Below are 70,443 nucleotides of genomic sequence, written 5' to 3'. Positions count from 1 at the left end.
CCTGCCGACCACCAGGGGGCTTACGGAGCGCCAGTCCTTTCCAGCCTCATGCGTCTTCGGCACAGACAGTGAGCCAGCTCCCGGGAACATCTGGCCAGACCTTTGCCAAGGAAGCCCGACCAGACCACTCTGTGCCGAGTTCCCTTGGAAAAGGGGATGCGGCGAGAAAGAGGGAGCAGAGACATGGTCCACAGCTATTTTTGTGACACGGAGGGTCCCAGCTTGGTGCCTGAATCACCCGTGGCAAACAGCATCCACGGCCTGGCCAGTGTGGTTCAGTGGTTGAGCGTCGACCCTTGAACCTAGAGGTCGCAGGTTCAATTCCCGGTCAGGGCACAAGCCCAGGTTGCAGGCTCCATCCCCGGTGGGGGTCATGCAGAAGAGAAGGCAGCCAATCGATGTTTCTCTGTCATCAATATTCCTCTCTCTCTCTCCCTCTCCCTTCCTCTCTCTCTAAAAACCATGTGGGGACCCAGGTGCCTGTGGCATTCATTCCCAGGGAGGAGTGGCCGCCTCTCCACTCCGCACCCTCTCCTTGTGCCACGTGCCAGCGTGCAAATGAGCGGCATGTGTGCGCACAGACCCCGAGAGCTCTAATGTGTGCGCATCACCAGCAAGCGTTGGCACGTTAACCGTCAAAGTTTAGAAACAAACAGAACTCGCTTGTCTCACACCTCCAGCTGATTGCCACAGGAAACCTGGCACGGCCCTGGGCTGCCAGAACGGCTCCTCTGCCCACTGCCTCCCTCCTCCCCCGTCTGTTACCCGATTCTCCTATCGTGTTAGATTCAGGAAGCAAAGGCCCCAGAGGAGGAAAGCTACCAATTTACACTCCGTACAGTCACACACACTCACAATCACACACACACACTCACGCACACACACTCACACACACTCACACACTCACACACACTCACACACACATTCACACACACACTCACACACACATACACTCACATACACACACTCACACACACTCACACACCCTCACACATACAATCACACACACTCACACACACGCACACACACACTCACTCACACATACATACACACACATACATACACACTCACATGCACATGCACACACACACATGCACACACACACTCACACACACACGCACGTGCACACACAGATGCACACGCGCACACACACTCACACACACACACACACACACACACACGGCGACGCTCAGCATTTGGTTAGTACTTTTCTCCAGTCCAGTGCGTTGTTTACATTAACGTCTTTAATCCCCTGATATTAAAGTCAGCCCCTTCACAATCGACAGAGCTTCACGTCCCACATTAACCAACAAAAATATGCTTAGGGTTTTACCTCTTAGGACGGGATGGGGGGGGGGGCAGGACCCCTCACAGACCTGCAAGATCTCGCTCCTCTTTCTCCTTCTGAACTGAGCCTTCCCCTCCTTTCTAAGGGGACATTTGGCTTTCTTTTCAAACGTATATCTGACCTCCTTTACTGTGCGCTTCCCCTTTTTTAAAAAAAATGTGTGCGTGAGTGTGTTCCCAAGGGCTTCCTTCTCTGGATTCCAAAGCGTTTTCTGGGAGGGTGGGTGGGGCGGAGGTAGAGGGTGTGGTATTTGTGTGTAGTCACTTTTATTGACGTGTAAGCACCTGGATGATGGGTTACGCGTCAGGTACCAGGTGTGATGTGTCCTTCGTGTCGGCGCTCACGCTCACAGAGAACAGGGAGAGGTAACAGGGCGTGTTGGGAGCCGAGGCGGGAGAGCTGGGGCCTTATCCCGCCTGCAGACGGAGTGCAGGTGAAAAGCCATCGTCAAGCCTGGCCTCTTCCCCTCAGTGTCTCCTGACGTTTCGTGGGAAACGCGCTGTCATTAACCCTTGCTTACCACTGGGGTTGGGAGGGATTAAACAGCCCCCACTGTCCCGGAGCGAGCACCTGGGAGCCATGGGGACACCCGAGGCGGACCCTTGGCTCGCATTTTCTAGGAAAAGGTGATTTTTTAAGGGTTTTGCTGTCCTTGTTTGGTTTGGTTGTGTGTGTGGGTGAGTATGACTCATGTCCCTGTTCCGGGCTCAGTCTCCGAGGAAAAGGCGCTTGCCTCGCCGCTTGGCTGTGGCTGTGACCGCTGTGCTGGCCTGGCTGGGATCTCTCTAGGTGCCGTGGGATGGCAGCTGAGCCCCCACATCTCCGACAGCACCCCCCACCCCCACCCCGGGCCTGGCACCTGGGCAGAGGGAGCTGGCAGCCTGGGACTCCCGTCTCTCTCCACGCGGACTCTCCGTGGGACCCGCTTGGCTTTCTTTACATGGTGGTCAGACCCCAAGAGCCAGCGCTAGAAGAGACCCAAACGGGAAGCCGCCATCGCTCCTGAAATCTAAGCCTGGAACTGTCCCTTCTCATCTGGCATCATCTGGGGCTGACGCAGCCAGAGGCAGGCCCTCTCAAGGGTCAGGAAGACACAGTCCACTTCTCCAAGGCAAGAAGGACAAGGGTCTGTGGGCATCTCGCACCCACACAAGGGGACGAGCAGTGACAAAAGCACAGCAAGCGAGAGCATTCTTCCTCGACGTCCATGCCCGTCATCCTTAAAGGAAATGCAGGAGGTGACAGCTCAATTCCAGGTCAGGGCACCTGCTGGGGTGCAGGCTTGATCCCCAGTAGGGGGCGTGCAAGAGGCAGCCGATCCATGATTCTCCCTCACCATTCATGTTTCTCTCTCTCTCTCTCCCCCTCGCCCTTCCTCTTTGAAATCAATAAAAACATTTTTCAAAAAGATTTTAAAAAGGAAAGAAAATATATCTTAGGAAAATGACAGCAACCAGAATGCCATGATGTCTTTCTGTGCACACGGCATCGCACGGGAGTGGAAACCGTAGTGGGGACGGGAGTGGGGACAGGAGTGGGGACAGGAGTGGGGACGGGAGTGGGGACAGGAGTGGGGACAGGAGTGGGGACGGGAGTGGGGACAGGAGTGGGGACGGCTACCCTGGGGCAAGTCCCACCCCCGAATAACAAGGGTTTCAGAGTCCAGCCCCGCGTGCACATGGCCGGCGTTCAAAGGCCTGGTCCGGGCCACAGCCACTTAATGCTCGAGCTGCAGAAATTCATTTCAACCTCCTGCTTCCCTGACTCAGAAGCCGCCGCACACGCGGGGAGGGTCACCCGCAGCCGCATCCATTATCATTTCAGGGCCCCGCGCCCCGGGGCCGGCTGACAGGCCGCCAGGGAGATAAACCGCTTTTACTGTAAGTCACCCTCTGAAAAAAGGGATTTACGAAGCAAATTAAGAGGGTGAAGCAACTCGCAGGGGGTGACGCGGAGCCCGCTCCAGACACCAAACTTCCCAAGCCACTTTGGGAGCGTGATTACCATACAATTACAGGAATGCTCCATCTATCCGCCTGTCAGGGAGGAGCGGCCCTGTAAGTGGGTTTTGCAGATAATGGTGGCTTCCCCCCAGAGGCACCCAGCCATCTTCGCCAGACCAGACAGAAGTCCTGCCCAAATGCATTGCGCCTCCCTCCGCCTCCGCCTCCAGGCACTGGCCTGGCGTCTCCTCTCATTATCACTGAGGTCCCTAAAATGTCACCTGTTCACCATACAGCTGCCTCCACTCATTCCAAACACACCCATTGACCCGCTGCTTTCTCCCGGGTCCTGTTTTTATCGTCCTCTTACCATTTTTTTTCTATTCAAACTTCAGGTGCCAAGAGTTGAGATGGCTTACTCCTAGGGGAGTGACACACTGTGTCGCCAGTGGGTTTTGTTTTAATTTTTTATTTATTTTGTTTTTTAATATATATATTTTTATGGATTTCAGAGAGGAAGGGAGAGGGAGAGAGAGAGAGAGAAACATCAATGATGAGAATCATGGATTGGCTGCATGCCTCCTGCACGCCCCACACTGGGGATCAATCCTGCAACCCGGCACGTGCCCTGACTGGGGATCGAACTGGTGACCTCTTGGTTCCTGGGTCGATGCTCAACCACTGAGCCACACCTGGCCGGCTGTTTTAATTGTTTAAATCCCTGATCCCCTTACCCATCCCTTACCTCCCCTTAGGCATCCCTATCCATGCATATATTTAATATCTATTCTTTCAACATATGTGTCCCAGGAAAATGCTCGGTGCTGTTTTGTGTGTCCTCCTCCTCCTCCTCCTCCTCCTCCTCCTCCTCCTCCTCCTCTTCCTCCTCCTCCTCCTCCTCCTCCTCCTCCTCCTCCTCCTCCTCCTCTTCCTCCTCCTCTTCTTCCTCCTTCTCCTCCTCTTCCTCCTCCTCCTCCTCCTCTTCCTCCTCCTCCTCCTCCTCCTCCTCCTCCTCCTCCTCCTCCTCCTCCTCCTCCTCTTCCTTCTTCTTCAACTAAGCTCAGTGCCTTTAAGATGGATGATCCTGCTTCTAAATGCTGCCTTGTTTTCCACGTCTCCACGTTATATCTCTGGATCGCTCTTAAGATAGACAACCGGCCCCAGCTGGTTTGGCTCAGTGGATAGAGCGTTGGCCTGCGGGCCTGCAGGTCCCAGGTTTGATTCCGGCCAAGGGCACGTGCCCAGGTTGCGGGCTTGATCCCCAGTAGGGGGCTCCCATGCTTGAATTTTATACACAGCCACGCTATCACCCACTGGCAGGGAATAACACAGAGATGTATTGAGAACTGAAGCTTGGTTTTAGGAGGGTCTTGTGATACGGGGACGCATGAGGATTGGGTAAGAGCCACGAGATGACAGGCCAGGATGGATGGAAACAGCAGGAAGGATTTATGTTTTTAGTTTTTGCTGCAAAAAGCTCTCTTGCTTCCATTTGGTCCACTGCACGGGAGAGGACTCCGGAGGCTAAAAGGCCGCCTAGAGGCTGCAGGGAGGGGTCAGGCAGAAGCCAGACCCCGGGGGACGCAGAGGGGCCCCTCGAAGGCCTCTGGGCGCCACGGGCTCCTGGTGGTGCTGGAGGGTGAGCCTTTCGCAGAGACGCTCGCGGGCCCCACCTGGGCCGCAGCCTGCGGAGGTGAGCGGAGGGAGTCAGGTGTCGCCCATCTTCCTGACGAGGTTCACCTCCTCACCCGGAAGGGGTTCTCCCAGAATCACCGAGCTGAGGGTCTGTGCGGGCAGGACCAGGGCCTGTGGGTCCTCCAGGGCCTGGGGCAGGCTCTTCTCCAGGACCACGCGGCTTCCCTGGCGCCCTGATGTCACCCACTCATCGGGGCGGCTTCTGCGCGTCCTGGGAGAGGGCGCGGCTGCCAGGCCGGTGTTGCCTCTTCAAGAGCCGCTGGGGACCCTCGAGCTTCTCCTCGGCCAGCTCGGGGCAGAGGCGGCCCCGTCTCCAGAGCCACCGCGTCGCTGGACCCGAAGCCCCAGAGAGAGGTGGGTGCGGAGGCACAGAGCAGGGCGGACAGAGAGGTGGGTGCGGAGGCGCAGAGCAGGGCGGGCAGAGAGGTGGGTGCGGAGGCGCAGAGCAGGGCGGGCGGGCAGCGGCGGGGCCTCCACCTGGTGGGATGATGCTGCGAAGCTGGGAGCTTGTGGTTGCTCGGCAATGAGTTTTGCTCAAAAACGGTGTTGGCTGGTCTCGGAGGCCGAGGGTGGCTGAGCTGGTTCTGACGTTGGCGACTGGAAAGAGGTCGGAGGGTGGTCGGGGGCTGGAAGAAGGGGGTCCCTGGGTCCGTTTCATCCAAACACCGTTGAAGCAAGAGGCCGATCCGGGGACCCCGAGGGCACTGCCAGCTGTGAAGGACTTTGAGGGGGCAGGTTCCAAGGGATCTTAGCGCCCCACGTGTCTGTTGGTGCTTTCACGGAGGAGTTGGTGGGTCCCTGTGATGAACACTCAGGCCGTTTGCTTGGGCCGGACCGTTCTGGAAAGGTAGGCCAGGCCCGTGGAGAGCGTGTCACAGCCAAGGCCTGTGACTGTGGGCAATGACGTGTGGCTGGGGTCTCAGCGTGCAGGCTGGGCTTGGGGGAGACCATCTGGGCTCTTAAAGACAATGAACACGGAGTGATCGGCTCGGCCGGTGTGGCTCTGTTGGTTGAGTGTCGTCCTATGCTCCAGGAGGTCACTGGTTCGATTCCCCGTCAGGGCACATGCCCATGTTTTAGGCTTGGTCCCCAGTAGGGGGCGTGCAGGAGGCAGCCGATGTTTCTCCCTCTCCCTTCTTCTCTCTGATATCAATAAAAAAAATTTTTTAAAGGAATAATGAGCCAGTATTAATGAACACCACCTTTGTATATTATCTATAACCACAGTTCCTTGGCCCACGTTTGGGGATAAAATGAGTGTTAGAGTGAAGTACGTGTAAACCAGAGAATGCTAGTTACACTCTGGTGATGATTAGGCCTCAAGACTTGAGGGCTGGAACCTTGAAGATCTTTGTCTTCCCCTGATGATTCTGAAGCAGTGAGAGCGAGAGCGTGAGAGAGAGAGAGAGGGCGCGAGAGTGAGATCCAGCCTGAGGGCCATCTGGGCGTGACCATCACCCCCAGGTGTGGGCGGCCTGGCTGCAGAGCCAGGTGTGCAGGCCATTTGGTTTCCAGCGTCCCAGGTATTTGAGGATTTGAGGCAAATATATATATAAAACATATATATCCACACACATATATCTACACACACACACATATACACATACACATACACATGCATACACATATACATACACACATACACATATACACATACATACACACATACACACATACATACACATATACATACACACACATACACATATACATATATATCCTATATAATAAAAGACTAACATGCAAATTGTCCCCTTGACCAGGAGTTCGACCAGGGGACAATCACCCGTGGCCCCTCCCCCCAGCCAGCTGGGCCCAATTGGCCCCGATCAGGGTGTGCTGGCTGGACCCCACCCGAGCACGAATTCGTGCACTGGGCCTCCAGTATATAGATATTAACGCACTATAAGGTTTTGGATAATATGCATTGGAAGGCCACATCCCGCATTTACTATCTGCCCTTAGCATGTCCTAGAATGTGTCCCTCTGGGGTCACCTGGCCCAGCCCAGACGGCAGGGGCCACCAGACCCCCCACAGAAACACCTGACTGTGGCCTGTGCTGGGAGACCCTGCCTCCTGCTCAGGCTGGCTTTGGGGGACCCCCCTGCTGGAGAGGGGTGCTGAGTGGTGTTCTTGTCCCACCTGTCAGGCTTGCTTTCTGATGAAAGCCACACTGGACGGGGTGCTTATTCTCAGAAGCAGCTGTGAGCAAGCACCTGTGTGTGTGAGCCCACCCTCCCCTGCCATCCTCCCCCCTAGCCCCCCCGCCCCCCCCCACCCCCCCGCCCAGGCAGGGTCCTGGGAGCGGCCACCAAGCCGCCACCTGCCGGGTAACTTCTCCCTTGCCTGGGGGTGGGGAGTGGACAGACCAACTCTAAAAATCAGCAAGGCCAGCTGGGGGTTCCAGAGAGAGCCACATGGCGAGGGGGTTGGTGGGGTGTCAGGAGGGTCGATTCACAACCATCAGCCCCAGGCCTACAAGAAGTTGCCTTTTCTCTATGAGCATCTGTCCCAGGCACTTGGCGGAAGTCTCTACCAGATTCCAGTGTGAGGGGTTAACGGGGCATGTTGTTTAAGTTAAATCCACTCACAAAGACCTCGGCTGGGGGTGGGGTGGTGGTGGTGGGGGTGGGGTGGGGGGGATGTAAGCTTTCTGATACCATCAGCAATTGCCTAGAAAAGCAAAAAATAAAACAGAGCCCCCAAACCTCAAAGAAAACAGCAACAAAACCCACCTTTTAATTTATTTATTTATTTTTTTTAAGACTTCATTTAAAGATGAAGTGGGGTTCATTTCCAAGGGTGGGCCTGGGGAAGGAGGGTGCCCAGACCGGCCTCCCCCGGCGGCCCCAGCGGGGCTGGGCCCGGTGCCTCCCGCCTCCCCCGGCCGCACCCCTCCGGGCCCCTCCCGGCCCCTCCCAGCGGCCAGACCCAGAACAAGACAGGAGCCTGGTGACCGCTCATGTGTGGCCCGTCCGGATGAAGGGGCTTTTCATTAACGAAGTCACGGCCGGTGTCATCTTCCCTGGACTCGGGATCCTTCGCGATTCGCACAATGTGTTATTATTGTATTTTTAATTGAAATGTAAATTCTGGGAACACGCTGACCCAATTTACTCCCAGGGAAAAAAGGGCAAAATTCTCATTTTCAAGGCTCTAGAAATGCAAGTTAGTGTTATTAATGATTAAGCTCTTTTTCCTGCGCCCCCCCCCCCCCCGCCCCCCGGCTGCTGGGCGGGGGCCGGAACGGACCTTCTTACCCAGGCACAACGGTAATGTTACCCCGTCCTCAGAGCACGCATTTGATCGGCTGGGGAGATCGCTGGGTGGGAAGCTGGCCTCGTCCCCCCTGCCGGTCCTGGGGTTCACACCTGGGCCCCAGGAAGTGGCCGGAGTGTCTCCATGTGGTTTCGGGTTTTAAATGACCGTGATGATGATGGACGTGTGATTAAGCGATTGATTTGCCGAGGAGATTATGGCCCCGTCTATTTTTTTAAAAAAACAACAACAACTTCTCTTTGTAAAAACAGAACCGAGTGGAGACAGGACGAGTCAGGCGTGGGTTCAGACGTTGCCCACAAAGTCGTACGCGCACGCCCCACTGGCAGATGTTTCTAGAACTTATACTGGAATCCGACACTTATGGCACCCGCTCCCCTTTGCTCAGGAGGCAGAGAGAAGTCACTAGTCTACCCACAGGCATTTACTGAGACCTCACCAGGTGCGGGGCGCCAGGAGGTGGGTGAGAAAGGCAACGCGCATACTTCCTGCCTTCCCACCTAGTGTTGGGGGCAGCTCCGTGTCACCTTGTCAGAGGAATCCCCGTGCCCCCCGGCCGAGACACCCCCACTCTCACCGGTGTCTGTCCTTGGCCCTTTAAATATTTTCTTCATAGAGTTGATCATCGCTGATGATCAGGACCAACTGGACCCTAGCCCATGTGGCTCAGTGGATAGAGCATTGACCTGTGGACCAAAGGGTCCCGGGTTCGATTCCGGTCAAGGGCATGTACCTTGGTCGCAGGAGATGCGTTTCGCTCACATCGATGTTTCTCTCTCTCTCTCTCTCTCTCCCTCTCTCTTCCACTCTCCCTAAAAGTCAATGGAAAAATATCGTTGAGTGAGGATTAACCCCCCAAAATTTTAAAAGATTAAGTGGAACTTTAAGCAAACACAGTCGGCTGGGAGGGCCCACGGGCAGAGCTAGGCCGTGGAGACGTTCTCATACTCAGCGAAATCTCGAGAACCCTACGAGTAGAACTCTAGTTTATGATAAAGCGCTATGGTTCTAACTTCCTTCTTTTCTTCTGTGAATACCCCTCCGTCTTGGCAATGTGTCACCACCTTTCTCTCCCCCCCACCCCCCGCCTCCCGCCTCCCCCTCCCCCAGATAAATCCTGTTTGGTGACGAAACACCTAATCGATACTATTTTTCAGCCGCCACTGGGAATTATCTTGGTTACTTGTCCGTTATTTATCGCACATCTCTGCTGACCAGCCTGCTCCCACTAGACTAAGTTCCATAAGGCTCTGCCCTTGACCGATGGATGAATATCGACGAGTAAGCGGACGACTCTAGTATACGAGCACAGAACACACGTCGGACCTAGAGACCTACTATGTCTCGGACCGATGTCATGAATTCCGCACTCCTACTGGGTGCCACAGAAATGGACAAACACAGCCTTGGCCGGAAGGGGCTCAGGGTTGGTACGAAAGACCAATAACAAGTCCAATCCCCTGAGATCATGTTGTAGGGCCATGCTCTCCACAGGGGGCGATTTTGCACCCCCCCCCATCCCCAGGGGACATTGGGCAATGCCTGAAGATCGTTTTGGTGGCCCAACAAGGGGGAGGTGGCCATCTGTGCGTGGTGGCCAGGGACACAGAGCACCTACAAGGCACTAAGACAAGGAATGAAGAATGATCTCAAAATGACAAGGAGGCCAAGGCTGAGGAACTCGGTTATAGACAAAGAGTCGCATGTAGAATTCATTTGGCGGCAAAGGCGGGGTGAGAGGGCGCTCTCAGCGAGGGGTCAGGGCAGGCCTTGCAGGCTAGTACCGAGGCGCTTGACCCCTGGAGTCGCCTCTCAAGCCCGAATGAGGCGGGCTTGCCCTAGGAGCTTGCTGACGCTCTCATGTGTCAGCTTGACTATGCAAACTCCTCTGATGGGAATCCCCTCATCAATGCCATCATTTTATAGAAGGAAAGGTTGAGGCTCTGATAAGAAAAGGGGCTCTACGATGACCTAGTAAGCCTTTCGTTCATGAAGGAGATTAATTTCTCTGGTTAGAAAGGGACAGATGGCTCTAGCCAGTTTTGCTCAGTGGATAGAGCGTCCGCCTGCGGAGTGAGGGGTCCCGGGTTCGATTCCCGGTCAGGGCACAGGCCTGGGTTGCGGGGCTCGATTCCTTGTGGGAGGCATGCAGGAGGCAGCCGATCCATGATTCTCTCTCATCATTGATGTTTCTCTCTCTCTCTCTCCCTCCCCCTTCCTCTCTGAAATCAATCTATAATAATAAAAGCATAATATGCTAATTAGACTGGATGTCCTTCAGGGAGACCTTCCGGACAAAGCTGGGGCTGGGAGGAAAGCCCGGGTCCCGGGTGCCAGAGGGAAGCCAGTGCCCGCAGCCGGGGGAAGGAAGGCCTATTCTTGCACGAATTTCGTGCATCGGGCCTCTAGTAAAAATATATTTAAAAAACAAAAAAACAACCTAATCCAGTCAGGGCCACACACAAGCCCCTTTCCATGGTCTGCGAGACCTTCACCCTCCGGCTTCTGTTGGCATCCCCTCTGCTCGCCTCTGTGGATGACTGTCTCCTGTTCGCTCGCCCTCGCCCCTCAACCCCAGTATTTCATCTGCCCAGTTCTTCTCCCTCGTTTCAGACTCCTCTCGGGTGTCACCTCTTCCGTGAAGCTTTCCTTGATTAACTTACCAGGGCCGGTCGGAGATGGGCAGTGCTCCCTCCTGAGCACTTGTGTTACCAGGACTTCGGCCATGCGGTGTCCTGGTCATCGATATTCCCATCTCCCTCTCCAGACCGCCTGCTTCTAGTGTTTATGGCAGGACTGGGCCCCCGGGTCCACAGGAAGGGACACGATGAGCACACGCTGCACACATGAATGATTTAGTGACGAGCTCATAGGCCTGAGTCTGTCATGCGGTCTCCAGAGCTCTTCCCAAGGACTTAGCTCTGTGAGTAGAAGGTTCCTTTATCACCTATGTCAATACTCTCCCTTTCAGCTTCTGGAGCTCAGCGAGTGCCTCCTACTCGCCTCTTTTGCTAGGAAAACGGGAATCTGTGCGTAACTATAACTGTCCAGAGAGACACGAACTCTTCATAAATAGAATATCCGCTAGGCCCCCTGACACCCCCCACTCTCCCCGGTTTCAATTCTGCACCCCTCTAGGTCAGGCCTGTTTCGCTTCTCCTAAGCCATCGTCCGTAGAAGCCGTATCATGCCCTCGTGCCGCACACAATTATATATGGGGGAAAGACGTTTCTATTTTGGTCTCAAGAAAATTATGTGATTTTGCTTAAGTTCAGTTTTAAAATGTGGAATATGACCGAACTTAATGTTAGGACTTAGGAAAAAATGTTCACGGTAATTATAGATGAGGATACATATGTGCAATTTCTTTCAAATTTAGTAATAAAAAAAAAAATTCTGGATCCTAACCTAACTATTTATAACTTGGCCAGGAGGGCTCTGAGAATCCCAGTTATTTCACCAGAATAGGTTATTCTTCATGTTGATCTTATGGAAGCAATAATGCATGACGGAGCGTGAATTATGGCATATTAATTCTCACCTGGTGTGCGCATCGGCCGCGAGCTGTCAGTGCAACTAGGCATGAGTTAATATCTAATAATTCCCACTGTCTTCCTGAGATTATGGCATTTTATTAGTAAAGGTTATGCCTCTAAAAATGTTTTTGTATGCTAATTGGGAGATAGGAGCTCAGCGTGGGAAAGGCACCCCGGCCTCCTCCAGCAGCCATTTCTGAAACTTCCCTTCTATGTCCCCAACATTTCATTCTTGTTGACACGCCCACACATCCTCTTCTGGAAGTTTTCTCAGGAGCGTGACCCAGAGGCTCACCTTAGCGATTGGGAACAGAAAACTGCGCGCTCCCTTGGCCCAGGAATTCCGTTCATGAAGTTTAAGTGCGCCTTGCCCGCATGAGCACGGCCCGACGAGGGCTGAGCAAGGATGCGAGGACTCCTCCAGGGCCAGGGGGAGGCTCTGTGGGCAGCGGGGACCAGACACGGTCTGAGGGAGCAGTTTTGAAGCTTTGAGTCTTCTACTAGCGGCCATGCTTGGGCCAAGCAGCTCCTCTTTCTGGCCAAGGTTCCTTCCGAGACAGTGGACATTCTGCCACCTTGTGTGTTACAATACAGAAGCACCCACTTCCTGAAGCCCCTCTCTCACCACCGGTTCCTCATATTGAAGCCAAGGTGAGCACCACCCGGCCCCTCTCCTCTCTCCGGGCCAGAGACCAGTCTGATATTCTGGGGCTATTTGTTACACAGCAAAACATCACCTGACTGATACACCCAGCCTCACTCCCACACTCGGTCAGATCTCTATATACCGCCATGAACTCTCCCGTCAGATCACTAACTATGCCTTCTAATCACGTAGTGATCTGTGATTCTTTGTTGAATGTCTGTTTCCGCTTCTAGACCAAAAGTTCCATGAGGGCACAGAACATGTCTGCTTTGCTCATCATTGTATCCCCAGCTCCTAGGTGCCTGGTTCACGTGAGAGGCTCGATACTTGTAGAATGATTGAAGGAAAGAATGGGTGATTCCAATGGATGAATGGTAAGGTAAAGACAAGCACTCACGTATTACAAAGTCAATGCCCGCTGGGCCGGCGTGGCTCCGTGGTTGAGCGTCGACCAATGAACTAGAAGGTCACGGTTCAATTCCCTGTCAGGGCACATGCCTGGGTTGCAGGCTTGCTCTCCAGTCGGGCGCGTGCAGGAGACAGCCGATCCATGATTTTCTCTCATCATGGATGTTTCTCTCTCTCTCTCCCTCTCCCTTCCTCTCTGAAGTCAATAAATATGTATTTAAAACACCAACGAAGTCCATGCACACCAGCTCTTGGCGTGGCTACGCCGGCCCACGTGTGGACGTGTGTACCCCAGGGGACACTGGGCAGCATGTGTGTCATCAACATGGCTCGCTCCGGGCACAGTTCTTGCAGCCATGGCTCAGTTTCGAAAGGCTCTGGTGGGGGGGCGAGGGGAGGGGGGCCTCCACACGGGAGCGTCCAGGCTCGGAGGCTGAGGAGCCACCCTCCCCCGAACACTGCTCTTCCTTGGAGGCGTGGCCTGGGGGACAGGTGGCCGACAAGACGAGGTCTCCCCAAAACTCCCTGCTATTCTAGCGACACCCACCTTCGCTTTAGACGCCCAGGAGACGTCCGGTTCGCCCCCTGGAAGCTGCTGGGCCCGTGCCTACTCCTACCCGAGGACTCAGATCTCTCTGTGAGCCTGGGAGCAGACAAAACCGAGCCCCCATCTCCCCCACGCTGGCCCCTTGCAGCAGGCTGGCGTCTAGACTATGAGACGGCTGAGGGTTGCTACTGAGGCTGCCAAGATTTCCCTAACCCTCGTCCCTCCCCGACCCATAGGGAGGCTCTGCCCGAGTTCCCGTCTTTGGGCCAAGCTCCCACCTCTGCCCAGGCCACCACCTCCCGGGCAGGAGCCCAGAGGCATCCCTGGCCAGAGAAACCAGAGGCCAGCAATGACTGCACGCCAAAGGGTCACTGCCCCCTGACCTCGTCTGCCCTCTGCCACGCAGATGCCATCTCCTGAGGAAGACAACCGCCCCTTCCCCGGGCAGCGGCCTCCCCAGGGGTGCCTGCTCAGAGGGGTCCACGTGTGACCCCCTGCTGGGACCCCCTGCTGGGACCCCTGAGATGGAGGAGACGGGAGTGGGGGGCCGCTGCAGAGATAGGATGACCGGGGCGAGAGGAGCGGCTAACAGTGGGGAAGGGGACCCGAGGCCCCCAGCAGCCGACACTGGTGATGCTCAGCAGAACGCATGCCCCCAGGCCATGCCAGCCCCCCACAGCGGGATCTCGGGGCAGGAACCCGGGCCCCCGCAGGTCTCGCCAACTGGAAACTGGGACTCTGGTCTCCTGTGTTCTCCTCCCGCCTCCCCCCCCCCCCCCGAACTTGATGCTGATGAGCCGCCCAGTCCAAGAATCTCCGCCGCCCAACGTGACTCCCCCGGCTGGCTCTCTCCCCCAAAGGAGGCAGGTTCGGAAGTGGACAATGACAGCGCGTTGGCCTGTTCCCCTGGCCGGACAGGAAAGTGCAAATTTAAAACACCCTGTCCTTCTGCATCGTGTTTTCCCGGTGGTTTTCGGCGTGATTGGGAAGCCATTGGCCGCCAGGAGGTCGCTCTCCCAAACCTTGTTGCTAAAAGGAGAAACAAAGTCCTGACAGAAGCATCTTCAAACTTTGCCAGGGACTCCTGGGAGGCCGGAGGTGTGTGTGTGTGTGGGGGGGGGGGCGCGCATGCCTGCCCCATGCTCAGACAGTGCAGGCTAAGCCCTCGACACATTGGAAAGAACGTGTGTTGGGTTTAATAAAACCCAGGGCATTCCTCTCTGAAGCTTCCCCAGAGGGTCCGAGGTCGCCCGCCTCAGCAGCCCCAGGGGAAGGCCTTCCCCAGGCCATGTCGGGGCGCAGCCCCGCCCTCCAGCCCGGGAATTCCCATTTCTCCCTCCCCGCTGGACAGAGGTGCCATCCCCCCCACCCCACCCCGGCCTCCTGCTGGGATGGGCACGTGCCCTCGCCCTCGGGGAGCAGCTGGGCCTCCTGGGCAGGCGGCAGAGTAGTAAGTGACAAGTCCGCGATGCGAAAAGGAAATGAGAGAATGGACCCTTCGCCCGGCCCTGGAAGCCAGGCTGGCACAGGGAACACCTGTTGGGAGGCCCACTGGGGGACGCGGGAGGCTGTGGGCGAAGAGATGGCTGTGAATTCACTGTGAGGGCCCGCAGGGCTCTGCACAACAAGCGAGCTGCCGTGGGGGTGCCGGGGACTTGTCCGGGGAGGGGGTGGGGATTCTGTTTCCAGGAGGTAATACAAGCCCCGCCATGATATTAAACCCGCCCCGCCCGCCTGGGGTGGGGGAGCAGCTTGTGCACGCTAAGGTTACCGCCGACTGTGCTTCTGCGGAGAAAGGAGGAACCATTGATAGCAAAACCTTTCTGAGAAGGTGAGCGGAGAAAGCATGAGGCCAGAGACTCCTGACTCCCAAACGGTTGCCCGTTGATGTCCGTCTTGTCTCTGTAAGTGGAGACCGGGTGCCTCGCGGCGAATGCGGCAGCCTTTGCTTTATTTGTTTTGTCAACCCCACAGATGCGCGCGCGCACCCACAGGCACCCAGAGTTTCTTGTCCTTGTGTTTTCTCGGCCTGGGACGGATGGAGGAAAAGACGTGTGCATAAGTGGACTCGGTAGCACGGCGATGAACTTTGCCCTTTGTAATGTCATCAGAAAGGAGAGGACGTGAAGCATCGGGGACCAGGGGGCAGCGTGGCATCGATGGGCTGTTGGTGGGGGCGGGGGAGGGGACATATCCTGATTATTAAGTGGCTTCATTCTTTCCTGAAAAGAAAGAGACTCCGGCTGAAATATGCCCGCGCCCTACCTGCCTGTCAGCCCCTGATTAAATCTAAGAGCAGGCATCCCATCTGTTTGCCCAAGTGAAAAGCGTAATATTCTCCTACCTGCTTTCTATTCTCGCTCCACTTCGCTTCCTGCAAAGCGATCCCCGGCTGGTTGGGAGGGTACGGGGCCCACAAAGGGAAGCGCCAAAAAGCAGGGTGCTTTTAAGCCAGCGGTTCTCAACCTGTGGGTCGCGACCCCTTTGGGGGGTCGAACGACCCTTTCACAGGGGTTGCCTAAGACCATCGGAGAACACATATATAATTACATATTGTTTTTGTGATGAATCACTATGCTTTCATTATGTTCAATTTGTAACAATGAAATCGGGGGTCACCACCACATGAGGAGCTGTATTAAAGGGTCGCGGCATTAGGAAGGTTGAGAACCGCTGTTTTAAGCAAACCCGCAGCCTGCCCGCCTGACTCTGTGGCTGGACTGTCAGCACCGGCCACTGATGCAACATGGATCGGCGTAGCTGTGGGCTTCCATTTGTCACGAGACGTAAACCCCAAAAAAGACGCCCAGCGCCAGGAACAACAAACCAGGGCACAAGCAACATCCTAACCCTTTTTAAAATTGTTTAAAGTATTACATACAGTATCACATAGAGTATTACATGTTCCCCCCACTGACCTCCCCCGGCCACCCCCACCCCCAGCACATGCCCTCACCCCCTTCGTGTCTGTGTCCGTTGGTCATGCTTACATGCATGCATACAAGTCCTTTGGTGGATCTCCTACCTCCCCTCCTCGTCCCCTTCGCCTCCCAACATCCTAATCCTTGGTCCCCACTTAGGATCTTTCTAATGATGACAGGGCAGACGTTACATAAAAGAGTGCTGGGTTATGGAACAATATCCCCCCCCCCCCAATAAGCGTATATCTTACTAAACCCAACATTTGTTCTTCCCAATGTGTTGGGGGCCCGCAATGTCTGAGCAGGCCCCCCCTCTCCGCCCCTGCCCGACCCCAAGAGTCCCTGGCAAAGTTTGAAGATGCTTCTGGGGCGGGGGCTTTGTGTCTCCTTTTATGGACAAGCTTTGGGGGACCTCTCGGTGGCCAAGGTCTCCCAAGGCTCCTGGGGTTGCTCGCAAATGCTCTCCCCGCTGCCCCGCCGCCAGCAATGGCTTCTCAAAGAACCCCAGTGTCGGTGCGATTTGGAAGGTCTTTGGGGGGCTCCTCTGAGACATCAGACGATTGAATGGAAGTAACATCCCCCCACACTCCAAGCTCCCTCTCTGCTCGGGAGCCCCTTTCGGGACAGAAGGCAGCTGAGCGTGACTCGGGCGCCCCCGAGGGAGGGAGGTCGCCGGGGTTGGCAACTATGTAAACGTGGGCTCTTTCGGTTTCCGTTTCGCGTGAATACAAAATAAACGGCGGCCCTGCGCGCTGGGAAGTGCGTCCTGAAAGTTAATAAAACCTGTCAACTTCCATGAAGGCAGGACGAAGGGCCCACAGGTGCAGGCCCCAGCCGGCCGGGCTGCGAGTCAGGGCCGCTAATGAAAAGCCCAGGGCGCCCCTCACTTCCCATCAGCGTCAGGGGCTCCTCTGCGCCTGCCTCCGAGGTGTCCCCCGCATGCAGTGGGCCACAAGGATGTTTGGCTGCAGGTGCGGCTGTGTGTGGCCGAGTGGGGCTGCCTTTGTGTTGCTCAGGCCCTTTGATCTGGGCCACAAAGGGCTGTAGGGCTGCAGCCTGGAGCTTTCTGTGGGCGCCACCCCCCACCCCCCAGAACCGCACCAGGGAGGGGCGCGCTGGAGGCAGGGGGCAGGGGGAGAGGAGGAGGAGGAGGAGGAGAAGGAGGAGGAGGGGGGAGCCAGGAGGGAGGGAGGGAGGGAGAAATGACTCGCGAGGGGGTGATCCATAATATTTATTTCCACAATAGCTTCAAATCTTTTTAAACATCCTCAGAACACGGCTCATTAAGCCCACAACAGCCTTGAAATTGTGTTATAAAACCGCAACACAGAAATCGATGCATTGGCTAGAAAGGCGGTAATGAAATAGATCGCGTTGCCCGAGAAGAGGTTGGTATGGATCATAATATTATTATGGGCGCATCCATCCCACTTCCAATACTTAAAGTTAACCAGCGAGGGAAGAGCGCCCTGAACCCTCGTTAAACACGCGGCCGGGGTGACCGGGCCGGGCCAGGAGGGTGCATCCCATAAATAACCCGGGAGGGGCCGATCGATCGATGCTGCGCACCCCTGAGCGTCAGCTGCCTGCAGCCCAATAGCTCCGTGGCCTGGTCAATAGGGGCTCACAATGGCCGGGGGAGCGCCGGGGGCAGGCTGCGGGCCCACAGATCCCAGCCCTGGGTTCGGCCAGCTGCTGGGCAGCCCCTCCTCACCGGAGTCTGGGCTTCCCTCCTGGGCCCTCTGCCTCTCTCCCCACCCTGGTGGGTGGGACTCTCAGACCCCAGCCTCTGCCCCAGCAGCCAAGGAACCACCCAGGGGGTGACCAGAGGTTGTCCCCCCCATTCCTCTATTTTTGGGGGGAGTTGATGTCATTTTTTATTCTAATTCTGTCAGTGAATTAAAACCAGATGCGTTTTCCTCCTGCTCCTAGCGGATAGATCAGGGGTGGGCAAACTTTTTGACTCGAGGGCCACGATGGGTTCTTAAACTGGACCGGAGGGCCGGAACAAAAGCATGGATGGAGTGTTTGTGTGAACTAATATAAATTCAAAGTAAACATCATTACATAAAAGGGTACGGTCTTTTTTTTTTTTTTTTAGTTTTATTCATTTCAAACGGGCCGGATCCGGCCCGCAGGCCGTAGTTTGCCCACGGCTGGGATAGATGCTCAAAGAGGACCCCCTCCTGTAATGTACAGGAAGCTAAAAGATGGGGATGTGGTCAGGTTTGGGGGGGCCTCTGGTTGATGCAACGTGGGGGCCCCTGTAAAGAAAAGCTATCTTATTTTTGCCCAGCGGGCGTGGCTCAGTGGTTGAGCATCGACCTCTGAACCAGGAGGTCAGGGTTGGACTCCCGGTCAGAGCACGTGTCCTGGTTGCGGGCTCGATCCCCAGTGTGGGACGTGCAGGAGGCAGCTGGTCCGTGATTCTCTCTCATCATTAATGTTTCTATCTCTCTCCCTCTCCCTTCCTGTCTGAAATCAATTTAAAAAATATCTTACTTTTGAAATGTTCATAAAAACACATGAACACAGAGTCGAGTCCCCTCGCCGCCTTAGGGGTGGCCTGACAGGGGGAGCCCCCACGCGGGTCTCTCTGAGCTTCTGGGAGAGTCCGACCCAGAGGAAGGCCAGGCCCCTGCCATCACCTCCATTTCTATGCCGCCTCCACCTTCAGGAGTGGAAGCCGCGGGAGGCTGTGGTCCGTCCTGCCCTCCCTGTTCCGGCCGCACGGAGCCCGGCACAGAGTGGGTGCGCGGCGGGCAGGAGGACCTGGGAGTGGACGGCTCTGCTGGGTCTGCCAGGGTCTCCCAGCGCCTGTCCCAGCCACAGAGGCTTCTCCGAGGCCTCGGGCTGGGCGGCCTCCGCGCCGGCCCTCTCAGCCTGTGGCCTCTGCCCTCTGCGCTTGGAATTTGGACTGACTGTGCAAACACGCGCTGGCCGCCCCGGAGCGTCCGGTGGGGGGGGGGCGGGGGGGTCAGTCCCACGCATGCACAGGCGAACCCTCCCCCCTGAACACGTGTGCCCCCAAAGCCGGGCCAGTGAAGGCAGGCCTCCCCAGATGATCTACATTTGGGGAAAGACTCTTCCTGTCTCCATAGATTCCAGAAAAGCAGGCCATGGAGGCCCCAAACAGCAGTTCTCAATGAGGGGACATCGGCGATGTCTGGAGGCGTCTTTGGTTGTCAAAAGCTGGGGGGGGGGCATGTGAGGGGCTGAGAGGGGGTAGGTGGTGTTACTACTGACATTTAGTCGGTGGAGTCAGGGATGCGGCTCAGTATCCTACAAGACGCAGCACAGCCCACCGCAAAGAGCTGTCGCACCGCCGCCCCCAAATGGCAATGGGGCCGGGACTGGGACACCCTGGCCGGAGGCTGAGCCAGAGGTGTCTCTGTGGCCAGGGTTCCCGGGGCTGCGGCCCTGTCTCACCACAGCGCCTGGGTCACTCTCTCTAGCAGAGGGGTGGGGGTGGAGCCCCCATGCGCCTCTCCCGATGTCACGGCGGGGAGCACGGCCCCATCCCAGCTCTCCCCTCGAGGTCCACGGACCGATCCCGTCCCCGATACGCTGCAGCCCCCCCAGCCCCGGGCCGTGGCTCCGGGACCCCGCCAGGACAAGCCCTTGTCTGACCCCGTCCAGCGCACCAGCGGGTGGCCCTTCCCGGAGGCTGGCCAGCCCGGCTCCCGCCCGGCCTTTGAGGCACCTGACTCATCAGAAAGGCTCGTACAGATAGGTCATCGATTTTGAAATCAGTGGCATCACCTCCGCTCCCCATAATCCCCCTCCCCTGTCCCAGGCACACCCAACACCCGCCTCACACACCCCTACACCCCCTGCTCTGGCCACTGCACGGGCGCATGCCACACACACACACACACACACACACACACACACACATCCTCCCCGGTCTCACCACACACTTGCCTGTTGCACTACTTGGAGAGCCAGTTCAGACTCTGCAGCCAAAGGCAGGTGTTAGACCTGGAGGTCCCTGGCTTGCGGGATCTGAAAGCTACAAGGCAGTGATGTTTCCAGCACAAGACTCCCCGCCCCCCCCCCCCCATCCTATTCCTTTTAAAAATATATATATATTTATAATTTTTTTTTATTGATTTCAAAGAGGAAGGGAGAGAGAAAGAGAGAGAGAAACATCAATGATGAGAGAGAATCATGGATGGGCTGCCTCCTGCACGCCCCCCACTACGGTTCGAGCCCGCAACCTGAGGATGTGCCGTGACCGGGAATTGAACCGTAACCTCCAGGTTCATAGGTCGATGCTCAACCTCTGAGCTACTCCAGCCAGATCCTGTGCCCCTCCTCCCTCCTCCCTTTGTCCCCTCCCACACTGCCTGTTGCCTCATTCCAGCCCATCTTGGCCACTTGTCTGCTTCTGCTGGGAAGACCCGTGGTCGCTTCGAATCGCACAATGTGGTTTTCTCTGTGTGGCGTGTGGGGGGGGGGATCCCGCTCCATAATTCCGATTACGCCCGATGAGCTGACTCAGGCCCACGCTGGCCACGGGTTGGCCACTGCAGAACCTGGAAACCACGTTAGTTTGGGCACAGAAAGTGAAGGAACATTCTCATATTTCCACGGGACCTAAAACCTCAGGCGATCCCCTGACCCTGTGAAGAACAAACCAATGAGCAGCTTGTTCTGTAGTTTTTAGGTGTCTTTTTTTTTTTAAAGGTGTTTTGAAAATGAAATTATTTTCATTTCCCGTATGTGTCTGAGGAATGAGACTCAAAGCAAAATTGTGCAGAACAAAAATTTCCAGCTGGGCCGGTGTGGCTCAGTGGCTGAGCATCGACCTATGAACCAGGAGGTCATGGTTCGATTCCCGGTCAGGGCACATGTTCAGATGGCGGGCTCAATCCCCAGTGCGGGACGTGCAGGAGGCAGCCGGTCCATGATTCTCTCCATCATGGATGTTTCTCTCTCTCTCCCTCTCCCTTCCTCTCTGAAATCAATCAATAAATATATATATATATATATATATATATATATATATATATATATATATATTAGAAATTTCCAGATTGCAGAGCTCAGACACGCTAAGAAAAATTAGCCCTGATGATTACACTTTTTAAAACTTCAGAGAGGGACAAAATCTAGGAAAAACTGGAAAAAAAAAATTGCTCAATCCCAAACATATTAAATGCACTCAAACAAAACCACGCAATCACCCTTCAAGTTCAGGTTTGTCATAACTTGGTCATGGTTTATGGAACCAATATTGAGTAAGGAAGTCAAAATGATTTCTTTCTCTGTAAATTTTTGAGGTTTTGTTTATAAACACGGAGATTCCGCCATAAAATATATGGTGGGTGTGGGTTTTTTTTTTAAAACCAAGCACGCAAAACATGAGGAATACCTCCGAAATGGCAAGCAATTTATTCTCGTTTTACTATATTTATGATCTGCAGGATATACATAAAGTCTGGAAACAGGGGCAAATATAAACAATGTGGTCAAAATGTTTTTCATCTTAAAAATAACTAATAGGATCTGTACTTCCAGACGTTCCGCACAGCTTTTATCATCACTGCCCCGTGGACAGAGCAAATGGAAGTACGTACTCAAGTAGAGAGTGGGTATGTCTTTCTCTCCTAGTCACGCATCCCATCGGTGTGAAATTTCGGGAGGACAGATCAAAGCTTAAATGAACGCGATGGATCTCACCTTTGGAAAGCGGCGAGCCTTTTGGAGGAGGGAGCGCACCCGTTTTCGAAGTAGGGGTTGGTGGAGGTTGGGTTTTCTTAAAAAGCAAGACACACGAGGATGGCAGGAGCCCTGGGGACAGTAGAGGCAGGAGGGCCCTTCCTGTCCCTGGAGCCGCCTGCACCAGGCGTTTCGCGCTGCCCGCGGCATGGTTTATCTCCATGGAATCGTCTTCCATCTCTCCTACCTGGATGAGGACACCTCGCGAGGTACCTACATCGAATCAGGGAAGGCCCTTGTTTGACCTGGTTCCGAGGCATGAGTGAAGCAAGTGGAAGAATTGTGCAACCCTTTGCTCTAACTCCGAAGTCTTTCAGAGATGAGCTCTGGGACCGCGGCGGCCTCACCTCTCAAAGGCCCATCTCTCTTACTGTCAGGCAGGATGATTCTTGGGCCGAAAGAGCTAGGATTGCAGTCCTATCCACTCTATTGATAAGGAAGTTCCTTTTGTTTTCAAAAAGCCAACTCACAGAACCCATCCTCAGTAGGGGGGAAAAGGTACCCACCAGCCTGGCCGGCGTGGCTCAGGGGTTGAGCTTGCCTCTGTGGATGGCTATCCGAGTAGTTCAACAGGCAAGTGTGTGGTGGGATCGGGGGAGTGTGTGTGTGTGTGTGTGTGTGTGTGTGTGTGTGTTCAGTCTGTGCTGCCTGCCACCCGCGTGGCGGGTGCATCTGTGTCCGCTGGTGCGTGTCTCTCGCCAGGTAGGCGTGGGCCGGCCTCCCCCAGCTTGCACATCTTCAAAGCATCATCTGTGTCCTCTTCAGCCGTTGAATCAATATTTTCATAGAAAATGAAAAAGAAAGCGAGTAGGGTATGTGGGCGCCAGAGGTTGCCGACCAGGACCAGACAAATAAAAGATGCGCCCCCCCCCGCCCCCCCGCCCCGGGGAGAGACAGACGGGAGCGTGGACTTCCCGGCCGTCTCTTTGATGCCTGTCCTCACTCGGCAGCCCAGGATTGCTTATTTCACTTTTTGTTATTTTTTAAAATATGTTTTTATTGGTTTCAGAGAGAAAGGGAGAGGGAGAGAGAGAAACATCAGTGATGAGAGAGAATCATTGACCAGCTGCCTCCTGCACACCCCCCACTGGGGATGGAGCCTGTGACCTGGGCTTGTGCTCTGACCGGGAATCGAGCCGTGACCGCCTGGTTCATAGGTTCACCCACTGAGCCACACCGGCCGGGCTGTGCCATCGTTTAGAAACCCGCCACAGCAGTCTACACGTTTCCAAGTTAAACTCCTCTTCCATTCGCAGTACGCCCCAGGAAGGCTGTGGGCAGAAGGCGACCGGCAGCCGGCGTCCCCTCTGACCTGCAGGGAAGGACCCTAACAAGTTGTCTCCACGCCGTCTGTCTCCTGGGAGGTTGGGAAAGCCCCAAAGATGGGATCTGGGAGGCAAGAGAAGAGGCTTCCCTCCGCAGAAGGGCCTTGGTGACGTGCTGACCGCACGCGGGATTCCCCGGCGCATTCAGCATCGCGGGGGCCGCACAGAAGCTCATCTCCGTCCCAGGAAAGGCGAGAGAACAGGACTCCAGCTCCAGCCGATTTCACTGGAAGCTCATCACAGTAAGGGCTGGGCAGGGCGCACCGTGGAATTCAGGGACTGTTTCTGTACCGGCTAACTCACCCTCTGCCTCAGAAATCCTTCCCTCCTGAGCCCGACCAACAGGCTGGGACTGTCCCCAAGCCTCAGTGTCGCCAGGGGAGTATGGTCCCAACAAGGACCAGCCCCAGAATACTTCAGTTCATCCTTGGAACTTAATATATATATTTTAGAGAGAAAGGAAGGGAGAGGGAGGAGAGGGAGAGAGAGAAACATTGATGTGAGGCTGAGACATCCATTGGCCGCCTCCTGCACGCCCCCACACCAGGGATTGCGCCCCAAACCCAGGCGTGTGCCCTGAGCAGGAATCAAGCCAGCAACCTTTCAGTGCATGGGAGGACGCCCAACCACGGAGCCACACTGGCCAAGGCAGCCCTTCATTTTTAAAAATAGCATCTCTAGTTTCACATTCTTTTACTGTTATTTAAAAATTTCTAACACAGTAAAAAAAAAAAAAAAATTTTTTTTTTTTGAAAGTAAATCCAGATTCTAGTAGCGGGAGTTCTGATGACTCCAAAGCAGAATTCCAGGGCAAAGTCCTGGCTCGAAGGGCAGGCTGCTCATTTGCATGTTAAGTGGACGTTGAATATTAACCCCGACGCCGTCCTAGATAGCAGGTTTCTCAACCTCAGCGCTATTGACAGGCGGTGAGAGCGCCCTGCGCGGTGGGGGCTGTCCGTCCGCGTGCGGCCGGTGTTCAGTGGCGACCTCGGCCTCGGCCCAAACAGAACTGGCTCCCGACGGAGCAGAATGTGTCCCTGGGGCACAGGCGTCCCCGGCTGAGACCACTGCTCTTGTTCAGGGGGAGGGAAACCCATTAGGAGACATTCCTTCTCCACCTACAAGGGAGCTCGCACGAAGCTGAAGTGCTTTCTGGACCGTAGAATAAAAGACATAAAGAAATTCTGTGTTTCCACCCATGTAATAGGATATGAAGCAACCATTAGAATATAGTTATTTTAAAAATATTCTTTATTGATTTTAGAGAAGAAGGGAGAGGGAGAGAGAGAGAGAAACATCCATGATGAGAGAGAATCGTGGATTGGCTGCCTCCTGCGCGAGGCCGCACTGGGGATCAAGCCTGCAACCCGGGCATGTGCCCTGACCGGGAATTGAACTGTTCATAGGTTGATGCTCAAACACTGAGCCACAGCGGTCAGGCTAAAATATAGTTTTAAAGGTACTTTATGGCATGAGAAAAATGCTCACCCTATAATGTTACATTGAAATAAATGGACGTATATTCCGAAAGACACATGTGTTTGAAAATATTCTAGAGGGAAAAACACGAAAATAATAAAGCCCATTGTTATCTGTGGGTGGTAGGATAATGCAGTATATAGTGTCTTATTTAAATATTTCTGTTTCCCCAAAGTGTCTGCCAGGGCGATGTGTTTTTGTCATTTTAGAGCAGACACACAAAAAGGACGAAGAAGCTCATGTCAGACAGCACACAAGCAAAGAGCTGCCAACAGGCGGCCGCCTCAGAATTAACTTTCTCCCACCCCCTGGAGGAAGCGTGGCCATGCCTTTCCCACACATCCGATCCTTGTGTTCATTAAACCCTCACATCTGCTTCCCTGTGCAGCTTCTAAAGTCTGAATTCAGGATGTTCCTTATTTTGTTTTACGCCTTGCTTCTCTACCTGGGTATCCATCCATCCATCCATACATACATACATACATACATACATCCACCCATCCACCCATCCATCCATCCATCCATCCATCCATACATACATACATACATCCACCCATCCACCCATCCATCCATCCATCCATCCACCCACCCACCAATTCATCCACCCATCCATCCACCCATCCATCCATCCATCCACCCACCCACCAATTCATCCACCCATCCATCCATCCATCCATCCATACATACATACATACACCCATCCACACATCCACCTATCCACCCATCCACCCATCCATCCATCCATACATCCATACATACATCCACCCATCCACCCATCCACCCATCCACCCATCCACCCATCCACCCATCCATCCATCCATCCATCCATCCATCCATACATACATCCATCCACCCATCCACCCATCCACCCATCCACCCATCCACCCATCCACCCATCCACCCATCCACCCATCCACCCATCCATCCATCCATCCATCCATCCATCCATCCATCCATCCACCCATCCACCCATCCACCCATCCACCCATCCATCCATACATACATACATACATACATACATCCACCCATCCACCCATCCACCCATCCACCAATCCACCAATCCATCCACCCATCTACCCATCCATCCATCCATCCATCCATCCATCCATCCATCCATCCATCCATATATACATACATCCACCCATCCACCCATCCACCCATCCACCAATCCATCCACCCATCCATCCATCCACCCATCCACCCATCCACCCATCCACCCATCCACCAATCCATCCACCCATCCATCCATCCATCCATCCATCCATCCATCCATCCATCCACCCATCCACCCATCCATCCATCCATCCATCCATACATACATACATACATCCACCCACCCATCCACCCATCCACCAATCCATCCACCCATCCACCAATCCATCCACCCATCCACCCATCCACCCATCCACCCATCCACCAATCCATCCACCCATCCATCCATCCACTCACCAATCCATCCATCCACCCACCAATCCATCCATCCATATACGGCGTGCAGGAGGCAGCTGATCAATGATTCTCTCCTCATTGATGTTTCTCTCCCTCTCTTTTTCTCTCTGAAATTAATAAAAATATATATTTAAAAACAAACAAAAACCAGAAAAACGAAAAGAGCGCGTTCCCATGGACCCTTTCCTAAGCGGAAATGCCGCAAACCGAAGAAGCCATTGCCGTGGGACGCCTCCTGCTAAGGGACGCGCACACCAGTGGAGGGGAAGCAAGGGTGCTCACAGCCACAGTCCACAGCGGGGGTCAGGATGCTGAGGTGCCGTGTGGCTCCCAGGGAAGGAGCTTGGCGGCCGCGCTCCCTGCTCAGGGGCCGCCGTCTCTAGGAGGCTCGGTGCTGAACAAACAGCGGATGCTGTATCTTTGCTTTTCATCTTCTTTGTAAACGTAAGAGTCCTCGGGTTTCTTTTGGTTTGGCGGTTCGCGGAGGGCTCTCGTAAAGCGAAGGGGCAAAAAAAATGAATCTTCGAGAAGCGGGGGGAGCCGGGAATCGTGCAGGTGGTTCTCAATTCCTGTGACACTGGGGACACTGTGAGGCTCTGCTGGAAGCTGCTGGGAAGGATGGCGATCGAGGCTTTCGTGGTCCAGACGGGGAAGCCGGTCTGCGGGCCAGGCACGTCAGGATTGTACCGCGTTAGCTCTTTAAAAAAAAAAAATATATATATATATATATATATATATATATATATATATATATATATATATATATATATATATATATTCGTATTGATTTCAGAGAGGAAGGGAGAGGGAGAGAGCGGTGGAGACATCTGTGAGGGAGAATCATGGATCGGTGCCTCCTGCACGCCCCACACTGGGGATGGAGCCTGCAAACCCGGGCCTGTGCCCTGACCGGGAATCGAACCGGGACCTCCTGTTTCCTAGGCCAACGCTCCACCACGGAGCCACGCCGGCCGGGCCAGAGTTGACTCTTGAGTGAGTGACAGCTCCAGGCTCCTGGTGCCAACGGCTCCTTCTCTGGTCTCTGGGTCTCCGTTTTGTCACCTGGTAGATGACGGTGGCCCCGCCTCTCTCTCAGGACTGTGATGAGATGAGATGGGTAGAAACCCCCAATTCTGAATATAGAAGCAGCTCTACGGGCTGACCAGCCTCCCCCTTCCTGTCCCTCCATCGGGGGAGGTGGCCGGGTTGACCTCTAACTCAGGTCTACCGGTCACTCTGGGCCTCACACTAAGAAGACGTGACCCCTGACCCCTCGCCATCCGTGTCCCAGCAGGCCACGCTGTCAGGACTCAGCCACACCGGGGCAGCTGGACGGGGTCCCCCGGGCCCTAAGAAGGAGGGGGCCGACGTGTGCGGCCTCCCCCACGGTGTCACTGTCCTCAAAGCCGGTCCCGGCACCGCCCCGTGCGAGGCGGGCCCCACGCGGAAGGTGGCCGGCTCCCCCCAGTGTTTATGACGGTTCGTCGCCCCCCCCCCCCCCCGTGTCCTGGCGTGGAGAGGGCCGGAGCCCAGCTGACAGGCCGTCCCCGGGTCTCTGTGAGGCCGGAGCTCCGAGGGCCGGGGCAACACAAGCAGAGCCAAGTCATATGTTTAAACAGCTCAGAGGAAGCCAGGCTCAGCAAGGAGCGGCCGCCCTGGACTCAGCCGCGGCGCGTTTTCCTTCCCTGGGATTTCCTGTCCCGTTTCTGGATGTTTCTATCTATCAAACGTTCCCTGGCAGTCCGCTCGCTCGGGCGGCGAAAGCTAGCTGCGGCGCACAGCCCTGGGCTTAGCTCCCCCAACAGCACGGCTGCCGAATGGTGGTGACCCCAAGCCGGGCTCCTGGGACAGGACCTCTGTCTGGCCTCTGTCCGTCCGTCCGTCCTGGGTGACAAGGCGCCCAGCCTTGCAGATGGGTTACAGGACATCCCCAGCCTTAAAGGCCAGCATACCGCCCCCCAACCCCTCCGCTGCCTGGGGGGCAGGGGCAGAAGGATGTGGTGGGGCAGGTCCTTAGGGATGTAGTAAGTGGGCGACCTCCTGCAAGGTTCTTAGACTACAGTTAAAGTTTAACAATGTATTTTATGTAAATCATCTGGTCCGCTCCGTGGCGTGGGGGGCGGGGGCACCCCAGGAGGGAACAATGGCCCGGGGATTAGATAATTTACTCGGTGCTCAAGTTCCAGGAAGTTTGTGTTGACGTGGGCCTGGATCTCGTTACTTGTTAGCTCCAATCTAAACCTTTATCTCCCTCGGAGCAGCGAGGAGAGGACGGTTTTTTCTGCGGAGTCATTTTTACAGTTGTCATTTTCCCCCCTTTCATCCGCGGCGGCCGGCGCTGAGATTAGTAGCTCTGAGCGCGGAGATGGAAATACGGGGAGAGCCCCGTGGCCCCGTGTTGTTTATCCTGACGGAGCAGGCTTTGATCTGCGCAGCGTCCCCGGGGTCTGCGGGAGATGACCTAATTCCTGTCTTATCCGTCTCCACTTTCTGGGAGTCTCAGATGGCGCGTTGCTGGGGAGCCCTTTGAAATGCACTTTACATCCCCCCGCGTTGTCACCCCCTCGGACATCGTTTCATTAGGGGCAGAGCATGTACCGCCTGGTAACCACGCGGATGCTTTATTTTTCTAGCGGGGCTGCAAAGTTTTAACAAGAGTGGGAGCTTCTCTCTCTCTCTCCTTTTTTTTAAGTTCTCTCGTTCTTGACATTCACAACACGCCAAAACCAATAAGCAAATAATCCGCCGCTCGAAATTCATGTCAACGGCAGATCGTTTAGGATTTTCTGTATGGACACGATGTTTTTTTTCTAATTAAAAAAAAATACAACAACTGTCCCCTCCACACCCTTCCTGCCCCCCCCCCCCCCCATTCAAGTCAACCTGGCCCATGAGGATGGAGATGGGAAGCCTCAAAACTCAGGGAGCTTGAGGTCTCTCCAGTGGATGGATCCCAGGAGCCTGCCCGCCTCTTACTGTACTGCCCTCCCCACGCACGCCCTCCCCGGCCACGGCTTGGTCTCTCTCCCTTTTCCTCCCTAGGTCCCGGGCAGTCGCCAGCTCCTCTTCCAATATATTTCCTGGAAAGAAGGGAACTCCTGTGTCTGAGTGTGTGTGTGTGTGTGAGTGTGTGTGTGTGTATGTGAATGTGTGTGTGTGAGTGTGTATGTGAGAGTGTGTGTGTGTGTGTGCATGTGTGTGTGTGTGTACGTGTGTGTGAGTATGTGTGAGTGTGTGAGTGTGTGTGAGAGTGTGTGTGTGTGAGAGTGTGTGTGTGTGTGTGAGTGTGTGTGTGAGTGTGTGTCTGAGTGTGTGTGCGCGCGCACGCGTGTGTGTATGTGAGTGTGTGTGTGTGTGCGTGTGTGTATGTGTGAGTGTGTGAGTGTGTGTGTGTGTGTATGTGTGAGAGTGTGTGTGTGAGTGTGTGAGAGTGTGTGTGTGTGTGTGTGAGTGTGTGTGTGTGTGTGTGAGAGTGTGTGTGTGAGTGTGTGTGTGTGTGAGAGTGTGTGTGTGTGTGTGTGTGTGTGTGTGAGTGTGAGTGTGTGTGTGAAGGGTGGGGGCTGAGGGGCAATAGAGGTGGAGGGGCAGCAAAGAAACACCACTGAGAATATAGGGAAGGAAAGACACAGGATGAGAAGAGGGTGAGAGAACGGTGTGACGCGGTGCGACAGAGACAAAGAGAAGCAGTGACTAAAACACCCAGAGAGAAGAAACACCCCAACAAGCTGCTCACGTGGCTAAATCTTGCGGGATGGGCACGGAGCTGTACTTTTCTGCTTTTTTACAATTCACTTAAAGAAACAAAAAAAGCAGCGGGGGAGTGTGTCACCAACACGACGGTGTTGAGTTCAAAACTTTTGTGACGTTCACTGTCCTCATTCCAGGCGGCCACAACCCAGGACACTCGGTTCTCGGGGGGTGGGGGGTTCCCCAAACTACTTAGAGGCACCTTAAGCTTCAGAAGGAGAAAGGAAAGACTGATGGGGGGCAGGCGAGGCCTGGTGGGAGGGGGTGAGGCCAGGGATGGGGGTGAGGCCTGGATGTGCAGACCCACAAGGGCCTTCACATAAACCCATTTCTCCTCTCCCTCGGGCTGGGCTGAGCGTGAGGCTGTGTTTGTCACAGGATGGAAGGATGCAGGGCAGAGGGAGAGGCATGGACAGGGCGGGCAGATGCTGACCGGGGGTGAGAAAACGCCCACAGTAGCTGAGGGCCGGGACAGAAAGGGAGGGGGAGGCGGGGGGGCGGGGGGCAGGTGGGTGGTGGTTAGAGGGAAAGAAACCGGCCATCCCCTCCCAGACCACCCTCCTCGCCCTCGGAAATGGAATGGACTCGCAGCCCGGGGCGCACAGGGCCCGGATTCAGGCAAGTGGGAGCCCCCAGAGGTGGGGACCCCCTCAACCCCGCTGCGGCAGTACCTCGAAGGGTGGAGCAGGGCCACAGGGTGCAACTGCGGGCCGTGCACTCGTGGTTGGGCCTCTGGGCCTTGGAAAGGCAGGCGGGCAGGCGAGGAGTAGGGCGCACGGGGTCAGCAGTTCCTCTAGGTGGCCGGCGGCCCTCCCTCCGACCCCCAGCAGGTCCCGTCTCAGTCCTGGGACACGGGGGCCGCTTCGGGGAGAAGCACCCTAACCCTTAATAAGAAGCTGTTATTCTACGCAGGCCGGGGCGCCCAGTCCACATCGTGCCCAGCCACGTGGGAAGGTCTGGTCGCCCCCTTCCCAATGAACACACCCCCTGAGAACAAGAACTGCGGCCAGAATTCGGCCTTACACCCTGCTGTCCACCCTGAACAAAGGGTGTGTGTGTGTGTGTGTGTGTGTGTGTGGCGGGGACTGGAGGGACTGGAGTACCCACTCCGGACCCTTACATGTTGCCCCTTAAATGTGCGCGGGCTGGCCTGGCCTCGCCCCCTCTGTGCACCCGGGTTCCACCCCCTCCCCCCAGCCTGGGAAGACGCCCCCAAGTGGCCTGTGCCCCCCCCCCCCACCAAGGAAACTTCGATGGGAACGTGGTCCAATGCTCCCCCTTCGTGGGTGCAGGGCCCCGAGCTGCGGGGCGGGTGGAGGGAAGGTCACCGCCCCCCGATGGCACCTTGCACCCCATCTGTTTGCTCACCCCACATGCTGCCCAGAGGAAAAACCACGTGCCCATCACACAGAAGGGAGGAGGAAGCCGATGGAATGTTGACATTGAATATTCAAGTGGACACACAGATCCTTCCAGAAATGCGTGTTTCCACGCCCACCAGGCCCATGAGATAATGCGCCTGCTGGTGCCCGGGCTGGGCTGTGCAGGTTCAGAGGCGGATTATATAACCCTGTGCCTGGGGGGTCTCCCAGGCAATGCTGCCCCCGCTGCCTGAAAAAATACCCCAAAGCCACCGTGTCCCAGGAAGGAAAGCGCAGGTCCTGCTGAAGGAAACCTACCTGGCTGGGCGCAGCCTCCAGGAGTAACTCTGCGTTTTATTTTATTTTATTTCCCCTTATTCTAGGCTGGGGATTTGCGGGAAGAGTGGCCCAACAAGTCGTAGCTATTGGGGAAAGACCTAGAGCCTCAAGTCAAAAAAAAAGAAAGAAAGAGAGAAAGAAAGAAAGACCACAGGCCCATGCAAACCCGTTCCTGCCTTTTACAATCCCTTCCTGAGAGAGCGCGATGCGCACGCACACACCCGGGTTACTGGTGTCTGGGGAAAGGTTAACCGGCGCCCGGGGCCTGGCTCGGGAGAAAACGCACTCTAAAAACACAGACACGGTATTTGGTTTGATCTGTTGCAAAAAAAAAAAAAAAAATGTATTTGATTACTCGAGTAAAATTACAGTATCTCTGTTGTTAGTACGTATTAAATGTTAAAGAAATTGGACCCCCCACCCCTTTCCTTTCAACTTTCCAAGAAAGTGCATGTAACAGTCCAACGGTTCCTTCCAGACCGAACGCAAAATAAACCGACACGAGGCCGGCGCTCTTGACCGAGAAGCAGCCACTTGCTCGCGTGAGGACACATATGTACATTTTAATGAACGTGATAGTTCTCACTGTATTCACAAGAGCATCTACGGTTTCTCCATCGAAGGCTGTTCAAGACGCGATACGTAGCAGCATTGGGAAATTCCAGCACACGTTTGCTATGGTGAAGAGATACCTACAAGGCAAAAAAATGTTACGTCTCAGTCCCCACTACCAAAACAACACTTGTATTTTCTCTAGAGAATTCGGCGTGCTCCTTATTGTACAGAAACCTACGGACATCGAGGACGACTCAAGTAAAAAGCACAATACAAGAGCAGTTCAGAACGGAAATGGTTAAATCTACAAAAAAAAAAAAAAACAACCAAAGAAAAACAAAACAGGTTGAATTTTAGGATAAAAATTTAAAATAAAAAAGGCAAAACAAACAAAAACCCTAAACCAAAAAAAAAAAACGAAAAAAAAAACAACCCCAAACCTTTCAAAGAACCACACTGTTCAGTCTGTACGTCTTTAGTCCTTTTGCTTAATTCTGTTTTTCGGAAGATGAGACAATGCGTTTGCTGAGAAAATGCTCCTGCAGGATCAAAGTGTACATGTATATACAGACTTTATTAGAGATCTAATGCATCGCGGGGGCATGGCGCCCACACCGGATTCGTATTAAACTGGATATAGAAAATAAGTTAATGCCAGATTAAGACCGCCGAGCAGGGCAACTTTGCAATGGCCATAAATGTTACAGCGAGTTTACAGCACTCTAGTCAATTAGTATGTAGTCCCAAATACAGAAGACCAAAGTTAACGCTTGCATTCTGTCTGCAGAGCCAGGTTATATCACTAATAAATAAGCTTTCTGAGAACTCTAGAAGTGGAACAAGGTACAAAAGAATGTCTTCGTCAAGGGGAAGTAGTTCAGCGGTCTGGGGGGGGGGGGACCCGAGGGGAGAGGGGGGGGCCAGGGGGCGAGGAGGAGGCGTGAGCGGGCAGGCTGGGGCCTCCAGCCGGCGGCGGCGCTTTAACTGGTGACGATTTCCTTGCTGTCCTCCAGGAAGCGGGTGAGGCGGAAGCTGGCGGCGGCGTTCTCGCTGCTGGCCATCTTCTCCAGGCCGGCCAGGGGCGCGCTGGGCTCGGAGCTGGGGAGCTTCTCCAGGTTGCCCGTCAGCCCGCTGATGGGCGAGCTGCTCCCGCTGCCCAGGCTGCCGGGGACCGGAGGGACGCCGCCGTTCTGGATGACGGAGATCTCGTTGGCCTTCATGGCCAGCCCGTTGGAGAGCGCCGCCGCGTACTGGTTCCAGAAACCGGACGGATCGCCGCTGCCCGACCGGGCCGCCAGGTCCTTCTGGAACATGTCGGGGAACTTGACGGGATTGCCTCCGAGGAACGCCATGGGGCCGTCCACGGAGAGCCGCCGTCCCCGCCGCGCAGGCGTGCTGTTCCACATGTGGGTGCCCATGTGGACCTGCGAGGAGAGAGCGAGAGGGAAAAGAAAAAAGAGAGAAAGAAAGGGAGACGCTTAATAGCTGAATTGGTTGCCACTCCCATCTCAACAAACACTCAGCAAAGCCAGTGGCCGAGATGTCCGTTCTTATTACGTGCCAGACAGGGGACGAGGTAACGGGACCATCCGCTCCGAAGACCGGTAATAACCCGTCCGCTCCCTGCAGCCGGGGCCGCCTCTCCTGTTCCCCAGGCAAACGGGCAAACGGGCCTTCCTTACTCCGTGTTTATTGCCCCTATTTCGCTTATAATGGCCTCCCGCGAGCCAGGCGGTCACGGATAGCGCCGTCCGGGGTGAGAATTGTTATGTCCACTCTCATTGCAACGGTCAGGATTGTATCTGACACCCTTTCCCCTAGAAACGTCCTTTTCAGAGGGGAAGAGAGTAGCCCTCGCTGACGGAGGGCCCCGTGCACAGAGAGAAAACGCCAGAAAGTCATTATTCCTCCCGCACGGCTGGCAGCCATCTCCAGGGGCATCCTCTGTCAACAGGAAACTGTACACAGGGAGCGTGCTCAACTGTTGCTCTAGATTCATGTAAGCGTATCTGCCTGATGGCCAACACCTATCAGTAGGAAGTGTTGCCTCATCGATTATCATAATGCCCGCGAGCGGAGGGCTGACGCCGCCGCGCCTGGAGAAACAAACCGCGCGGGCCTGCACGGTTATGAGCAGGAGCTGCACGGGCCGCGGAGAGCTGCAATTATTAAGCGATCGGCGCAGCCCACAGGCCCGGTGGAGGCTTTAATCAATACCCCATGGCAACCGGGCTGTCTTCCCCGGTAGGTGAAGCCATTCATTTGGTGCACTTAACGAGACAAGGGAGGCGGGCCGCCGTTTCGCTCAGGTACCAAATGATTCGATGCACGCCGACCCTCCGCCAGCTGCAGCCCCGGCCTGGTCCCTGCCACGAGCCCCTCCCGCACAGCCATCACTTCCCCACACAAGCCGTCACGTGCATGCAGCGGGCTCCCCGGAGGGCGGGCCCTGCCCCCCCCCCCCCGGGGGTCTGGGCTGCTGACCCGGGGAGCATGCATTACAGACATCGACGGGCCACCCGAGAGAGGCCCAAGGGGTGGCCGGGGGAGCTGCCGGCAGGCGGAGGTACCTTCAGATTGCCTTTTGTGGTGAACGCTCTTCCGCAGATCGTACACGCGAAGGGCTTCTCCCCGGTGTGAGTCCGCTCGTGGATCTGCAGGGCGCTGGACGAGGAGAAGGTCTTGCCACACGTGTTGCAGTAGTGTTGCTTGGGAGTTCTCCGGGGCAGGGCCGGCAGCAGCACCGGGGACGTGGCGGAGGGCCCGGGGGGGACGTGGCCGGCGGGGGGGTCCTTACTGTCCTGAGGAGGGACGTGCACGAAGCCGTTGACCTCGGTTTTGATGAGCGACGACAAGGGGTTGGCGGGGGGCATGGCCGCCGGGCTCTGGCCGGGGCCGAGGTTGGGGCTGGGCTCGAAGAGCTGGGAGGGGAGGTCCCGCATCTGGTGGGTCAGCATGTGCTGCTTCAGGTTGCCCTTGGTGGAGAAGCCGCGACTGCAGACTGTGCAAATGAAGGGTCTCTCTTTGGTATGACTCCGGTAGTGAATGTCCAAGGCACTCTGACAAGCAAACGTTTTGCCGCAAATGTCGCAAGCCGTGTTCTTAAACTTCCCCCGGTCCCGGAACGGGAAGAGGAACCCCAGAGAGTCTTCCTTGATGATTTTCTCCGCGTGGCTCGAGGTCAAGTCCAGGGCCCCGCCGTTCACGGGGGCGGGAGACAGGCCGTTGGCGAACTCGCCCGGGCCCGCCCTGGGGGGCTTCTCGTCGGCGCCGGGCGACTTGTGGGAGTCCTGGGCGCCGCTGGAGGGGGACAGAGCCTGCATGGACGAGGTGGACTCGGACATGGCCGGGCTGCCCGCGCTCTGGCTCTCCACGTCGCCCCCCACGGAGGACGAGTCGTTGGTCAGGACGTCCCCCTCGACCGACCCGTTCTCCATGGCCTTGAGGCTGGCCTGCAGCTGCTCGGCCAGGCCGGCGTTGATCATCTTCATCTGGTTCTCCAGGGCCGCGATGCTGGACACCTCCAGGGGCAGCGGCGAGGACGACAGGCTGTCCTGGGAGGCGTCCGCCGACCTGGGCGTGTCGGGGATGCTGCCCTCGGGGCAGTCGTCCATGTTTTCGTCGGAGAAGTTGTCTACGTCGTCGAAGTTCTTCTCGTCGAAGGAGCCGGTGTCGGAGCCCATGGACTCGGGGTAGCCGTCGGGCACGGGCGTGTTGGGGATCTGGCCGCCCGTGTGCATGCGGATGTGCTGCTGCAGGACCACGGCGTTGGTGAACTTCTTCTGGCAGATGGGGCAGGAGTGCTGCACGCGCAGCGGGGGCATGGCGCGGTGCACGCTGTAGTGGGTCTTGAGGTTGCCCTTGGTGGTGAAGGCGCGCCCGCAGACCTTGCACTTGAAGGGCCGCTCCCCGGTGTGCGTGCGGTAGTGCATCTTCAGCGCGCTCTGGCAGCTCAGCACCCGGTGGCAGATGACACACTCGTTGGGGTCCGCGGCCTTCTTGTCGATGTTCTCCACCAGCTGCTGCAGCTTGGACGTCTCCGAGGCCTGCGTGGAGTCCAAGAGGCCCCCGAACGGGAACTTGGCCTTGAACTGCTCGGACATGAGCGGCAGCAGAGGGTTGGTGAAGGCGGCGGCGGCGGCGCCGGGCGGGCAGTTGTCCGCCGCCGCCATCGGGGAGCTCAGGGCGCCGCTGCCCGCCGCTGGGGCGGAGCCGGCGACCACGCCGCTCTCTTCGCTTTTGCCACCGGAGGGTGGCACCGTGGACCCCTCGGCTTCCTCCCCCGGGAGCCCACCCGGGTTTCTCGGGACGGGCTCGGGGGCCCCGGAGTCGCTTTTGACAGAGCCCGGGGGGCTGGCGGAGGAGCGGCTGATGGGGATGGGGGCCGGCTCCTCGGTCTTGATGAAGGGGGTGAGGCTGGGGAGGGTGGGGGGCAGCGGCAGGCCCACCGACGTGGTGAGGGTGGGCAGGACGGGCTTGGTGTCCAGCCAGCTGGTGACGGGCTTCTCGGGGGGGATGGACATGCCGTAGGGGATGCCGGTGCTGGTGGGGATGTTGTCCAGGTGCTCGGGCACGGGGTAGGGGTTCATCTGGATGTGGGGGTACTTCTCCTTGTGGCGCTGGAAGTGCACCTTGAGGTTGCCCTTGGTGGAGAACCTGTTCCCGCAGATGTTGCACTTGAAGGGCCGCTCGCCCGTGTGGGAGCGCAGGTGGATCTGCAGGGCGCTGTCGCTGCCGAAGACCTTGGCGCAGAACCTGCACTTGTGCTTGAAGAACGCCTCGTCCGACGCGCTCTTGGCCTCGAAGGCCGCGACGGTGGGCGGCTTGCTCTTCCGCTGCTGGGCCAAGGCCGACAAGGGGCTCAGGTCCTCGGCGGTCGTGCCCACGCTGGGCAGAGGGCTGGGGAACACCGCGCTGGCGGGGGCCGGCTGAGGTAGAAGTGGGTTGGACGCAGGGCTGAGCAAGCTGCTTATTGCGAAAGCTGGTGAGGAGGCCGCCGCCGAGACCACGGCGGGGCTGCCGGCCTGGGAGGCGCCGGCGCCCGGAGCCGCCCGGTCCGAGGACGGGGTGGTCGCCGCCGTGGCCAAGATGCTCACGTGGGGAGAAGCGCCGCCGTGGGGGGGGACGATGGTGTGGCCAGAGCCGCTCTGAGGTAGCTGGGCCGGGGGCAGCTGCTTCAGGCCGCCGATGCTGGCCGACTGGCTGGCCAGGCTCTGGGCTAACCCGGCGGCGGCCGCCAGCTGCTGAGACAAATGGGAGCTCAGCGTGGACAAGGGGTTGGCAGATGTTCGCAAAGGACCTTGGGAGGGACTCGACGCGGGCGGGTCGGCGTTCTGCGAGGCCAGCAGCAGGATCTGGTGGCGGATCTGCTCGATCAGCTGCAGCTGGTGGATCTGCTGCTGCTGCAGCGCCAGGAGCTGCTCCATGAGGGCGGGCACGGCCGGCTTGCCCCCCGCCGCGCCCCCGCCCCGCGCCTCCTGGGAGAACTGGGCCACGGCCACCTTGGTGCCCTGCAGGTTCTCGATGATGACGTTGCTGTTGATGACGGAGAAGCCGCCCAGCGCCGCCAGGTCCCCGGGTTGAGGTAGAGAGGTTGTGATCGCTGAGGTACCCGTGGAGGAGCCGCCGGAGCCGCCGGGGCTGGCGCCGGCGTGGCCGCCGCCACCGGCTGGGCCGCCGCCACCCTTGTCGGCCCCCGGGGCCTCCACCTCCATGGACCCGTCCCCGTCCGGCCCGCGGGGTCCCGGGAGCTCGCCGCCGTCCCCTCGATCGGCTTTGCTAGACGTGTCATTCACGTGTTCCCCGGGATTCTCGGGAGGGGGGCTGGGGGAGAAGGTGTCGGGCGGGGAGGCGGGGCTCTCCGTGACGATTAACACGAGTTGGTTCTTGGAGCAGCTCTTCTTGTGGAGCAGGAGGTCCGACAGCTCGAAGAACTCGGCGCAGCACCGGCCGCACACGTGGGCGTCCTTGCTCTTGGCGGGGCGATGGGGCTGTCCCTTCTCCGCGTGTCCTGCCAACAGCAAGAGGAGCAGCGTTAGGAAGGAAGCCGGGGCACCGTCCCCCGTGACCTCAAACCCCAGACAGAGGTGGCCGGTCCACCGCGGGCTACCTGCGGAGCTCGAGACCGTGGCCCCTGCAAAAAAAAAACAACCCAGCCACCAGGACCTACGGACGTCCGTGCGGCGTGGGAAGGATGTCGGAGGCGTCCCTATCCATCGGGTTCCTCCAAGAGCCACGGCCTTCAGTTAATCCATCAAAATGTAAGCTACGATGCACCGAAGACAGGGTGCCTGACGCCGTTCCATAGCGACACATCGATCTCCAATACTTCCTACGCCGCACCGTCCACTCACCCAGAGGGCCCCGCGGCCGCTCGCTCGGAGGAGGACTTATTAGGCCCCGGCGCCCCTGTCAACCTTGTTCCCTTTCACCCGGTGCCAGGATACCTGTGACAGTTGGTTCTGTCACTAAACTCATTTGTAGCCATTCGGGCTCCAATCGGCGGTTGACAAGGAGACAAGCAATGCATAGCACCCACCCGCCGCCGACTGACAACCTGGACATCGCCTGCCCGCCCCCGCCCAGAGCCCCAGCTCAGCCAGATCTGTGACACACACACTGTGGTCGCACCCGCAACCGGATACAAAGGAGAAAGCAACACACACACACACACACACACACACACACACAACGAAGAGAAGCACCATGACCGTAACCCGCGACCAGGCCCGCCTGGCATCGGTGTGTCACCCCGTGGCACGTTTTGTTTTAAAATTAAAGCAAGGACTATCCATCAAGGGGCTCCACCGGGCCACCTGGTGCCTCTAAAATATTTCACCCAAAGGGCTCTTCCTCTCTCTCAAGCTGGTGGAGATTTACATTTCTGATTAAACATCAACTTCAAGAAGAGATGTGCCCTGGAGGGGGGCGGGGAGAAACAATTCCTGGTTTTTAAGAGTTTGGAAGCGCTTCGCCTCTCTCCTGGCCTGAATGCCTTGGGAAAACACACACACACACACACACACACACACACACACACAACAACCCAGTTTGCGCTTCACTGTTACCAATTGTTGAACAGATTGTCCCGGACCTTTCGGTATCAAAAAAATCCCCTTTATTTTCACGTCTGTTTCCACCGGTTGCTCAGATTTCTTCTCACCCAGATCCATTTGTAAATTCAACATAAAACTCTCCAAACGGCAAGCTCCTCTCCTATTCACAGGCAGGCCGGCTCCCATTGTTTCCCGTCTCGGGGAACACCAACTTCTGCTGTACAAATGGTGTGTGGCCATCCCCGGGGGCTGGGGGGGAAAACTGTTTAATTCAAGGATTACCTCCCTGCATGCTTTTCTGCCGAACGGAGTCAGATAATAGTCAGTTTCCATGACTTCCAAATTGAATCTCTCAGAAAACTTGCAGGGGCCGAGAGAGAGAGAGAGAGAGAGAGAGAGAGAGAGAGAGAGAGAGAGGCTAATTGTGAATCTGAATAAATGCAAAATCAAAATGCTGCTTTTCCAGGAAACATAAGAGTCAACTCTAAAGAGCCAGCCGTTTGCCTTTTTTTGTAGTGAACATCCAAAAAAAAAAAAAAAAGGCTCGAGCTGTCGGGCATTCCAGAAAATATAATTAATACCTAAATACTAACTAAACTTCGAAAATGCCTCGAGTCTGTTTGCCCTCCGCGCTGCGGAGCTGGTCAGAAGCTCTGCTCAGGAAGCCGAATGTGTGCGCCCGTTCTTCCCTGCGAGTGTTATTTGAGGAGCTAAGTTACACTTAACACGCTGGCTTTCCTAATTCCCATCTTTTAATCTCCACGAGGGCAGGGTGCAAAACGCATTCACAATACCCAGCAAATCTCAGTGGCGCAGGGAACACCAATAACGACTCTGTTTTAATTTAATGTCTAATCATCCTAAATTGGCCCCCGGATTCCTGTGCACATTCGAGGTGCCGTTTTAAGCAGTTTCTGTCTCTCTCTCTCTCTCTCTCTCCCCCTCCCTGCCTTAAAATAATGTAAACAAGATACTAAACGAATTTTTGCTCAAGTTATGTGGCTTAACTTGGGACAAAAATAATGTGACAAAAAGATCCTTAGTATTTTGACAACCCGTTTTAAATGATGCATCCATTTCGGATGCTTATTTCAAACGAGGAAATGCAGTTCCTAATATATTCAACAGAAATGTTATTTCCTCCTCTTTGCACATTTCCATATGTAATGGTTATGTTTCCATCTACTTTTACAGCCAATTATGAAGGAACAAAAGCTATTCTGTTTGTTCACACATTTTCAACAAAATGCATTAAAACTATTATGTCAGCATGTTCTATTAAGCTCTGCATTCAGTGGAAAATACTTTTCAACCAGCTCACATTTATCAAAACATAAAGCCACTTTAAAACACAGTTTTGCTTGGTCAGCTGGGCTTAGGCAAATAATGACAGATTCAGAACTAAATAACTAGCCAGGGAAATCAGAAAACTGACTTCACCAATTGTACACATTACAATGTCGTTGCTTCAAATATTTAGCACATCTGTGCTCACGACGAAAGGGCATTTTAATTCCCTGTAACGTGCAAACATCTGATATTCTCACACTATCGAGAGAAAATAAAAAAGAAGGTTACTTTACAGGACTTAGCCGGTGATTACTTGCTTTCCTGGGCTCAAGTTCTACGCTGGCGCTGCTGTGAGATTCACTTGAGAATTTTCAAGTTTCTCAACCTGAGCAGTTTTATATTTAAGATGGTGCTAAACTGCACGGAAAACAGAGCTGCTTAAAATAAATGCCTGCTGGCTTGTAAGAAAGGGGCTGTGTTAAAGAGCTGCTCAGACTTTAGCTTCGATTTTCGCAACATTTTAATAAGTTGACATTTGATCTCACTTGGAGAGGCAACTAATTTAATTTCCTGATGTTTATGAACACCACCCCCCCCCCCCCAACAACAACCCAAAAAAACAATTGCTGGTATCTATTTTGATTTATTTCAAAAGCAGGTGTCGCTACACTGTAATAGTTCTTAACTTTAAATCTATCTGCATTCTGAACACAATTCCAATGAAACAGCTTTAAAGAAAAAAAAAAAAAGATAAAACACCAGGACTAGCTTGAATCTTGAACTACTAAAGGGAATAGTTTAAGTCAAAATAAGATACGCCGGTGCACACACGAGCGCGCGCGCGCACACACACACAAACTAACACGTTCTAATTCATTTTTCCAACTGTCTACTTCCTTGTATCTCTGAATAATCTGTGACAGGATTCCAACTGGTGACCCCATTAGAGTAAATACAGTTGCCTTGTTCCCTGTGCTGTGGTGAAAATGACATGCCGGCCCCTTTGCTATGGATTTTGCATGCAAATTAATCTAATTTTGTAATCCTGGTCAGACAGGAAGATTTAAGGAGAAGTGTTTTTTTAAGTATTGACACACAAAAAGATATTTGGAATTTCTGGTATTTTTTTTTTCGGGGGGGGGGGGGGTTTGGGGTGGTGGGGAGGAGAGGAAGGGTGAACTTACAGCTCCATCCAATTTCTACTAAAATCCCAAATGTTTTTTCTTGTTACACTACTTAGGGACTTGGTGCCCAATTCAAATTTGTCAGCTTTCCCTCATCTGAGCCAAACACTGCAGAACAGCAGGCAGAAAACCGAGGTGTCCCAGGATCTCTGTCTACCGAGAAAACAAAAATAAAACTGTGCCCCACACAGAAAGGGCTAGCCAACCAGGGGGAAAACAGAACAAAACAAAAAACAAAAAAACAAGACCCAAACCAAAACAACACAGCATTCGGCCAGGCGCGGTTTTCTTCTGGGAGCCCCTGGGAAAGCGCCCCCCCTGCCTTCCCCTGACCTTCAGACCACGTTCCCATTTTTAACAGACCCTCTGGTGACCGTGATTGGGGAGCCTAGAATCCTAACAGGCTCTTCCTTTTCCGTGGGCCAATCGCAGACATTTTTGATTGATTGGTCTTTTTCTTCTTTTTTTTTAATTGTTGGCACAGACCTGGGAAAGGCCTGAATGTCCAGCTTAAAATTCCCAAGAAACCGTAAACACCAGCACATAGGCTGTGAGTATTTTCGGCCCCGTCTGAAGTTTCCTCTCTGTGACGCGAGACCAAAGACACACATTTCCTGGCACCTTCCAAGTTTCCTGGGTGTTCTGCCCCGGACCGGTGTCGTCTTGCGTGGAAGAATACAAGTGAAATCTTGGGGCGTGGGGGGGGGGGGAGCAACAAGATGCTCCTTTTAAAAATTGGGATCCGAGCCCACGAGAGGCACCCGGGAGTGGAAAGGGGGGGAAACGCCGTCCCCGTGGCTGAATCAAACTGAACACTAGATGGGGTTCCAGTTGCGAGGGTTTGTTCAGCAACTTCTTTGTGGCTTAGCTCTTCCAGTGACGCGGAAAAGAGAGACTCCTTAAGGCGAGAGATCTAAACTTTGGCTGCGTCAACATTGGCGGAGGCACCAGAAACTAAATCCCTCTTGTGTGAGGGCAAAAAACAGAGCGATGGGAGCTACCTGTCAATCTTCCCCTTTGGGGGTCTGGCATCCCAGGGCGGCCCGGGGGAAGGAGGTTAGGAAAAGAAGCCAAGCTGATAAGGTGAAACTAAAATAAACGACCCACTTCCTGCTAAGTGACCGGCGAGGCTCAATGTGGGGGTCACCGGGAAGATCCTGAAGGACATATTATGGTCTGGACCTCGTCACCTCTGCCTGGGAGGGGGCTGGCAAAGGTTAAAACAGCCCCGACAGGTCTAGGTTTTCTCAAGCCTGGCCCGCAAAGGCGGTCCTGCTGGGGGGAGGGGAGGGGGGGTGGTAGGGGAATGGACCACCTCCTTGCTTGCTAACCTGCTCAATTGCTTCAGTGTGGGCGCTCTGAGAAGACGCCCCGGGAGAAGCGGCCAGCTAGCTGCTCCAGGGGATGTCTTAGAAAAACCGAGTCAGGAATTGCAGGAGGAGTTTGGTTCTGGCTAGGACATAGAGCTTGGCTTCTAACAATTCCAAAAAAACGGAGGGGACGACTCATCTACCAATTTCTTCCCCAGGTTCCCAGGAAGGTTTCCACATTAAAAAAAAAAAACAAAAAAAACCCCACACAAAACAAAAACAAAAAAACAAACAAACAAAAAACCACAGGTAGGTGTCTGCCTTCGAAAGGACGGTTGGTGCAGACATGGGAAGAAATGGAATGAAGTCCCCCCAAGCATGACCCATCAACTGACCTATAAACTATAGGAGGAACTGGATGTGAAATAAACCCCCCAAAACATTCAGCATCACAAAGCTCACTGTCACACACACCGGCTCTCAGGCCTTTGCTCTCAGACCTTTGCCGGTGTGTTTGTCTTTAACATTTTAGGGAGTCTGTGCCACCCCCCACCCAGAAGCCAATCCCCCCCCCCCCAAACAGTTTGCATTTCCTCACCCAGCATCTCCCATTATGCGACCAACTTAAAAACAGGCCCGATGAGACATAAATTCTTTGGCAACTGCCTTATCTTGCAGGTGTTGGTTTGTTTTTTGTGTGTTGGTTTTTTTTTTTAAAACCACACCAATTCATTACGGCTCTCTCTAACCTTCTGGGCCCAGAAATCAATGAGCAGCCATTAAGCTGCTCAGGATGAGGAAATTACTTTGGTAAATAATAGAATTTCATTATTAATACAAATAGGAGGATTTTTATGCGACTTCACATGACAGTCAATGTTTTATCTGCGGTTCATGATGCTTTTTATCTTTCTTCCAATGTTATCTCTTCCTTGGGAAAAAAAAAACAAAAAACAAAAAAAAAACTCTGAGCACCAAAATTCTTTCTTACTAAATGAATGGAGTATGAATGGGCCGTCCATGTAGTTACAGGGATCTTAAAAACACCACACACACACACACACACACACACACACAGACACAGACACGCGGAATCCACATTTCTGGTAAAAAACCCACATAGAAGAAAATTAGATTCCAATACTCCCTTTCCTCGGAATAACTGATCTCGGTAAATACTTTCCCCAGTGCAGTCCTCTTCCTACATGCAACTCAAGACTTGTTGAATATCACCTCCGACACAAATCATATTCGCCATCATCTTGGTTTCGGAAGAAACAGAAAAACGCCCAGGTTTCTCTGAGGGTGCTCCTGGTCCCTCCGCCTCGCGGAAGTAGAATTAAAATGTGAACACTGTAAGATTGACCAAAATAATCTTGTTTTCCTGAACTTGTTCCAATGAAGTTATCCGTGTGGCTGTCCAGCATGGCTTGGGGTTTCTTTGTATGCACGCGCGCGCACACACACACACAGACACGCAAACACATACATGCATGGCACACAGCACCGGCCCAGGCTGCCCACAGCCTGGGGAGTCGCTTGGCTCCTGGAAGTGGGGTCCACAAACTTTTGTAGGTGCCACTCTAGGCAGAAGTCCTCCAAGTGGAAGGGGCCGACGGGGGACCGGAGCACGGGCTAGGTTTAAATGTGGGATGCGCCTTCCATATTCCATGTGGCGTCGTGGGGGAGACCATTTCAAGATAGAAGAAAAAGGAACCCCGTTATCTGAGGGCGGGTTTGCCTTCTAAAAATGTAACGACCTTTTATTTAAAAAACAAAACAAAACAAAACAGCAACACAAAAAACCAACTGGAGTCCTTACACAGAAAACCCCCAACAAGTGCTTGAAGGGTGTGTGATGTGTGTGTGTGTGTGTGTGTGTGTGTGTGTGTGTGTGTGTGGTGGGGCTGGGGGGGTGGATCGAGATGGCTACTCCTCTGCCGACACCATGGTGGCTTTTTGAAGGTAACTCTGAGATGTGTCACAAACTCCTGGCTCCCTTTCCCTGGCGAGGGTTCCCCAATGAGAAGACGCGGCCTGTGCATGGCCCTCCCGTAAGTCAGACCTGGAGGAGGATTAGCTGTGTACTAATATTATTACAACACACTAAATCCTGTAACCCTCTTACAGAACCTACCCTCTGGGCAGCTTCTCCCCAACTTATTGTTCAGCCATGTGAGAACAGTCATCACCTAAAACCATTTACTGCCCAGGAGAAAGGGGGTGGGCAGAGGCGAGAAAGGGCCCCTCCGTTTACAGCTTCTTGGGACAATGAAGCAGCTTTGGGGGATAAAAAGAGAAAAGAAGAAAAAAAAAAGAAAGAAAAGAAAAGGAAGGAAGAAAAAAGAAAAGGAAGGAAGGAAGAAAAGAGAGAAAAAAGAAAAGGAAACTTGATTCAGTTACTTAATTAACTTACCTCTAAGCTCAAATAAACTAAAAAAAAAAGTCCTAATAAATAATAATGGGAAGAGGTAGTGAACCCCTTTTATGCCGTGGCTTTATGGGAAGCCTTCACTATTAAAAATTCAGGATTCCGAAAGGCAGCCGCCAGGCTAGCCCGGTTCTCCCCAAAGCCCGAGTGTAATTTCTTTTTATTTTTCTGGAAAATGTAGCAAACCTATACAGATTTATAAAAAAACAAAAAGACTAAAAACTCCCCCTTCTCCTCCGGTTGGCCTGCTGTTGCCTCTACACGTTGTCAACTGTTAACAGCAGGACAGCGGGGCAGGCGGTCGGTCTCCCCAGAAACTTTAGGAAAGAGGAGTGTGGGGTGAGGACAGACAAACCAGCTGAGAAAACCCGGGAAAATATTCGCAGCAGTAGCAGCTGCGGCCTGGGGTCGCTTCACCTCCAATGACCCCCGCCCCAAGACCCGGCTTCCCCGGGGGTGGAAAGCGGGGTTCGGGGACCCTTCTAGGGGGACTGAGGAACCCCAGAGACTCTGGGTAAGGTTTGCCGCTGGAGGAAATACTGGGGTCGGGGGACGAATATAGCAAATCATTTTCTTGACCGGCCTCAATGCTCCCCGGTTTCTTACAGGCCCCCCCACGCCAGAGGTGCTGGGTCCCGACTGCCAGGTGGGGTGCAGGCAGCGGGAGTCCCCCAGCCTCTTGGCCTCCTGGCGCGGGTCCCTGCGCCCCGGCCCTCCCGAGGAGCAGGCCTCTGGGGACGGACCCGGAGCCCGGGCCCGGGCGGCCCAGAGTGTCGGGGACAGAGGTGCGATCGCAGGGCAGCTTCGGAGCCCCGTGGGGGTCAAGCTCCCGCCCGCACACCCCCAAATGCCCCCCGGACGTGAGCATCCCGCCAGACGCCCGGTTCGCCCTGGAGCGACCCCTCGTCCGTCCCCGGCGGCGCGCCCGGAGCTGAGCCGGCGCCGCTCCATCGCCTCGGGCGCGCGGCCTGGGAGCTGGGAGGCCCCGAAAGCGAAACACCTCCAGGGACGGGAAGCGACTCGGGGTGTCCTCCGTGCGTCCCCCCAGGGGCCTGCCCGATCGCGCTCCTCCGGGCTTCGGCTCCCGGACACAAACTTCGTCCAGGACTTGTCCTCCCCGCCGGCGCCCGCAGCGGCCGCCTCCATGCGGGAAGGCGAAGGCGGCGGCTCCCGGGGCCAGAGGAGACCTCGCGGCTCCTGTTAGGACGGGGACCGGGGTGCTCGGGGGGCGCGCACCGAGTGGGGGTGCATGTGCGGGAGGGAAATGCGGGAATCCACGGGGGCAGCCGGACCCTGTCCTCTAGCCGCCCGCACTGTCCCGGGAGCGACCGGCAGCTCAGCGCCTCTTCGCCCCGCCGCGACCCCAGCGAGTCCGGCGCGGGCGCCCCGACACAGCACCCCATCTTCTTGCAGCTCTGAGCCCCCAAAGGCACCCCAGGAGGCGGCGCAGGCCCAGGTGGAGCGTGAGGGGTGGCGCGGGAGCTCCCAGCTCGGAGTTCAGCGCGGAGCACGAGTCAACTTTCTTCCCGCCGGCAGCAGGGCCCGGCGGCAGAGGCCTGGCCGGGGCCCCCGGGCGCCCCGCGGGGAGCGCAGGAGCCCCGCACGGCCGGCGCGGAGGGCCTCTGGCCGCCCTCGCGTCCCGCCGGACCCCCGGACCCCGGCCGCGGACAGGCGGGTCCCGGGCTCCGCTCCCCGGAAAAGCCGGGACGGAGGAGCCAGGCCGGCGCGCTCCCTCCTCCCCCGCCAGGACCCAGCAACTCCGGAAAGATCCCGCCGGGAGCAGTGTTTGCATTCCCCGGGGCGGCGGGAAGCCCGGCGACGGCAAATTGAAAATTAAAAAGAAAAGAGAAAACGCGCCGAGTCGCCCGGGAGAGCGGGGCCGCGGCGGCGGCGGCGGCGGCGATGGGTGCGGGGCCCGCCGCGTGTGCGTGGGCCCGGGTGTGCGTGAGTGTGAGTGAGTGCGTGTGTGCGCGCGTGTGTCCACGGCGCGGGCCGGAGCACTCACCATCTCGCCGGGGGAGCGAGGCCACTTCGGGGTCGGATTGGAAATGTTGAGGCTTTGCTTGCTTCCTCCGCGACATGCTGGCTCAAACATCAGCTGGGGCAGAATAAAAAATTACTAAAAAAAAATCTTCTCAAAATTACGGAAATCGAGCGGCGGCGGCGGCGGCGGCTCCCCCCGCCCGCCCCCTCCCCGGCTCCCCGGCCGCGGGCGCAGCGCGCATGTGTCCTGCTATAATTATGATTATCAATAATGCATTGCGATTAATCATAGAGGGGCTCTTTGAAAGGCGATTGGCACCGGGCCAGCGCTATTCAAACCCGCTCGCCTTAATCAATTAGTTCGTGATTTGCTGCAGACCCCTGTCTCTCCGCGCGCTGGCCCAATAAGCCGGCCGCGGGGCTGGCTCTGCGCGCCGCGCCGCCGACACTCGGTTAACCCTCTTCGCGACCGCCGGGGACTCCGCGGCCCGGCCGCCGGGGGCCGGCCTCCTCGCCTCGCCTCTGCGCCCCGGGCGCCCGGGCCCGCGGCCCCCTCCCTCCCCCGCCCCTCCCCGCCCCCCCATCCCCGGCTGGGCCGACCCAAATTAGCATGCCCTCCCCGGAATGAAGCCTCCCGGGCGGGGGTGGGGCCGGGCGGCGGGGGCTGGGGACCCGGCTGCGGGCGCGCGAACTTCCCAACTCCGGCGCTAGGCGTGCCGGCTCGCGGGGGGAGGGAGTCCCGTGGCGGGATGGGTGGGGGGGGGGAGGAAGTCCCGTTTCGTGAGCGTTTCTTCGTTTCTTTAAGAGCTACCAGCAAGCAGCCCACCCCCACACCCATAAAAAAAAAATAAGCGAGTGGGGAAGAGCCAGCCCCACGCCGGTCCGCCTCCCGCCCGCGGCCCAGCCTCCCGCCCGCTCGCCGCCTCGCTCAGCGCTCCTTCGCCCCGAGTTCTCCAGCCCCTGGATCCCGGGCTCGCGGGGGTGCGCAGAAGAGGACCCAGGAAAGGTTTGGGAACGTGATGGGTTTGGGGGCTGGGGGGAGGGGCAGCTCTCCCGGCACCCCGATTCTCCTCCGAGGGCCCCGATCCTCCAGCCTCTCGCTTGCTCCCTCGGTCCCCTTCTCTACCTCGGACATTCCCAGGACAATTAGGGCTGAAGTTTTCGGGAGCAGCAGCCCCGAGCCCGTGGGATAAGGGGCGGCCCGGCTCCGCCCAGGAACCCTCCCGACCTCACCCCCCCCCTCGCCTGCCCCGGTTGGCTACAGGGCGCGTCACTCCGCGGGGAGGCGGCGGCGGCGGTGGCGCCGCCGAGCCCGGGGCGGGCGGAGAGCTGGGACCGGCCTGGGATCCGAGTTCAGCTCCAGCCGGGGGGGAGGGGAGGGGCCGCCGCTTACCCTGCACACGGCTACCCGCCCCCGGCCGAGGGAGGCGCGGCCCAGACCGGTCCCCAGGACCCCTGGGCCCTCCGCCCGGGGGGAGGGGGCCGCACCCCAGGCTCCTGGCGACAAGGTGGCCGCGCGGAGTCGGGAGTGAGTGAGGCGGGGGAGGGTCCCTGTCCGCAGCCGTCTGGCCCCGAGGAAGCTCGCCTGCACCTCGGGCACTTGCCGGGCGCGGCACCCAAACTTTTCCAAGGAGCTCCATCTCCCCAGGCGGGGAAGCAGCCTCCCTGCCCGCGCCCCGGAGCCCCGAGTCGGGAGCCCCGGCCCCGCACTCCCTCCGCCGGGCTCGGGCGCCTGCGAACCTGACTCTCCGTCCTCGGCTCAGCCCGGCTCTTCCCCTCGCGCCTCGGGGTCTCCTCGCTCCAGGGCTCCCGCAGTCCTGCGCCCGAAGGACAAACTAAACTTCGGCTGAGTGATGGGGCGGCGGGGGCGGGGGGGGGGGGCAGATACACAATCCCTACCCTATCTCGCGATCGGGAGAGGAGAGGGCTCATAAGGACGCCCCAATTCTTGAGCGCCCTGGAGTCTGGCTAGCGCCACAGTCGGTTCGTGCGAAGTGGGCACCAATCTTCCGAGTGGGGTTTCGGGTACACCGGACCCTCAGCGCACTCCCCCAAACGACTCGTTTTCTCTTAGGTTTTTTTTTTTTTTTGGTTTATTATTTTTTTTAATCTAAATCTTTTGTGTGGTGGTGAATGTTTCTGTTTTCCTCCTGCCGACACCCCCCTCTTTTTTTTTTTTACTATAACTTCTTTCTCCTTGTTTGCCCTTTCCTCGACTTTTTCTCTTGTCCCTCTTGTTTTTTCCTCTCTTCTGCCCTCGCTCGGTCCCTAACACACACACACACACACACACACACACACACACACACACACACACACACACCCTCCGCCCCGCGCTCCCTTTCTCCCCAGGTCCTGTTGGTTCCCATAGATTTTGATAAAAAGACAAACGAAGCTCTCAGCGGGGCTGATGTTGAAGAATGAAGATAATAATGTTTCCATAGGTGGTGCCTCAAATGCCATTATTTCTCACTGAATATTTAAAGAGACCCCTCAGCCAAGATGGATCTCCGCGCTCCTGGGCGGCTAGCGGCTCGCCTACCCCAGACCCCGGAGAGTGCGCGGAAGCCGGGGCCAACCCCGCGCCCGCCCACCCTCCCTGCAAACGGTGGTCGCCCCGAACGCACCAGCCCGAACGCGCTCCAGGTGCTCCCATGCGTCCTCAGGCCCTTGCACACTGTCTCTCCCACCCAGCCCGCCTCCGGAGCCGCCCGCATCCCTCTCCAGCAATCTTGGCGTCTGGCAAGCCCGGGCCTCGGGGCACCGCGCGCTGCCAGGAACCCAGCGGCGCCGCCGAGCCCGCAAACCTTTCTGTCCCGGACGCGCGGCGCGGCGCGGCGCGCGCAGCAGGACGCACCCGGGAATGGCTTCCCACGTGCGGGTGACTGGCTCTCTGTGTGATTAAGGAAGGGGGGGTCTTTCCCTCCCCCCCAAAACAAACAACCAAACGAATGCACACGCAACATCAGCTGCGTGACGTTTGATTGGAAGTGGGCGCGCAGAGACCGACCGAGTCGGGTGATGCAAACTTTCGTAACTTTTTTCGTTCTTCCGCGTCCTCCATGGCGCAGAGGCGGGCGCCTGGCTCCGTGCGCGGCTTCTCTCGCTAATTTCTTGTTTGTTTTCCTTCGCTCTGTGGCCGGGAGAGAGGATAGGGGAGCAGGGCGCGGGGGAGGGGGGAGAGGAGGAGGGGGTGGTCAGAATGGCGGGGAGAGGAGAATTGGTCTCTATTGTAGATGGCAATGCATCAATTACGGGCCATTGTCTCAGGCCCAAGTTCCATGGTTCGCCGACGCGGGTGCCGCAGTGTCAGGGCGCGGGTGAGGCTTGGAGTGCTGCGAGGCCCAGAAATAATTAAATTAATAAAGACGGATCCAGAGTGGGGGTTGGTTTGTACTTTTGAGCGGGGCTGCGAGTGCCAGCGAGGTGCCACCGCTGGAGTCCATGCGGGCGACCTGCCCACCCAACAGAGGAGCGCGGTCCGCAGGGGCCCGTGTCCGCTTTGGGTGGAGCAGCTGCTGGGGAGGTTGGGGTGGCGGGGTTTGGACTTGCGGTTCCCAGATCAGAGGGCCTGACACTTAGGGGCGTGGGGGTGCCCAAGGGAGGCAGTGGCCGCCCAGGGTCATGACCTCTGTTGGGCCAACAAGAACCTCACCAGCTCCCAGGGGTGCAAACTCACATGTGGGGGGTGGGGGGGCTTAATACCTGCGTTTCTACCCAATCTGTCCCCTCAGGTTTCCCAAGTCCTAGGGCGTCCTGAGTAGCTTGGCGGGGTGAAGGGCTGTTCCCCAAGGCCGCAGGCCACAACTGAGTCCCCAGCGAAGGGGTTTCCGGGCCTTCTGGCCTCCAGGGCCCTGGAGAGGGGAGAGATGGTTGAGTCTCCCCTTTTGGAGGCCTGGTTCTCACACCCGCAAACACATCCTATTCTGGCCCAGCCTGACCCCAGGGTCTGGGATGGAGCCTGGAGTGAGGCCTGCCCTGGGCCCGGGGCGCCCTCCTTCCACGGGCGCTGGTTGGGCACCCGCGCCCCGAAGGAGGCCCTCACGCGCTCTGCCCGCGCCCCAAAGCCCCCCAGCTTCGGCTTCCTTGGCCCCCAGTCCCAGGCCCCGCTGGGTCCAGCCCGAGAGGAGGGCAGGAGAGGAGGTTTCGTTTTCTGATGCCCGGCCAAGAGCGCGATGGGGCGCCCAGGGGCGGGTTGGAGGCACCTGGGTGATAACCGAGTTATTGATGGGAAGCTTCGCGGTGGAGCTGGAAGATCAGGTTCCCATCCCTCCCCTCCAGGAGGTGGGAGGGCCGGTGGGTGGTGGCCAGTGTGTTGGGATGGGGGGATCTGCATGACCCCGCATTAGCCACTCTGGTTTATTTGTGTTTTCCTCGTCTGAAAGTTGGAGGGGGGAGAAGGGTTGAGGTGGTTAGTACCCTAGCCCTAGCCCTTAGGACTCTTGCCTAGGGTTGGAGCTGCGGGGGAGGGGGTAGGAAACATGACAGAGAGCAAAGACTAAGATTGGAAAGACCTGGGGAGCCGTTCTTTTCCAAGCCCGGGGACTTCGCTTTCCCGGGAGTTTCAGAAACTCCTTTCTTGGCCAAACTGCTGTCGCTCGCATCCTAACCTCTCCTGGGCCGCTGGGAAGGCTTCGAACCCGAGGCCTGGGTAGCAGGCTGGCTGGGTCCCCGGGGGTCCCGGCCTCAGCGGGGTCTCTCCCCTGTGCGCCCTGGGCGCGCTGGTTCTTCGGCGGCCAAGTGCCCCCGGCGCAAAGGCGCCCTTTCTGGGGACTCGGCCACCTGGAGCTGAGGTTCTGTCTCCAGCTCCGCGCCCGGGCAGCGCTGGGACCCTGAGGCCAGGCGCCGGCCGGGGCGGGAATTTCCGCGGTGGCGCGGGGAGGGCGGTCTTGGTGACCAGAGCTTGGTCCTACCCGAGGGTCCTACACGGTCTGCCCTCGCGGCAAACTTGGTCTCTCTTCTCTGCAGGGCCATCCCCAGGTCCGCACTTAGAATCTGAGGACGCTGGCAAGGCCAGTGCCCGCGCCTGAGCTTTTATGCCCCGTCCACCGGGAGCTGGAATTCACCGGCCCAGCAAGCAGCTGTGCCTCGCCAAGGGTCTGCGCGTAAAACTCCTCCCAGAGGAGATGTCCTCGAGGCAGAGAAAGTGGAGAAGACGAATCGAATTTCTAAGAAGAAAACCTTTGCTTCCTTTTGGCTTTCTGAGCGTGAAAACAAAACGCATCATCATCATGCCACAGACCGCCGCTAAGTTCTAGGAAGGTGGTCCCTGGGGTGTCCAGGAACCCTGGGGCGCCCCTATTCCCACTTCCCAGCTCAGGAAGTAGGACTTGGGGAATCCAGTTCGCAGTGATTAGCTCTTATCTGCCATTTGCTGGGAAGAGGTGTGAGGTCTGTGGAGCCTGTGGTCTCCCCCCACCCCCGCATTTGGGGGTGTGCCTGGGGGGCCTGCCAGGACTCTCATTCCCATTCCTAAAAGATGCCTAGATGAACTAATTTAGCATCTTTCTTGCAGCCAACTTAAAAGAATTATGAAAACGCTCTGCTACCTTCTCTAGCAAAACGCCCCCTTTTTAAAAAGCAGATCAAAAATCTCAAAGAGGCCCAGATCTCGGCTTCATAAAAAGCTGGTGTGTGGTGAGAGCTGGCCTGGGGAGGGCATCTCCGTCCCGGTTCACAGCGGGGAGCCCCTTTTGGGTTCTGTGGGTGGAACTCAGACAGGCAGGTCTGATTGCAGAGCCATCCTGGGGTCCTGGCTCCAGCAGCCTCCCAGCCTGGGAGCCAGGCCTGCCTGTCACGCGGCGGGGGGGGGGGGGGGGGGGTTGGGGTGACTTTGCTATGTGGTGGCTTCACAGGGAGTCTTCTCTGGGTCTCTGTCTGCTGAGAGCCTGCTGGCTGGGAGGGAGGGAGGGAGGTTTCTTCTTGGGGTTGCTGTTGGATTCGGGGTAGCATCTTCACCCTGGCCCCACAATGCACTTCAGCTCATCAACCCCGTGCCTGTCAAACCTGCGTCCTTTCCAGATCCTGTGGGAGGACCACGAAAGGCGGGTGTAGCCCCCTCCCATCTCTTCTCCCTTCTCCTTTGCCAGCTCAACAGTTTTCTTTTTAAAAAAAAAAATATATTTTTTTTATTGATTTCAGAGAGGAAGGGAGAGGGAGAGAGAGACAGAGCAAGACCAACGATGAGAGAGAATCACTGATCGGCTGCCTCCTGCACCCCCCACACTGGGGACCGAGCCCGCAACCCGGGCGTGTGCCCTGACCAGGAATGGAACGGTGACCTCCTGGTTCGTAGGTGGACGCTCAACCTCTGAGCCACGCCGGCCGGGCCCACCAGCTTTCTTCATGATGGCACGGACATTGCTTTCTCTCAACCTTCATCGTCCAGCCACAGGGACACCACCTCCCATCCAGTCTCCCGTGGACTTTCATATTTAGGAAACGAAGCTAACGTTTCTCTGCTTCCTCGAGCCCTCTCAGCGCAGAGCAGACCTCTCAGAAGGTGTCGTCCTGAAACCGTCACCACCCACACGCTAATGTCAGGGACTCCCCCCCCCCTCCCTTTCTTGTTCCTGTTTGTAATTCTCCTTCTGTCCTGGCTTCCACTCTTTCATCCCGGGAGCCCCCCCCCCATCCCCCCCACCCCCGGACGCTTTGACAGATTATGTCATCAAATCCACTCCCTGAGGAGCCTTGCTCAGAACTTCGCTCACTCGGGTCGGGACTGAGCTCACGTTCCCTGTGCACTTGGCTTGGGACTAGCTGTGCGGCCTTTGCCCAGGGACTCAAATGGGGAAGCTGTCAGCGAACCCCTCCTTCTCCAACCAAAACAAAATGACTGCAGGAGACTTCGGGGTGTGGGGAGGGGCCCCCGTTTTCCAGGTTGGTTATTCTTTTCTCTTTCGTCCTGGACTCCCCCCCCCCCTCAGAACCTCCAGTTTGGGGAGAACAATCCTGAGAAAACTAGCCTCTTATCACCCCGCACCCCAGCATTCTCTCTCTTACTGATCTCATCTATGTGCCTCGGACTAGCTTTAGTCCACGTTTCCTACTCGGGCATTGAAGCCAGACTGTTGGGGTTCACCTCCGGGCCCTGACCTTTAACAGCGAGATGAGAACGCAGTCCTGGCTGTGCATCCACGTGGGCAGGGGGCGGGGCGGGGGGGGGTGCTCAGTCCACTTAACGTCGCCATCCACTGTTTGCTGCTCCATAACGCGTAGCTGATGGGGAGGAAGCATGGTGCATGCTGGCAGCGTGACCTCCACTGGCCTCCGCGAGTTTCTTCATCGGGCAAAGGAGATAATGATAGTGCTTGTTTCAGAGAGCTCTGAGAGCCTCCGCGAGTTTCTTCATCGGGCAAAGGAGATAAAGATAGTGCTTGTTTCAGAGAGCTCTGAGAGTTCAGAGTTAACATCCTGCCCTGGCTGGTGTGGCTCAGCGGATAGAGCGTCGGCCTGCAGACCAAAGGGTCCCAGGTTCCATTCCGGTCACGGGCATGTACCTTGGTTGCAGGCTCCATCCCCGGCCTGGGCCCTGGTCAGGCCTCCTGCAGGAGGCAACCAATCGATGTGTTTCTCTCACATCGATGTTTCTCTCTCTGTCTTTCCCTCTCTCTTCCACTCTGTCTAAAAATCAATGGGGAAAGAAAAAAAAGAGTTAACATCTATGCAGAATTTAGACTAGTGCCTGGCATATAATTAGCACAATAAAAGTGTTAACTGCTATTGTTATTCAAAGGGCTGTTGTGAGGAGGAAATGATATAATATGGTTAAAATATCACTATCCATCCATCTGTCCACTCATCCATCTGTCCACCCATCCATCCGTGATCCACGTATGCATTCATGCTACAGCCATGTGCTAAGTACGGGGAATATAACTGTGAAGCAAACCCTACGCTGCCTTCCTTGCTGGCAGGCAGCGAAGGACACAGATGGCCTCCGGGGAGCGTGTTGCCGCCTGGCTCGGCGTGCGGGCGAGCAGGACCGCACAGGAGCCGGGGTGAAAGCAGCGCTCGCTCACGGGGAGTCAGTAGCCGTCCAACAGGAAGCCCAGGCTATAGGGAACGTGGAGACAAGCGCAGGCTGTGCAGGGACCCGCGCCCAGCTGCGCGGGTGGGTCACTGGGGCCAGGGACGGACCTTCGCCATGCTTCTGGAAGGTTCCTGAGCGCTGGTGGACGGGGGAGGGGCCTGTTGCTTAGGTGCCAGCTGGCGTTCCCCTGGAGGCTTCAGGCGGCTCAGATTGTAGTTTATCTTGTTGACTGCGTAGACCAGGGCTCCTTAAACTTTTTAAACAGGGGCCAATTCCCTGTCCCTCAGACCGTTGGAGGGCCGGACTATAGTTAAAAAAAAAGCTATGAACAAATTCCTATGCACACAGCGGTGACAAACACACCCAGCGGGCCGGATTGATGTTTTCGGCGGGCCGGATAGATATTTTAGGCGGGCCGGATAGATGTTTTCGGCGGGCCGGATAGATGTTTTCGGCGGGCCGGATAGATGTTTTCGGCGGGCCGCATGTGGCCCGCGGGCCGTAGTTTGAGGACCCCTGGCGTAGACTCTTCTGGGTTATGCAGAAGACAAAACGTGAGACAGGTGCTGTTCTTGTGGCCCCGTGAAAGGTATATACTACGTACAGCGTCCGCGTAGGCCTTCCTTTCCTGGCTATTTGGGTTTCTGTGTTCTGGTCAGATTCTAAAAATGAACCACGGCCATTACCATAGAGCAGTGGTTCTCAACCTTCCTAACGCCGCGACCCTTTAATACAGCTCCTCATGTGGTGGTGACCCCCGATTTCATTGTTACACATTGAACATTATTAAAGCACAGTGATTGATCACAAAACAATATGTAATTATATGTGTTTTCCGATGGTCTTAGGCCACCCCTGTGAAAGGGTCGTTCGACCCCCAAAGGGGTTGCGACCCACAGGTTGAGAACCGCTGGCTTAGAGCATCCTGTAGCCACGGCCACGTGTGGCCGGGAAGCCCTCCGCTCAGCCCGCCCGCCCTCCCAGGGTGAGTCTCTTGGACTCGGAGCCTCTCCTGGCAGCCACGCCGCCCGGCTCATGAGCAGGAGCATCCCCACATTGCGACCAAATGGAACTTCACGTTCACGGGCAGATTGCTAAGTGCTCTTGCGCACAGCTCCCCCCTCCTTGTGCTTTGAGATTAAAACACTTTTTATGGTCAGAATCTGGGCAAAGAATGTGCGTCTGAGCAGCCATACCTGTGAGCAGAGGAGCTGAGCACGATGGGGAGGCCTCGCCCTCCTGCAGGGCCCCCTGGGAAGCGTCCCAGCTTCCCGGGTTTAAGCCGCTGGCCCGTTATTGCTGCGGGATATCGAATGCGCGCCTCGGCCCCACTCGGGCTGTCTACTCGCCTCCTGACGGGCGTTTGTATCGGTTCCAGTTTCTGGTGACGATAAATAAAGTTGCTCTCAACATTCTCATGCCAGCAGCGAAAAACAGACGCTTGCAGATGTGGGCGCGGCGAGGGTGAGCCTTCTCTCCCTCCTGCCGGGGGGCCGGCTGGAGTTAATCTGTCACTGGATGTCCTTCTCGGAGACATGCCGGGGCCTCCGGGGCTGCACTGAGAGGCGCCCAGGACTCGGCAGTATGTAAATTATGCACGAGTGTCCTCCGTCGTCCTGGTGGTCACAGTCAGAGGCATGGAAACAGGTCGCATTCCAGATGATTTGCAGGAGCTCGAGAGCAGCCCGGGGCGGGGGGGGGGGGGGGGGGGGCTGGGCTGGTTTCTCAGAGTCCCATTCAGTAGGTTTCCAGGTCTAGGTGGCTCTGTCCTTTCTCCTCCTGGCTTCTGAGCTGATCTATGAGCACCCCCCAGGGTTGGTGTGTGGCCTCCCAAATGCCTGGACTAGATCAGGGAGTTCTGAGATTTTTTTCCAAAGCAAAGGTCTTCTATTTTTTTTTTTTTAAATGCCGTTCAATCTATAGTGACCCTTCACCTTCTCATGAACTCATTCACTTACGCGTTTATTAATCGCATTTATTGAGCACCTACTATATGCCAGGCCATGTTTTAGGCATGAAGGATAGTGGCCTAGACAGATAAGGGCCCTGCTCTTCTGATGACGGAGGTAAACCTAACCAATACATTCCATACATTCAGGGAAAGGCAAGTACTTGAGAGAAGAGAAAACTGTGTGAATCGATGGAGGGTGACTTGGATGGAGGCACAGGGAGGAATATGGGGGTGGAGGCAGGGGAGGGAAGGCCTCTGAGGCAGTGACCTTGACCTCTGAGGTGGGAATGATGAGGTGTCAGCCGTGCCAAGGTTTGGGGACATGAGCCTTCCGGGCCAAGGAGAGACCCTGAGGAAGGAGCAGGCTTGAAGAGACGGGCTCTGTTTTGCTTCTCCCCACCCCGCCTTATTATACGTTCAGGGGGGAGGGGGGTGGGGGAAATTAACTCTTCATTTTTGAAAACTGGTTTTCCCAGTTGAATGGATAGACCACGTTGTGGACTATTCCTGCGGTGGAATACCACTTAGCCCTGTGAAAGGAACGGATGGTTGATCCCTGCGTTGATGTGGATGAATCTCAAAGCACTATGCTAGGTGGGAGGAAGCCAGGAAAGAGTCCAGCCAGCTATCATTCCCGTAGACAACTGTGAGTGTGCATTATTATTTACTTACTAGAGGCCCGGTGCATGAAATTCATGCACGGGGAGCGGGGAGGGGGAGTGTCCCTCAGCCCAGCCTGCACCCTCTCCAATCTGGGACATCCCTCTCACAATCCGGGACTGCTGGCTCCCAACCGCTCGCCTGCCTGCCTGCCTGATCACCCCCTAACCATTCCCCTGCTGGCCTGATCACCCCCAACTGCCCTCCCCTGCTGGCCTGGTTGCCCCCAACTGCCCTCCCCTGCCGCCTGGTCGCCCCTCACGGCCCCCCCTCCCCCCACCAGCCTGGTTGCCCCACCAGCCTACTGTTCAGTCGTTTGGTCGTCCCTCACTAACCCCCCTGCCGGCCTTGTTGCCCCACACAGCCTGCTATTTGGTCATCCGTCCGGTTGTTTCGGTCATGACGGCCCCTGGCTTTTTATATATTAGGACTAGAGGCCCAGCGTGTGAAATCGTGCGAGACCCCAGACCCGCTGCTCGGAGCGGAGGGCCCCGCCTCTGCCGTGCGGCTCTCGGGCCAGGGGGGAGGGACAGAGAGGTGCTCCAGCACCTTCTGGTGACCGGTTGTTTGGTCGTTCCATGTTACGGCGTTATGGCCACAGGCCTTTTATAATGTAGATTATTATTTTTTTTCCCATATGAACAACTGTAAACATACTTGTGCCCCACCCTGTATAAAATTCTAGAAAATGCAAACTATTCTAGAGGGACAGAAAGCAGATTTGTGATTTAACGGTTGTCTGCGGAGGGAGGAGGGGGAAGAAGGAGAGACTGTTAAGGGGCACAGGAAATCGCTGGCGGTGATAGACATGTGTGCTGTCTTGATTGTGACGAAGCTTTCACGGTTATAACATAGACGCATTTCAAAGCTGATCCCACCGAACCCTGACATGTATGTGACTCGGTGTACTTCAACTACCTCTCAACAAGGCGGGAACCTAATCTGGTTTCTCATTTTTAAAAATGCTGGCGGTGGATGTCATAGATACGGAACTTAAAGAGGACATGGCAATCGGTACTGTTCTATGTGGACACCTGAACTCTAGAAGCTCTCGGAGGCTTGGCCACCTTTCATCTGGGGGCACGTGTTGGCTGGGGCGAGGATGGACTGGGGTCGGCATGGAGCCACTTGCATGACCCTTGAAAATGCGTAAGGTTTTCCTTGTGTTTCTAAAGTTTTCTCAGGCGATTTTCCTCACTTTTAAGGCCTCGTCATGCAATGGGTTCCAACTGCGGCCAGCGAGAGCTTCCTGGCCATTCCCACCCGCCTCTCTGCCTCCTCCAGGGAGGATGTCCTGGGTGGGGCCATCAACCTATGCAAGGAGGGAGGGGGGCCCGGCCGGCGTGGCTCGGTGGTTGAGCGTCAACCTATGACCCAGGAGGTCACGGTTTGATTCCCGGTCAGGACACCTGCCCGGGTTGCGGGTTCAATTCTAGGAGGGGGCATGCAGGAAGCAGCCAATCAATGATTCTCTCTCATCATCGATGCTTCTATCTCTCCCTCTCCCTCTCCCTTCCTCTCTGAAATCAATAAAAATATATTTTAAAAAAAGAAAAAAAGGGAGGAAGGGAGAGCAGGGCCCAGGTGGGTGTGTCCCTGTGCCGTCTGCCTCAGAGCTAGACCAGAGCCAGACCAGAGCTCTTGGCCTCCGCTCCCCTTGCTCTGACCCAGATCCGGACTCCGCCCCGGAAGAGGGGGCAGCGTGCTCAGCCCCACCTGAGCGGCACCATCCACACTGTTGTTTGTTTGTTTTGTTTTTTTCTTTCAAAGGCAGAGAAGAAAAAGAAAGTATGTTGGGCAACTAGTTTGGCAGAGTAATATCTTTTCCCCTCCAAGGCCGGAGGAAGGCTAAGGAGGTGTGCCTCCCTGGAGGGAGTTACCTGGGCCTCAGGTGGTCTCTGCCACCCACCACCCCCTCCCCGCAGCAGCCTCCCTGTGACATCTGCTCTCTCAGCAGCACCAGGAATCAAATGGGCGCTCGGGGAGATGGCCAGGCCAGCGCCAGGGCGCCTGGGAGGATCTTTTCAACGTAGCTGTCCTTCGACTGTGAAGTGGGCGGGCAGGTGGCAGGTGGGCGGGGTATCGCCTCCTGGAGGTGCTTTCTTGGCCTCGAGATCGCAGTGCTGTGTGTCGGGGGGGTGTTATCAGAGGGGGCAGGCGCAGGCAGGCCTGCAGTGGGGTGCGCCTCGATTCCGTCTGGGGCTGCCTTTCCCTGCTAACGCCAGGTGCACAGTGTCCTGCCTGAGACACGGCTGTGCTGCAGGCGACTCCGTCCACGCGTCCTATCGATCCGCTGTGCGCCCGCCTCCCCCGAGGGAGGGGAGAGGAATAAAGAAGCCAGGGCTGCAGTGTGCTGTCGGGGGGCTGCGGCCACCCCGGGGGGACCGTGTGCCTAAGAGTCCTCACAGCTGCTCCCCTTCACGTCCCCATTCTGAGGGATGCGTGCCTCTTCCATGTTTCCTCCTCCGACGTGGTGTGGCTGGGGTCCATGCTTCCCACCATGGGCACATCGGACCCCCGTTAAACAGGGCGAGAGCCAGGAACCAGGGGCAGAGCGCCTGCGCATCCCGGTCATAAACACCCCTGTCCTGGCCCCCTCCCCCAGCTGTGTGCGAGGGGAGACTCACAAGCCTGAAGCCTGCAGCCCCAGCTCGCGGGAAAGAGTGTGCACCGGGCCTCCGGCGCTGCGTGTGGGTGTAAATGGCCGGGATCAATATATTTCCATAAGCACCGGGGGGACATTTTTATGGCGTGTACATTAGAGTTTATAATGGAGGAGAGGCAGGATCCGCCACCAGCCCCAACCGGGGCATAAAACCCATCTCCCAAATAAAAACAACGCAAAGGCACTTTTGCAGAAGTTCTGTTCTGTGGCCATGAAGGCTGCAGCGCAAGGCCTGCTGGGAACGGGGCAGGCTGGTTAGAGCTGGAGCGTGCGAGTGTGTGCGTGGGAAGAGGACTGCCCTGCGGCGGGCAGTGGGCGGCGGGCAGTGGGTGGCGGGCGGTGGGCAGTGGGTGGCGGGCGGTGGGCAGCGGGCGGTGGGCAGTGGGCGGCGGGCGGCGGGCGGTGGGCAGTGGGCGGCGGGCGGTGGGCAGTGGGCGGCGGGCAGTGGGCGGCGGGCGGTGGGCGGCGGGCGGTGGGCAGTGGGCGGCGGGCGGTGGGCAGTGGGCGGCGGGCAGTGGGCGGCGGGCGGTGGGCAGTGGGCGATGGGCTGGCGCACAGCTGAGAGGTTAAGCGCCGGCCAACCCTGGCGGGGAGCTGTGGACCCATCGCTTGTTAGCTTCCTGACCTTGGCCAGGTCACTCAGTTCTCTAAGCACCAGTTTTTGTGTTGGTTTTTGGCTTTTTGTTTTACTCCTCACCTGAGGACATTTTCCCATTGATTTTGAGAGAGAGAGTGGAAGGGATGGGGGGGGGGGGGAGAGAGAGAGAGAGAGAGAGAGAGAGAGAGAGAGAGAGAGAAAGAGAAGAGAGAGCAGCAATGTGAGAGAGACACATGGACTGGTTGCCTCCTGCATGCACCCCGATCAGGGCCAGGAATGGAGCTGGTAACTGAGGTGTGTGCCCTTGACCGGAATGGAACCTGGGACGGGACCCCTCTGTCCCTGGGCCCAACCGGCCGGGGCCAGCATCGGTTTGTTAACGACAGCCGTAGTCCCTGGCCTGCTGAGGTGGCTGTGGGGATGACAGGGACTCATGTGTGCAGCCCGTCCCTGGGGTTTCACCATGGCTCCATGCGCGTCAGGAAGAGGGAAAAGCTGCTGCTGGTGAGGATGCGGCTGACGGCAGTGACCGCGGGGTGTCCGAAGTGCACCAGCGACAAAGCACAGCGCGCGCCTCACTGTCCGACGCGGAGCTGGCCCAGAAGAGGCAGGTTGCCGCTCTCCCCAGTGAGCCCGGCGGCCGAGGGGCCAGGCGCAGCGCTGACGGGACATGTCCCCGCGAGGACATGACGGCCTGGGCTCCACAGCTGCTCTCGGACCCCGGCCCCGGAGCCCCTGACCCGTCATCGCTCTGCCGCCCTCATGCTGCCCAGTGGCTTGTGTCTCGAGACATAGCGTGACCCCCTCCTTGGGTCTGTCCAGCAAACCACGCTTGGGAAGGAGACCTGTCGCCGCGATGACCCCTCAGCATCCTCGCTGGTCTGGTGTGACTTTTGGAGGGTCTGTGCCTCCGTCCTGGCGTGTCTGTCTGGCGATGCCAATTCCCGGTGCACGTGGCCAGGGGACACCCCGCGCGGCCAGCGTCTGAGCGCCGAGGGGAGAGGTGCCAGTTTGGCCTCTGGGATTCCGTGTCCCCTTCTCGGCCAATGAGAAGCTGGTGTCGAGCTCAGAGCATTGTTTCTGTGTCTGTGATCGTCTCGAGAGCTGACACCCGCCGAGCCGGGCATTCAGGGCTGCCGCACCGAGTGAGTGCAGTGATACTTCCCAGCAGCGGACACGGGCAGCCCTTTCACCAGGCAACTCCTTGGCTCAAGCCGCCGGAGCCGTCGGGCTGCCCCAGAGGGCAGAGTGCCGGAGAGGCACCCGGGGCTGCCGATGCCACTGCTCACCGCCATGACCCAGGGGCACAGGCCTCAGTAACAGCCACAAGGTGGTGAACAGGGGGCAGGGACCCCGTGAGCCCCGGAGGGCCAGCGGCAGGAGGCTGTTCTGTTGCTCCGATCGGCATAATGCCCCGTCCTCACCACGCCAGACAGTCACTCGATCGGATCTGCTGAGTTTACATCAAGACCTGCCATGTGGCCGGGAAGAAAGGTCTTGTCTGTTCCACATCAGTCATGCCAGGCCAGGCCCTCCCCGCGGCTCTCGAAGGGCTGGCACAAGCACCATGAGGGGTCTCGGCCCCCACCCCTTCCTCAGAGAGCCCGCCCCGTCTACACGGGTCTCAGCCGGGCTGTCTTCTGTTTGTCATGGCCCTTCGCGCCACGGACACGTGTCTGCCTCTGCTGAGTACAGGCCAGAGGCGGACACGGCCTGGCACGTAGTAAGTGGTCCTCAGTAAGCATTTGGTGAAGATGAATGAATGAATGAGTAACTTCCAACCATGCGTAGTCCCTGGGAACACATCGAAATCACCGAGAGAGGGTGTTCAATCCGCCAAGCCCTGCTCCCCACCAGACATTTTTCTCGATGTCAGAGAGGAAGGGAGAGGGAGAGAGAGAGAAGAAACATCCATGATGAGAGAGAATCACAGACCGGCTGCCTCCTGCACGCCCCACACTGGGGATCGAGCCTGCAACCCGGGCCTGTGCCCTGATCGGGAATCGAACCCTGACCTCCTGGTTCCTAGGTCAGTGCTCAACCACTGAGCCACACCGGCCGGGCTCCCCTCAGACGTTTTCCCAGTAAGAAATCCTGCCAGGTGTTGGGATGGCGGGGGGAGATGGAGAACCTCTCTCCTGGTGCCCTTGCCGCCATCCTCCACCGTTCTGCAGGCGTAACTGCTGCCATCAGGGCCATGGAGGGACCACTTCGCACCAGATCAAGCCAGCGGGGCCCCTGGGTTCAGGCGGGTTCTGCGCAGCCTGGCTGTCTGACCTCGGACAAGCCCATGATGCCCTTGGCTTTACACAGTGGGGTCACAAAGCCTGTTCAGGGGCCCTTGGAGAGTTGTCAAGGGTCAAGCAGGAGAGAACTCGGGGGCATGCCATGTATTGCAAAGGATCCACTCACATCGCACCTAAGGCAGTGGTTCTCAGCCTTCTGGCCTTTTAAATACAGTTCCTCATGTTGTGACCCAACCATAAAATTATTCTCGTTGCTACTTCCTAACTGTCATGTTGCTACTGTGATGCATCGTCATGTAAATATCTGATATGCAGGATGGTCTGAGGCGACCCCTGTGAAAGGGTCGTTCCACCGCCAAAGGGGTCGCGACCCACAGGTTGAGAACCGCTGACCTAAGGGATTGACTCATAGCCATCCTTGTAACATAGGGACACAGCCCTCCCAAGGAGGCCTGCCTGGAGGGGTGGGCCTGGAGTCCATGGTGGGCGCATGCAAACATGGAAATACCTGTCTCAGAGTCTAAGGGGGCTCTGGTCATTTGCGTATCATTTGCATAAATTTGCATATCGCTAGCAAGTCACTTGAGGCCGGTGGGAATGTGTCGTGACCCACAATACCCCCTCCTCCACAATGCCCATCCTTGGCCTCCTCACCTTCACACACCCCCTTCTGGAAAACAGTAGGTTAGGCTCCCCGGGGAGGCCCCACTGCCCTCCTCCTACATGTATGTAGTCTGTATGTCGTATGTATGGGGGTAGGGGGCCCAGGCCTGAGGACAGCTCTGGGGCCGCGCTCCCTGACGGACGGCGGGCCTTCCGCGTGACTGAGCTTTCGCAGTGGAAGCCATTAAGGCGATTCTCCTTTGAATTCTCTGCGGTCGTCCCCACGCTCTCCTTAGAGAAACCCCTGATTTTTCACTCGCGAGACGCTCGGCTGCGCTTGTCATACCCCGCGAGGCGATTTCAGTTCTCCGGTGCCAGGGAGCCTTTCCCGCTGATCAAAACACAGCTGGGAGTGAGGCCGGGGATCCGCCGTGGGCCCGGGCGCGGGGCTGTCTGCCGGTACCTGGGGAAATGGATGTAATTAGGGTAACAGATATCATGTGTGTATGCAAATGCAGCGGGAACGAACCGCCAGCAGCGACACAGGACCTGACTGTGCCAAGTCCCGTCAGACCCGCCACCAGGCTCGCCCCACACCGGCAAGGCCACACCTTCTCCAGAACCGGCGCGGGGCCCTCCCTCCATGCCCGCTCCTTCTCTCACGCAAAGTGTGTTTCTTTTAAAAATACACATCGATCTCCGTCATCTTCTGAAGAGGCTCTTCCAACAGCCCCAGTTCTTACGAGGCTGCAGGGGTCCCAGCACCTGAGAGGAAAGGGAGGAGGAAAGGGAGGAGGGAGTGAGCACGATCCGTGTCCCCGAGGGATGGATGGCACCAGGGTCCCCGAGGACCTGACAAACCATTATTATTTTTAAATAGATTGATATTGATTTCAGAGACGAAGGGAGAGGGAGAGGGAGAGATAGAAACATCCATGATGAGAGAGAATCATGGATCGGCTGCCTCCTGCACGCCCCTCACTGGGGATCAAGCTGGAAACCCGGGCATATGCCCTGTCCGGGAATTGAACCCTGACCTCCTGGTTCATGGGTCAACGCTTAACCACTGAGCCACACCCGCCAGGCTGAGGCAGATCTTCCTGTCCCTTCCTTTCACCCTCCTTCCTTAACTCACCGCCCGGATTCCCCGGCTACTTCACAGAAGTGGGTCGGATCTCTATCTAATCGTGGCACGGATGGCCTCTGTTCTGTCGAGGGCATCGCTGTTCGTGGGAGAGCGTAAGTCTTAACTAGGCATCCGAACGGCATATTGCGGCCGATGACAGTCGTTTCCGCGCGGATTATCTCACGAGATCATGTTTCCGCCGTTATCTGGGGCCGCGGAGGCTGGCAAAGCTCCACAGCCACTTAAATGATAACATTCGTCCTAATACCGGGGAAGACGGCCGCCTCCTCGGGCGGCTTTAGTTTTCATCGTGTGTGTCAGCAGCAAATAGCGCGGAAGGCCCGGAGGAGCCAGCGGCGCGCGCTCACGGAGGCGGCGATATGGATGTATTTAATATCTGTATTAAAAACCTCTCAGGCGCCACGGAGGTATTGAACCGATCGTCAGACACGCGCAGGCCAGACCCGGGGCTGTGTGAGGGGCGCGATCCTACGTGCCTGACAGAGACCCCGGGAGGTTGTTCTGCGTCTAATTCGGGCTCCAAAAGTCCTTGCCAGACCCCGGGCCCTGGAAGTGAGATGCTCTGAAACAAGGAGGAGCTGGGAGGATGAACTTGTGTCCTCCTTTGGGGTTTGTGTTCGGTCAGCCCACGGGTGAGTGGGTGGGCTGCGCCATTGAAATATCTAACCCCTTGTCCCCAGCAGCGCAACCTTCCACCCGACGCAGCCGTTCACTAGCGCCCAGAATATTCTTGTTCTTTACCCGAAGTTATGGCCGGGACCCGCAGAGGGAACGCAGCGAGCGCGATGCGAAGTCACGCACAGAGCCCCGGCGGAAGGGCCCGGAAACAAACGCCGTTTTGGAGTTGATGTCGGGGAGATCTGCTCAATCAGAGGGGCCCCGGTCCTGAGCCGCGAGGGGAGGGGGCCTGGAGGGACAGGGCTGCTAACTAGACTGGGGACACACCTTCCAAGAAGGGTCGGCCCGCTTGGCCCACCTGACTCAGTGGTTGAGCATCGACCTATGAACCAGGAGGTCACGGTTCGATTCCCGATCACGGCACATGCCCGAGTCTCAGGCTCCAATCCCCCACCCCCCCACCCCCACCTCCCGTCCACCGACAGCAAACATAGAGCGTGAGTGTAACATGGGCTTTATTCTGTTCACTCACTAAGATCTCGGAGATTAATTGTTATTAAACCTCAGCAAACCCAGCTGAACCTGACTGACATAGGGAGGGTGTTAACGTTCCCATTTTCCAGATGAAAAATCGAGGCCCAGGAAGTGTAGAACGTCCTCAAGATACTGCAGGTAGTTGGTGGCGGACAGGGATACGCGGCTGGGTGTCCCCGCTTCCTGGTGACATACGGATGGGGAGGGGGGTTCGTTTAGTAAACTAGACACGTGTCCACCTCCAGGCGGCCGGTCAGCTCCAGTGGACGGTTGTAAAGGAATGTGGGCCGATCGTTGCCAAATCTGCTGATTTTCTTTTTTTTTTAAGGAAGACCAGGGTTTTAACATAAAATCGCAGTTATTACACATAGGCAATTGACTGAAGTCTTTTTTTTCTTTTTTTGAACGCTTCAAGGCCAAGCTTCACCAGTTTCCGTCCTGATAACACCCCCCATTCTGTTAAACAAACAACCAACCCCCCAAAATTCCATCCAGTCATGGGGGACGTGGTCAGGGTGATGAGGTGGACGGAGAGGAGCGGGGTGGGGGGTCCGTGCGGCAGTCTAGAAGGCTCCATAGGGGCAGGTGGACGTGGCATGAAGGGTTGCGGTCGGCTGCCCGGTGCCCAGACAGGGCCACACAGTAAGATGATGGGCGTGGGGTGTTGCTGAGGGCGGAGAGAGTCACGTACATTTTGAAGGACTTGGCCCCGCAGAAAATGTGCTGCCGGGGTTATTGGCTTGTTTGTCGGAGAGCGTCATCCTTACACACAAATACAGCTGAACCTTGAGCAACACGGTTTTGACCTGTGTGACGTACACCCACGGGGGATTCCCCCCAATAAATGCAGCTGGTCCATTGTGTCCACGAGATTCCCATCCACGGCTCCCCCCCCCCCCCCCCCCGTGGATATGGAATCTGTGGGTGCAAAGGGCCAACTACAGAGCTAAACGTTGTATGTGGATCTGTGACTTTGCAGGGGTCAGCACCCCTAAGCCCCGTGTTATTAAAGGGTTAACTATAGCCCTGGCCGGTTTGGCTCATTGGATAGAGGCATGGTCGGCAAACTGCGGCTCTTTGGCCCCTTGAGTGTGGCTCTTCCTAAACCTTAGGAGGACCCTAATTAAGTCAATAACAATGTACCTACCTATATAGCTTAAGTTTAAAAAATTTGGTTCTCAAAAGAAATTTCAATTTTTGTACTGTTGATATTTGGCTCTGTTGACTAATGAGTTTGCTGATAGAGCGTCAGCCTGTGGACCAAAGGGTCCCGGGTTCAATTCTGGTCAAGGGCACGTGCCCGGGTTGAGGGCTCGATCCCCAATCGGGGGCGTGCAGGAGGCAGCCGATTCCCGATTCTTTCTCATCATGGATGTTTCTATCTCTCTCTCCCTTCTTCTCTGAAACCAGTGGGAAGATATTTGCTAAAAAGGTTATGTCTGCGTGACTCTTAACACTAAGTTTCTGGCATCGAAAGCCGCCGAAGAGGCTAGGAAGTGGCTGGAACCTCCGCCCTCATGCACGAGCCCAGAAACCCCACAGCACAGAGAGGACGGCCCTTGCCCCAGGGAGACACAGGCCACCTGTGGACATAGACCCATCCTGGCGAAGGTGTTCAGAAAATCGAGGTCCCCAGCGTGGCCTTTGGCCGCAGGACTTCTCAGGACCCTTCATAGGCCAGGACCACGGCACATCTTCTGGTTGCGGAATCTCTGTTCCTTTTTTCTCCCCGGGGTCTCTGGGGAGAGGATGTGGTAGAGACAGTTCTCTGAGGGGTTGTGTAAGTGTGCGTGCGGCTTCTCTCCTCACCTCCCGGTATCTAATCTCTTTCTAGGTTTCTCTTAGAATTGTAGTTTTCCCTTTCCAGGAAATGCTTCCTTTCTACTCACACTAAAAAACAAAACAAAACAAACAAACAACAACCACATTCGGCCACCCAGGGGAGCCTGGCCTCACTGCTGCCTGTCCCCGTAACTGTGTGTCCTTGGGTGGCCTTGGGCTCCCTGGGAGGGGGGCGGGGGACTGGGGGGGGGGGAGGGTCTCTCCCTCTGTTCTCTGCTCTGGAGTGACTTTCACGCTTGGAATTCCCAGCCTGGGGGCGGCATGAGAAGACGTGAAGGCCTGGGGACAAAGGCCTGGGGAGGGGGCAGCATTCTAAAGGAAACACTCCCTTTGCCTGGGGACATCTGTGGGGGGGGGGAGGGGGGGAGGGAGAGGAAGGGGCGGAGGAGAGAGGATCCCTGAGTAGTTGGCCAAAGAATGGTGGGCCTAAGGGGCCCCTTTTACGGCCTTCCTGTTTATGGCTGAGAAGTAAACAGCCCAGGAACCAGGTCGGCTCCAGAGCAGCTGGGCCAGGGGGCAGGCTGGCGGGGGACCCCCTCTTTCTGGGTGGCGGTGGGCGGGGAATCTGCCAGTCACGCCAGTCTCAGGGGCTCCCCCCCCAAACAGCATCTTAGGGTCCTTTTCCTTCCCCTCACGCCATCTGCGTCCCCCACATCCACGGTCCTGCTCCTTCTGCGGCAGGTGGGCCTGTGCGGGCTCGGGGTTCGGATCCCGGCTGCCACACAGACAGCTGTGAGACTGGGGGCGAGCCCCGTCCTCTCTGGTCGCTGAGCCTGGTTTGTGGTGACGCACAGGAGGGAGCTGGGAGGGTGTGGAGGCCGGGGCAGGTGGGGTCAGGCCCACCTCCCAGAGAGGCCCTGCCTGGGCGCAGGCCGCAGCGCTCTCCCCGTTAGGAACCCGGAGCGCTCTGCAGGCTTGATGGACGAGACGGTGCCCGGAATAAGATGAAGAGCACGGGCCGGGGGCAGCAAACACCAGGAGATCAATAAACTATAATTATCAAGCCTGGTGTCCGCGGGAGGCAGGGAGTGCTGCAGACAGAGAGACGGAGGAGGGGGTGAGAGACGCCAGAGAGAAGAGATGGCGAGAGCAAGACACTCACACACACACACACACACACACACACACACACACAGATGTGGGCACAGAGCACACCCCAGGGAGCAAGGGCTGGAAGTGTGGCGTGCACAGGCCCTCCTGGCCTCGCGGGGGGGCGGGGAGTAGGATGGGGGGCTGTCCTGTGGGCATCCCTCTCTGGGTGGGAGGCGCTCACCTGTCCTAACAGCACGCAGCACGGACACCCAAGGCTCTAGCCATGCGAGTCCCCTCATTCAGTTCCCCGGGTCTTCCCCCACATCAACCCCCGCATTACTAATCTATAATAATAAAAGCAGGAGATGCTAATTAGGCCGGACAGCCGAACAACCTTCTGGAGGAAGCCGGGGCTGTGAGGGCCAAGCCTCTTGCCCGAATTCCGCGCATCTGCCCCTAGTAAGACTATCAGAGCCCAGAGATCACATCTGCAAGGAATACGGACTTAACTCTTAGACGCAAAGATGACATTTCCTAATATCCACTCCCACCATCTAAGCCAGTGATGGCGAACCTTCTGAGCTTAGCGTGTCAGCATTTTGAAAAACCCTAACTTAACTCTGGTGCCGTGTCACATAGAGAAATTTTTTGATCTTTGCAACCATAGTAAAACAAAGACTTCTATTTTTGATATTTATTTTATATATTTAAATGCCATTTAACAAAGAAAAATCAACCAAAAAAATGAGTTTGCGTGTCACCTCTGACACGTGTGTCATAGGTTCGCCGTCACTGATCTAAGCCATGCATGTAGGGAGGCTGAGCCATGAGGACAGTGTAGATTGTATCGTGGTCAGGGCTGTGTTTTGTTTTTTAAAATATACTTTTAAACATTTATTGATTTTAGAGAGAAGAAGGGGGGGGAGAGGGAGTTGCTGTTTATGCATTCATTGGTC

The 70,443-nt window shown here is 56.5% G+C and overlaps 1 protein-coding gene across 1 annotated transcript; it reads right to left on the bottom strand.

The window, feature by feature from the left end:
* Positions 1-32,055: 32,055 nt before the first annotated feature.
* Positions 32,056-47,671, bottom strand: SALL1 (spalt like transcription factor 1). The gene is made up of 3 exons (XM_059668065.1): positions 47,579-47,671; positions 34,874-38,313; positions 32,056-33,727 (listed from the first exon to the last, which is right to left on the bottom strand). The coding sequence occupies exons 1-3, from the start codon at positions 47,652-47,654 to the stop codon at positions 33,284-33,286; spliced, it is 3,960 nt and encodes a 1,319-aa protein (XP_059524048.1). The 5' UTR covers positions 47,655-47,671; the 3' UTR covers positions 32,056-33,283.
* Between the last annotated feature and the right edge of the window lie 22,772 nt (positions 47,672-70,443).

The sequence above is a fragment of the Myotis daubentonii genome, chromosome 15 (assembly GCF_963259705.1).
Source record: "Myotis daubentonii chromosome 15, mMyoDau2.1, whole genome shotgun sequence".
Classification (NCBI taxonomy): domain Eukaryota; kingdom Metazoa; phylum Chordata; class Mammalia; order Chiroptera; family Vespertilionidae; genus Myotis; species Myotis daubentonii.
The sequence above is the reverse complement of the archived record's forward strand: the minus strand, read 5'-3'. Positions and strand labels throughout refer to the sequence as shown.

Bases quoted from the DNA above. Each gene is read 5' to 3' on its own strand.
- SALL1 (XM_059668065.1), bottom strand. From the start codon at position 47,654: ATGTCGCGGAGGAAGCAAGCAAAGCCTCAACATTTCCAATCCGACCCC. The intron at 38,314-47,578 runs GTGAGTGCTCCG...TGCTGTTGGCAG, and splicing joins CTCGCTCCCCCGGCGAGATG to GACACGCGGAGAAGGGACAG. The intron at 33,728-34,873 runs GTACCTCCGCCT...CTCTCCTCGCAG, and splicing joins CCACAAAAGGCAATCTGAAG to GTCCACATGGGCACCCACAT.